Below are 63781 nucleotides of genomic sequence, written 5' to 3'. Positions count from 1 at the left end.
CAAAGAAACCGGCAATTACTCTCAGTCCAATCATAGTCCAGATCCAACCGTCCGAGGACGCTGAGGTGAATATGTCTATACCTCTTGAGTTTGAGCAGAGCCACCCGCAAAGACACCGGTACCAATTGAGGTTGAATTCGTGTCTCCGGCAAATGCACCCGCACCATTTGAGGTTGCAGTCCTGCCACCCAAGGCACATGTTCCATTCGAAGTAAGGATAGCTGCGCCGATCCCAGTGGCGATATCAACCACGCCACCCTTCTATACAAATACTGTACCTTGGGACTATAAAGCCGAGGCGAGAAGGAAGGGTAAGGTCAGGACTGAAGAAACTGTCGCAGCACAGGGTATGACAAGAACCGGTAGAGTCTATACCCCTGAACATCTAGCTGAATCAAGCAAGCAGGCCTCTAATCGGCCACCCCTCATTGAGACAGGTCCGGACGACCTTTGGAGGAAAGTACATGCCAAGGAGTATTCGATCATCGACCAGTTGAACAAGATGCCGACACAAATATCCATTCTCTCTTTGCTGCGAAATTCCGAGGCGCACAGGAATGCTCTGTTGAAGGTGCTGAATGAAGCGTACGTACTAAATAACATCACTAGCGGGGAAATAGCTAATATGGTAGGACAAGTGCTGGAAAGACATATGATCACCTTTCATGAGGACGAGCTGCCACCTGAAGGGCTGGGGCACAACAAAGCACTGCACATCACCGTGTAATGCGAAGATTATTTCATCACCAGAATCCTGATCGATGGAGGGTCTAGTCTTAACATTTGTCCACTGATAACGCTCAAGAAGTTGGGTAAAGGGCTGCATGAGATAAAGGATGGAGCAATCAATGTGAAAGCTTTTGATGGTTCTCAGAGGTCCACCATTGGTGAGATTAGTCTATGCCTGCAGATGGGACCAACCTGGTTCGAGGTCGATTTCCAGGTAATAGATGTACCAGCGTTTTACAACTTGCTGCTGGGACGGCCATGGATCCATGCTGCTGGGGCCGTAGCGTCAATGCTGCATCAGGCAGTAAAGTTCGAATGGAATCACCAGGAAGTGATCATTCACGGCGACGGTAGCAACCCTATATACAGTCGCCAGACTATTCCGGCAATCGAGGGAAGAAGGAAGCTGGGTGGAGAAGCTTACCACCACATTGAACGGGTCAATGCTATCGACAAAGACAAATGGTGGGATAGCAAAATCGAGAGTATACTGAGTTGGAGTGGGTACGAGCCTGGCAAAGGGCTCGGCAGGAACCTCCAAGGAATCTCTAAACCCATAAAACTCAAGAAACATGGCACTACCTTCGGTTTGGGATATGAATACACCTGGGAAGAATTCAATAGTTGGTCGCCACCATGGCGCGGTCCTTACTACCCACTAGAGCAGCCAATACCGCATTTGGAGCAGACCTTCCAACAGGCCGACATTATTTATGGGTCAGATGAAGAAGAAGCACTTGCAGCAGTGAAGAACTTATTTTTAGAGAACAGTGATATGGACTGTTGCGTTATTCCCGAGGAGGAGGGGGAGGAAGGCCCTTCCATACAGGCTGTGAGCAGAGGGGCGCATCTCAAGAATTGGACCATCAGGACAACCAAAGCCCGATGAGCCTCGGGGTAGCAAGGCTAAAACAAGCATTATTCACTGTTTTATTTACTAAATGATGTTCTTTTTGCATTTTTCAATTCCCGCAATAAGATCTTCGATGTTTAAAACAATTATTCAATTTATCAAAAGCATTTTTGATTTTTTTTCTTATGAATTAATATTTAGTGCTATCGTTTTCTCTCATTACTTTACCTATACATCATTACTATTACTTGTCTTGATGAACCAATGACTGTGACATGCAATGAGACAACGCAACAGACGGATATGGATTCAGAGGAAGATGACATACCTGACGAGATTGTCAAAGAAGTTGAGAATTTTGAGAACAGACTTAAGTCCAACCTGGACGAGACCGAAATTGTCAACCTGGGAGATTCAGAAAACGTCAAGGAAACGCGAATCAGCATTCACTTGTCACCATTAGAGAAGAAAGAATACACAGAATTTCTAAAGGAGTATGAGGACATATTCGCCTGGTCGTATGGCGACATGACTGGTCTGAGTACGTCTATCGTGGCTCACAAATTGCTAACCAATCCAATGTGTCCGCCGATAAAGCAAAAGCTCAGAAAGTTCAAGCCTGATATGAGCTTGAAAATCAAGGAAGAAGTCACCAAGCAGATCAACGCTAAGGTTCTCAGGGTAGTAGAATACCCGACGTGGTTAGCCAACATTGTGCCAGTGCCAAAGAAGGATGGGAAAGTCGGAGTCTGTGTCGACTACCGGGATCTCAACCGAGCCAGTCTGAAAGACAACTTCCCTTTGCCAAATATACACATCCTGATTGACAATTGCGCCAAGCATGAGCTACAGTCATTCGTAGATTGCTTCGCTGGTTATCATCAGATCTGGATGGATGAGGAAGATGCTGAGAAAACAGCTTTCATTACGCCATGGGGAGTGTACTGTTACAAGATGATGCCATTCGGCCTGAAGAATGCAGGGGCCACCTACATGAGGGCCACGACTACCATCTTCCATGATATGATACACAAGAAGATCGAGGTATATGTGGATGATGTTATTATCAAGTCCAAGAAGGCCACTGACCACATAGAAGATCTGAGGAAGTTCTTCAATAGACTGCGGAAATACAACCTGAAATTAAACCCTGTGAAGTGTGCATTTGCGGTCCTTGCTGGGAAATTGCTTGGGTTTATTGTGAGCCGCCAACAAGAATATCAAGAAGATATTGAGGAAAATGATAGAGAAGCATAGACAGTGGCACGAGAAGTTATCATTTGCTCTACTGGGGTATCGCACCACAGTCCGCACATCAATCGGGGCAACCCCCTATATGCCGGTTTACGGTACAGAGGATGTCATTCCCGCTGAGGTAGAAATTCCTTCCCTAAGGATCATACAAGAAGCTGAGCTCAGCGATGCAGAGTGGGTAAAAAGTCGTTATGAGCAACTAGCCCTTATAGACGGAAAGAGAATGAATGCATTCTGCCATGGTTAACTCTATCAGAACAGAATGTCCAGAGCCTTTAACAAAAGAGTCAAGCCAAGACAGTTCACAACGAGGCAGCTAGTGCTGAAGAAAATTTTTCCGCATCAAGACGAAGCCAAAGGGAAGTTCTCTCCCAACTGGAAGGGTCCATACATGGTCTACCGGGTTTTGACAGGAGGAGCCCTCATACTTGCAGAAATGGACGGAGAAGTCTGGCCAAAGCCGATCAATCCAGATGCAGTCAAGCGTTACTATGTGTAATCTTTATGCTTTCCTTATATGATGTAAATTGAACTACGCCTGACCTGATTCCCGTTTAAGAGGGGATACGTAGGCAGCCCTATGGGTTCAGTCACAATTCAATAAAAATTTCATTTCCCCCCGCAATTGGAAACTGGGGCAGAATTTTAAGGAGGATCCTCAAAATTCCGAAGTAATTTCAGCCGATCGCTGCACGAGCAACAGTCAGAAATGTCAACCCATCAAACTGGGGCAGAATTTTGAGGAGGACCCTCGAAATTTCGTAGTAGGAGAGGTTGCAATGTCCTGAACTACGTTACAGTCGTCGGTTCATCTAAAAGCTTTTTTTTAATTATACATTTATGTCATACTTTTACAAAATCATGAATGTTTAGTATTGAAATTACTTTGTTTAGCAACGCTACCCCAATGATACAGACGGTACCACCAGATCAAAGCCGAACGAGTCAAGCAAAGCTAGCGGGGATACGAACCAATCTCCCCCCCTTACAAAACTCACGATTTTTCTTTGGATGCAGGCACTAGGATTGCGAAATCCTTAAACATACTATACGCCCAGGGGACAAACATTGTTCTCAGAACCGTTGCACTTGCCAACATTTGCTATCAGCACACACCAATAATGCTCCGTAGTCACAATGCTCCCAGTAACCACAATGCCGCAATCTGCTATCAGCTAAGAAAACTCTACGGTCATTTGTTATTTTATTTTTTGCATAAGGCTACTATTCTGCCTTCCGAGACTAAACGTTGTCTCCCTCTGCATCTGCATTGCATAAGGCTACCATTCTGCCTTCCAATTTGCATAAGGCTACTATTCTGCCTTCCGAGACTAAACGCTGTCTCCCTCTGCATCTGCATTGCATAAGGCTACCATTCTGCCTTCCAATTTGCATAAGGCTACTATTCTGCCTTCCGAGACTAAACACTGTCTCCATCCGCATTTGCATTGTATAAGGCTACTATTCTGCCTTCCAACTTGCATAAGGCTACCATTCTGCGTTCCGAGGTTAAGCTCTACCTCCATCTGCATTCGCATCTTTGCATAAGGCTACTTTCCTGCCTTTCGAGGCTAAGCTCTGCCTCCAATTTTCTTCGAAACTAAGCGCTATCTCAAGCACTATTCATCTTGCTTTTCTTACAGGCTAAGCTCTGCCCTTCAATTCGCAAGAATGAGCTCTGTCTTATCCGCATCATACTACTGCATCCATATGGGCTGAAATATTGCCAACTCGTCCAAAGGAGTCATCGTTCGGAGGCACCATCTTCATGGCCCGAGAACACCATGTCATGGCCTGAGGATCTCTTTCAATCTTTTGCATATCATTATTCAAAGGCGTCATGGTTCGGAGGCACCATCCTCATAGCCCGAGAACATCATTTCATGGCCTGCGAATCCTGCACCAAACAACCCATGGCCCAGGACATCATGGTCTGAAGACTCCATTCCTAACTGTCCAAAGACAACATTCATGGTTCGACGGGAATTTGCATCATGTTTAAATTACGCAATATACGCTTGCATTTCTTCTATTTGCAGGTAACCCGGCGAGCAACGACTATCCTAGCAGGAGTGATCCCGCTCCAGTTTTCCCAGCCATATCAAACCTCACCATTCCCGTAAACCGTTCTCTCACCTGGCCCTAGATGTTGCGTCCGCTCTTGAGATGACTTCACCGGTATACTTCGCCGATGAATCCGGAACTACATATGGCCTGATTCCTCTAAAACTAGGGATATGTAGGCAACTCAGAAACCAGGGTGCGGCCTAAAACTCTTCAAACCGTTTCGCTCGGTCAAAATTGGCCATCATATCTTTACCCGACAACTCTTTCATCCTTCCCGGGTAAAGAGGGGCAGCTGTTGATACCCAATTTTCCCCAAAAAATATTTTTAAATTGCATATATACCTTCAAAATCATGCATCAATAGCAATTGATATTTTTCCATAATTTTCCTATATCTTATTAATTTACCCAGCATTTTTTTTCCAATAAATAAATACAGAATTGTATCACAAGCGATTTCAAAAGCATTTCTTGATTTAATTTATTATTTATGGTCCTATTTAAACCAAATTATTTCATAATCAGCCAAATTGGCATCGATTGGCTACAATTGCAATAACTTTGCAACTATAGCCCAAGCATATGATTTTATACTATTTTTTGACTAGAAATTAATCATTTGTATTTTAAAATATTAAATAATCATTTTTTAATTATTTTCTGTGCATGAAATTCATTTTATATAATTATTAGCTATTTTGTAAATTATTTTAATTAATTTGAATTGGGTATTTAACAAATAGCCTAATTTCATTTCAACTCTAGCCTAAAATAAACCAGACCCAAACCTGATTAAATCGGCCCAATACCCCTAAGGCCCAATCCAGTATCCTACCCGACCCAATCCCTGTTTAATCACCGTTGATCAATTTTGGTCAACGGACCAGATCCGTCCTTACCTTAATTGACCTAAGAGACTACCCCCCAAACCCTCATTCCCTCTCATTCTCTCCGCCGTTACATCTCTCATTCTCTCAAGCTCTCTCTCCTAAAACCTAAGCTTCTACTCGCCGGTCGTTGGCTCACCGGTATCAATGGTGGTTCCACCACCATCCCTTGCCTCCATGGCTCTCCCCCCATGCCGGATTATTGCTACACTAAGGCTCTCAAAGGACCAATGGTCGTTCGACTCACACCTAGGGTCTGTGCTCACCGTTCTCGGTCCACCGTTGGCCCGTCTAAGTAAGATTTTTCTATTTTCCGGCCAGATCCATGGCCTCTAAGCCGGAATCTCTCCATCTATGGGGTATCTCTCTCTGAAACCCTAACTCATCTCTTGACTTTTCATATCTGCCATAGATCTGAGTCTATTTTGAGTTATTTTCGTTGTTTTCTTAAGAATCTCTCTGATTTTTCAAAGGCGCCTTTTCATCTTCAAACTAGGGTTTCTTAACCCCTTTTCAAAATGACTTTTCCTTCTGATTTTCCGTATTATTCTATACTTCTTACTACATTTAAACGTTTATTCATGTTTTTCCCTCTTTTTATCTGATTATTATGTTAAAACCCTAAGTCTCTTGGTCCTAATCCTGGGTTCTGAGTCTGTCTCTGATGATTTAATGTGTGCTTGTTTCTCATGAGCGTTCTGAGTTTCTGTAAATTTACCCTATTATGTTCATTAGGTTTTTTTATTTTTGCTTCTTCCGCTTATATTATGATTATTCTGTCAATTCCTCTAGTTATTGCTATTTTTTTTCTAGTTGAAGCCCTGATTCTATGTGATTTGTACTACTGTGCTCATTAGGGTTCCTGATTTTTGCCTCTTCTTGCCTATTATGTGTTTATTCCGTGTATGCATAGAGACTTGTGGTAATCTCCCCATAATCAGTACTACCCCTGTTTGAATCCCCAATTTCCTGTAATTGGCACCTTTCACTGATTTCTTGTGATGATTTCCTTACTGATTTTCAGCCTCTAAGATATTTTCTTGCCTTATTTTTGGTCGACTATGCTGTCAATCGATTCTTAAGTACTTTCCTTAATTAGATTTTCTGAACCTAGCCTAATTACTTGTTCTATACTTACTATGCCCGAAAATATTTCCTTATGTGCTATGTTCCAGTCTTATGTGATCTCTTTCCTTATTTTATCACTGCTTGTTACCGTATGAATTTTAAACTCCTTAATTAAAGGAAGTACCTATACTGATTTGATACTAATTGATACCTAGTTATATAATTATTGCTGAACTTTGATTCTTGCCTTAGTTTCTACCTGTTTTCAAACTATATGTACCCTGCTTTTCATTAACACAACACACGAACACATTGGTTCAAAAACTCTCTCTCACACAAAAAACACTCTTTAGCTCTCTTTTCTCCGTTTACTTGCTATTTTTCTAAGTCAGCCGGCTGCAAGCCAAGGGTGATTACTCTACTCTCTTGCTCCTCATTTTGTGTTTACTATCTTCTTTACTGGTATGATCTGATTTCCATTCAAGTTTCAAAAACAATATGTTTCTTTTACTGCTTCAAGTTCATCCTGTTTCTAGTATGTTTTCACTTATGGTTTTGTTGTTCAACTTGCAACTAGTATGTTTACTTCATCACTTTATCAGCATGCTTCTGAATGTGTCCCTTAGACTTATCATGTTTATATGTTATCCCCCTCCTAGTATACGCCAATGTGGCCCTTCCTTGCTTATGCTTCTCTGATTTCTGGCATGAACCTCTCTGTGCAAAGTAGTTGGCTATCCTTAAGTTACATGATTCTGTGTTAATTCTAAAGTTCCCTAACCCCTTAGCATATTGCTGATTCTATACTTAAGTGCTCCTGCAACTATGTGTTTAGCTATGTGACCTATGTGTCCCCAAATCCCGCTACCCCTGTTTGTGGTTGTTGAACCTGCCTTAGCCCTATGTTTCTTGGTTATGTATGAATTTGTTTTGGGTGATGTGTTTGGACTGTTGCTTGTTACTCTACTCTCTTTTCAAAAAATGTCCTATTGAATAACTCCCCCTGTTGTTTTATAAAAACTGTTTCAAACAAGTCTCTTTTCAAACTGTTTTCCTGCTTAAATCTTTTCAAAACTATGTCGGGCACTCTCATTCTACTATTAGACCACTAAGTTCTGCCCCTTTTGTGTGAGCCTTGCCTTGGGACCCTTGAGCTCCCTCTGAACTTTGACACACAAAAGCTGGCCTTTCCACACTGCACTTACTTTGTCTTGGCTATAAAATCTGGGTGTGAGCACTGCCCGGGATCCCTTGAGGTCCTTAGGGAACTCTGACACACCCGGATATGAGAAGGGCTATGAAAACAATCTTGGCATTTGAGGTTCTGGAAATTTGGGGCCCGTTTTCAGGCTCTCTATAGTGTAACTTGTTATTTTCTTTTTCTACTTATGTAATTCATTTCAATATCGGTCTGTAATAATTTGTTGTAAACGAATATTGGGTTGGCTAGTGAAAAGGGGAGGGTAGTTATATATGTTATCAATATCAATGGGTAGAAACCATGCCTTAGGTTTACATTTCCTATATGCGCATTAGAATCCATGTCTAAGACCAACACATTCAAAGCATGTCATGCATTAGATATCATGTTCTTAGGTTTACTGTTTCAGCATCTCATTTGACATTACTTTATCACTTACAAATCCTGCTTTAGGCTAAATAACAGCATTAACATAAAATTGTTGCTCCTGCACAACCTGAAATCATGCTGTAACTTTCTGGGTATTTAGAAATCATGCTTTAGGAATTCTGCATATCCTGAAATCATTCTGCATTTTTATATGTGCATGCTAGATACCCTATTTTAGGATCTCGTTCACACTCGCTCGGTCATACCTAGTTAAATTACTGATGCATGAAAAGGACATAAAACAGTCTCACGTTTGATTATCCTGTTATAATCCCCGTATATCTTTGCAACATTTAGAACAACATGCTTTAGGTAAAAATAACTTCTAAACTATTTTAATAATTCTGGTAATTGTTGTGCGTTATCCTACGCTTAGGCAAGCTTTAGGTAATCAACCTCTATAAAACTGAAAACTATTCTTTATGTTTACTGCTTAATGGTTAACAAGCTTAAAATCAATAGGCAAGCCTGATTAGGACTTCCTCTCTGAGTTATGTAATAAATTTGACTCTGCTACCATGCTTAGGATCTGAATTTAGACCTTAATTGTGTATGAGTCATGCTGTTTGTGTGTACTATGTGTGGAGGTATATCTGAGCCTTTTATTTGTCTTCCATGGTCCCCTTTAATTGAAGTCCTATCTGATCATTATATGTCACCTTAGTATTTTACCTTTAAACTTGAGGGTCTGCCTAGAACCCCCCTTTTATAGGATAGGAGTCCTAAACTCCTCCGGGACTGATAGGAAGGGACGGGTAACATCATGCAATAGGGGTCGAGACCAACCCTCGCTTTAATTACCTTCATAGGGCAGGAAAGGGTAGATATGGATATGATGATCGGTGCGTTAATACCACGTGTAGCCCCTCTTTGAGGAGTGTCATACCGGGTATTGCGTTGATCCATATTATAAACAAACCTAGGATACCCCTTTACATTCACAAATATGCTTAGATTGTAATTCTTTTCAAAATCTAGCTTTTCATTAACTGTTTTTTTTTTCAAACATCCGTGTACTTAAACTTAAATCCCCTATTATTTGAGCCATACTTGTTTGTTTGCTAAATTGTACAAATCCACAAAAGTTGTTTAGCCGGGAACCACACTGGTCGATCCTGAGGGGTGCCTAACAACTTCCCCTTAGGATAATTTCAAGACCTTACCCTGTCTCTGGTTACCAAACGTAGTTATCAATGAACCCCCTAGGTGCCCTAACGCACCTTAAATCGTTAGGTGGCGACTCCTCAAAATGCAAACCCCTTTCCCAAAAGGAACGAGTTGTCTCAACCAAAATGTCATAAACCCGATTTCGCAAGAAAAAGGGGGCGCGACAGCATGTCGACTCTGCTGGGGATTTTTAGGCTTTTACCATTTCAGACCGTTTTTGTGAATTTGTACCCCCCCCCCCCTATGTGCAATTATTTGCTTAATTCCTTTAAGCGTTTAATTTCTTCTTCAAAAAAAAACTGACGTATCTTTCTTGTTTCCTTCCTCTATAACAGTTTTAAGTTATAAAACTACTGTATTTATCGCTTTCTTAACATGCAAATACATGACAACATGCTTTTAATTATTGCATAATCATTCTCAACATGATACTCCACTCGTGCCAAACAAAATACTATAGCAATACTTGATGAGTGGTTGCGCCCTTCCTATATTATTACCCCCTAAATTCGGAAAGGCTTATTTGCGGTAAAACTAGTCAATCAGCGGTGCTGTCGACAGTTCCGTGCCTTCCCCCTTGAGTTCTCCACTCATGGGTACCAGTCTAAAACCCCATAGAAACCTTACTCTGTTATTGTTGTTGCGTGCATCATGGTCAAACCTAGCCAAGCTAAAAGTGATGCCCGCACAATACTTTTTAAGATAGCCATGTCCAAAAGTCCATTGGGTTTCCCTAAACCCAAACGGAAATCATCACGTTCTGTGCATTTATTTGGAGAACTGAATGCTTCATGCTAATTGTTGATGTTAAATAGTCGAGTCTGGTGGGGGTAAAGGCCTAACCTTGTTTGCCTTGCAGAAACATGAGGCACAAAGTCCCCAGATTCGGCATGGTCACCAATATCCACCCAAGATTGCTGAGTTGGTGGGAAGATTTACATTTTACTCAAAAGGGTTGAAGACTGTCAAAAGGTTGAAGGGACCGAAGGTGGACATCTAGCCAGAGCATACCTATTGCTGGGACTTAGCGAATTGGGGAAGCTCTTCGAAGGAGCCAAAGATGTCGAGACTGGGGAAGGTCCTTCTGGGACCAAATAGATAGGAATTTACTTTTTCGCTTTATGAATGTAATAAGGCCAATGGCCATTAGTGATCTTTATTTCTTGCTTATTTAGTGTCGTTTTGGGATTCGCCTATTTTTATCAATAAAATGAGGCATTTAGCATTCTAAGTTCTCCAAATCAATTTGTCGCTAGGCCTACCTCGAGCACAAAGAGGTTCCCAAATTAGGACACGCTTTATATTCCCGCACTATGTGTTTAAATATTGGAATACTTTTTATGATCCTCACTGACTTGATTACCTTTTTCTTTATTTTGGTTTCTTTCTTTTTATTCCCCTCCCCAAAGGTTAGTTCGTGCACTCTGGCATCATCATCTTATTTCACAAGATCCAGGGACCCTCCACCCACTCCTCCTCCTAGTCCCTCTAAAGGCAAGAATAAAATGGAAGATTTAAACAACATCAGGAAGGAGAACACAGCTGAACGAGTAGAGGCCACTAATGGCCAGGGTATTCAGGTTCCTAATGAGAATGTGTCACAGCTTGAATAGAAACTGTTGAAATTCCAGGAAGAGCTCGATCAGGTTTGAAATCTGGCAAACCTGTCATTTTCCCTCAACGCCCCAGACATCAACTTCCCCAACGCTCAAAACCCTACACCTCCTCAAAATATCCCAAAACAGCAGAATCATACCGCACCTCACCATCACGCTGCTCCACCAAAGAACCAATGTAATACCTGCCATACCCCAAACAACACTCCACTACTCATCCCAGAACCTCAGAACTCCACAAACGACCATTTCCACACCCATACACCAGGCCACCATAACAATCCTATCTACGTGGAGTCCATGCCACACTCCACCTAACCTATCTCATACACACCTGAGTCTGATGAAAAGGATCTGCTTGTCAGGAACTTGGCCGAAGAACTTAAGAAACTGACAGTTGGATTCAGGGCGTCAAGGGAAGCAAAAGAATCGAGGGGCTGAACTATGAGGACCTTTGCATACAGCCTGATGTTGAACTGCCTGAAGGGTACAAACCTCGTAAGTGCAAAATGTTTGATGGTACGGGTGATCCAAGGGTCCATCTGAGGACCTATTGCGACAAGCTGGTTGGAGTAGGGAAGGATAAATGGATCCGCATGAATCTATTCATGAGGAGTTTGAAAGGAGATGCATTGTCTTGGTACATCAGCCAAGATCCCAAGAAATGGTCAAGCTGGGTGAGCATGGCATCTGACTTTATGGACAGATTCAGATTTAATACAGAGAACGCACCAGACGTGTTCTATATCCAGAATTTGAAGAAGAAGCCCATGGAGACATTTCACGAGTATGCTACTCGCTGGAGGTCCGAAGCTGCTAAGGTTAGACCCGCCTTAGAAGAGGAGCAAATGAACAAGTTCTTTGTCCGGGCTCAGGACCCGCAGTACTATGAACGGTTGATGATGATTGAGAACCACAAGTTCTCCGACATTATCAAATTAGGTGAAAGAATTGAAGAGGGTATTAAAAGTGGTATGGTCACAAATTTCGAAGCCTTGCAAGCTACGAATAAGGCTTTACAGTCCGGTGGTGTGTCCAAGAAAAGGGACGTGGGGGCCGTGATGGTTGCACAAAGGACCAAGTCTCCCCTCAGATACCAAACTTACCCAACACCTCCACTCACATACCAGCCAACCCCAAATTACCAAGCACCCTCACCCTCGTACCAAGCTCCGCCACCAACTTATCAATCATCTCCACCTCCTACATATCAACCTACTTCACTCAGATACTCCCAACCCGCTCATGTCTACCACACTTATAATTCTCAACTATCCCATTATCAATCACCCCCTGCACGCCAAAACTTCCCTAGACCTCGACCTAATTTTGATCGCAGACCTCAAAAATAATATACCGCCATCGCTAAACCCATCGACCAGCTGTATGAGAAGCTCAAAGTTGTTGGTTATGTCACCCCCATCCCTGCTGCAACCCTTGAGAATCCTTCTCAATGGGTTAACCCAAACAAGTCCTGTGCATACCACTCCTGCATGAAAGGGCACACCATCGATGAATGCCGCTCTCTGAAAGACAAGATACAGTCTCTGATTGATAACAAGATCATTGTGGCAAAGGAACCCGCTCCAAACGTCCGCAACAATCCTCTACCAGACCATAAGGGTGGAGGTATCCACATAATTGAAGTTGAAGATGACTGGGATCCCGAGGGATCAATCGGGTTGATCGCAGAAGGTGATGACCCAAAGAAACCGGCAATTACTCTTAATCCAATCATAGTCCAGATCCAACCGTCCGAGGACACTGAGGTGAATATGTCTATACCTCTTGAGTTTGAGCAGCGCCACCCGCAAAGACACCAGTACCAATTGAGGTTGAATTCGTGTCTCCGGCAAATGCACCCGCACCATTTGAGGTTGCAGTCCTGCCACCCAAGGCACATGTTCCATTCTAAGTAAGGATAGTCGCGCCGATCCCAGTGGCGATATCAACCACGCCACCCTTCTATACAAATACTGTACCCTGGGACTATACAGCCGAGGCGAGAAGGAAGGGCAAGGTCAGGACTGAAGAAACTGTCGCAGCACAGGGTATGACAAGAACTGGTGGAGTCTATACCCCTGAACATCTAGATGGATCAAGCAAGCAGGCCTCCAATCAGCCACCCCTCATTGAGACAGGTCCGGCTTCGAGCCCAGGACCCAACCGAGGGCAAAAATTATTGCTCAGTCCAAGTTCAAACTAGGGCATAACGTTACAACTGGTTTGATTATACACTATGTCTTTAACTCATTTATCTAACATTCTTGATTATTTGTGTTGAATCAACCCACATATCTTTAAAACCGCGTATTACAAATTCAATTGTTATTCATTTTAATGGTAAACAATTACTAATTTAGAACCCAATAATCTAAATCATGAACTAAAATTGCGATATAAATTTCAAAACGTAGCTCCGCCTCTGCTCAAAAATGTGCAATGTGTTTAATAGGTGATAGGTTATATGTATCCCTATTATGTTTTGATGATCTAACAAACTTAATGTTAAGAACCAGATAAGGAACCTGTTATACATCCTCAAGTACTTAAGATCAACAAGCCTCCAGTTGGGGACGTGGTTCAGCTCTTCAGAGTCAAAGGAACAGCAGAGGGAACAGATGGCCACAAGTTCCCTTGGTGATTGTACAAGTCAACTCCCCACAGCTGTAATGTTGCTGCCTGCACATGCAACAGTGCAGCAGTCAACTTTATGGGGAATGCCCTTTACCTAACTTGCTTGCATCATTCAAGTGATGTCACAAATGAATTATTAACATCAAGCAAGGTAAAACAAAATACTTGCACATTCAAAAATCTATCAAGCATTCTCTCAAGTCTGTGTCAATCTTGCAAGTGATTCTCAAGGGCATCAAGAACAAAGAACAACATAACGAAGGACCAGTTTCCTATTTTGAGTCATTACACGTCCTTAGTTGTGTTGCACCTTTGTTAAAGAACTTTACTTATAATTCCTGCTTAGCTTGCTTAGAAGCATTGTGTAGGAAACTCTTGTAAATCATAAACCTTTGTGTTTATGTCTTGGCTAGAGTTAGTCGAGTTGTAAAGCTTTGTAATAGGGTTATTACAAAGTGGCTTGTAATAGAGTTGTTACAAGTTAGTGAGGGATTAAGAGATAAATTCCTAGGTTACAATAGGTTGTAATCTGAAGTTTGCTCAATAGTGAAGTTGAATCCTACAAGGGTATGTCGTGGTTTTTAATCCCGTGAACTGGGAGTTTTTCACGTAAAACTCAATTGTGTCATTTACTTACTGCAGTGTGCGTGTGTTCTGTGGGAACTAATAGAGAACCTGGTTCTCTATATAGTTTGGTGGACCCTTAGTTTCTACCAATAGGGCCACAAATCAAAGTGAAGGCACATGTCTTCTTCATTGTCATGTTATAATCAGCGAATCATATCAAATTACACATCGGATGGTAATATCTTGAAAAGATATGTAGCTAGCTAAGCTAGTTGCTGGACGATAGGGTTTGAATGCATTATTAACAATCAATGTATATATATGGAAAGGTTTATTGCGGCTTTAGTAATCTATCAACTTAAGAAGATTAAAAATACCAATCTAATCTTATCTTACAAAGCAACTGCAAAAAAGTACGAGCAGAAAATCACATGGTGATGATGAGCGTTAAAGCTGTATCGTATCTTCTTAAGACACTAATGTCAAATTTTTAGATAAAAATATGCATTCTCAAAGAGCACCAATGATTTGATTTATAAATGGGATGATTTGGACAAGTAAATCTATGGAGATTTGAGATTGTCCCCAAACCAGACCAAACCATAACTTCTTCTATAATGAAGTTAGAAAATTATAAGTACCAGAAATATATTCTCCAGTTCAGTTGCTTAATAGTAGCTGTTGCTAATTAGATATTCAGACAAGGATCTTTAAGAAAATAAAAGAAAAAGGGAGTAAATTAAGAAACATGCCCGTTAGTGAGATAATAAAATAAAACTTGGCTGGCTGCATTTTTAATATTATTCTTATAGTCAAACCTACAAAACTTATTTTATTCTAGCAAAGGAAATGTGGACCCTAACATACAATCATTTAGCCGAACAACAGGGGTTCCCAAATCCCTTAGCCTTTGCCTTGTCCATATTATTAAGCTGCCTCCTCTTCTCATGCATTCTATCACTTACTTTCTTCGATCCATAATAAATAACTTTTTTACCTCTTTATGTTGATCCGAAATAAGTATTTTTTTACATTATCAAGAAGGCCTTAACTTTCTTTTTTGAAAATTTGCCCTGCATACTCCAAGGTGTTAAGTTTTTTGGTAACAAATGTGAATATTACCATTACAACCAGAAAATAATTTTTACAACCTATGAGCCTCTAGTGTCTGACAGATACAGACTCTAGATCTCCAAGTATACCAGTATATCTATTTAAATATTCTCTGAAATAACACTTTACATTTCCTATCTCTTCTTCCCCTATACACTATCTCCAATATGTCTACAATCTCTTTCCTAATTTGTTCATTTACAAAGTCTATGCTCACATTTACTTTCCTGAATATTTTCCAATTCCTTACTTGCCAGGTATAATACAGCATGGCACCCCATACAGCAACTACTATTTCCTTCTGAACTTGGCTCCATCTTCTTCTTTGGATCCATTTGATCACCTTACTTGCTTCATTATTATGAATTTTGATATCCATCCAGCTACTCAATTTTTCTCTGAGGGCTGCTATCCATTTGCATTGTCCAAAGAGGTGAGTCTGAGTCTCCACCTGAGTTTGGTCACATAAGCAACAGTTGTGATCTTCTATTTTAAACTGCATTCTCTGCATCCTCTCCTTGGTTAGCAATTTATTTTGACATGCCAGCCATACTATAAATCTCTGTTTAGGAAGCATTATTTTACTCCATATCAGCTTTACTTCCCTTGTCTTAGATAGAGGCCCCAACATATGCTGATAGCTCTTAGACATAGAATATTCTCCTGTTTTTGACAGCATGTAGTTATCTCCTTGATACCATCCTACCATTTGAAGCTTAAGAGAGTTCAATTTCTTCCAATACCAGCTACAATATGATGATGGTAGGTATTCCCATATACTTGCCTTATCCTTTATGTATATACTGTTAACCCATTTGACCCATAGTGTATCTTTTTTCCTAGCTAATTGCCATAGAAGTTTACCTACTGCAACAATGTCCCATTTGCAGCAGCTTTTGATGTTTAAACCTCCATACTGTTTAGGAATACAGACCCTTTCCCATGCTACTAGGTTAACCTTCCTTTTGTCTTCAGTGGCACCCCACAGGAAGTCTCTGCATTTCTTGTCAACAAGCTTTACAACACTTTGAGGCAGAATAAACACAACACTCCAGAAATTGTATATAGAGAATAGTAGTGCCATTATTATTTGCAATCTCCCAGCATATGACAGTTGCCTTGTATAAGCTGTGATTTTGCTTGTGATCTTATCAACTAATTGCTTGCAATCCATCTTATTCTACTCCCTTGATGTAAGAGGAAGGCCTAGGTACCTTATAGGAAAGGTCCCTAAAGTGAACCCAGTAATCTTCAGCATATTCTGCCTTGTCACCTCATCTACCCCTGCTACAAACATGCTAGATTTATCTATGTTTGCCTCCAAACCTATAACATCACTGAAATGCTGTAGTGCCTCCATCACTCTAGCTATGGATTTCAGATTTCCTTTACAGAAAATCATCAAGTCGTCTGCAAATACTAAGTGAGTTAGTTTTGTTTCCTTACACATAAGGTGATATCTGAAGTCAGGGAGATCACTCATCTTACTAAGAACCCTTGACAGATATTCCATTACTAGAACAAATAAGAGGGGTGAGATAGGATCCCCTTGCCTAAGCCCCCTCATGCCTTCAAAATAGCCATGGTTTTCTCCATTAATTCTAATAGAGTACCGGGTTGTAGTCACACAAGTCATCATCAGTTTAGTGAATGAATTTGAAATCCAAATCCTTTCAGAGCTTCCTCTATGAAATCCCAGTTGATCATATCATATGCCTTTCTCAAATCAATTTTCATAAGGCACCTAGGAGATCTTTTCCTATTATAGTGTCTTAGTAAGTCATGGCAGATAAGGACATTATGAATCAAAGATCTACCTTCAATAAAAGCTGCCTGGTTTTCAGCTACTAGTATTGATACAGCTTTCTTGAGCCTCTTGCACAGCATCTTCGAAATGCATTTGTATATGACATTGCAGCAAGAAATTGGTCTGAATTGACTTGCAAACTCTGGGACTGAAACTTTGGGGATAAAAGATATTACTGTTGAGTTGACTTGCCTTAACAATTTGCCATTCTCCATGAATTTCAATATAGCTGCTGTAACATCATTACCAATGATACTCCAAGCTTCCCTATAGAAACCACTACCATAACCATCTGGACCTGGACTTTTGTTCACATCTATACTGAACATAGCCTGTTTCACCTCCTTGACTGTGAATGGTTGTATGAGTTCCATTTGTTGTATAGCATTCAGTATAGTGCCATTCTTCAGAAAGCTATTAAATGCTTTTGCTCTTCTTCTTTCTTTCCTTCCTAGCATAGTTTCATAGTAATCTACCAGAACATTTGCTATGCTTACATTATCTGTTGCTAGTTCCCCATTTTGATCCTTGATCTATGTGATGGCTTGTTGCTGTATTTTGTGTCTGATTACTAAGTAGAAGTACCTAGTGTTATCATCTCCTAGCTTAATCCAGCTTGCTTTGCTCCTTTGTAATAGAAACATTTCAGCTAGATAAGAGGAATTCCTGAATTTCTGGTACATGGCTGTCTCCTGTTCTTGTAAAGATTTATTCGAGGGGTCATAATGCAATCTATTCTGGGCTTGGTTTAAAGCAGCCCTATCTTCCTCAGCCTCTGTTAAGATATTCCTGAAGTGCTGTTGATTGAGCTTCTTTAGTGCCTTCTTTAGTAGCTTCAGTTTCTTAACTACTTGGAACATACTGCACCCTGCTATTTGTCGCTGCCAACCCTGTGTTACAACCTCGTTAAATTGTGGGTGTACAGCCCACACATTGCAGAATTTGAAAGCTATAGCCTCTTCCCTCCTCCTGTATCTTTCTTTATTCTAAGTGGACAATGATCACTTATTCCCTCCACTAGATATACAGCTTGAACCACTGGCATATTATCCAGCCACTCTCCATTTACAAATGCCCAATCAATTTGTGAAAAAACTCTATTATCACCATGTTTGTCATCCCATGTGTATCTACAACCTCCACATGGTAACTTCATGAGTTCACAAGAATCAATACATTCTTGGAAGTCCACCACTTCACCCATAGTAACTGGAAGTCCTCCTATTCTATCATCTGCTTGCAGGACAGAGTTGAAATCCCCTGTTACCAACCATGGTTGCTTTATTCCTCCACTCATACTTTCTAAGTGTTGCCATAAACTTCTTCTTTCTTCCCTTGTATTAAAAGCGTACACATCTGTCATATAAAACTCCTTCTGCAGAACAATATCTGTAACTAGACATGTTATGCTTTGGGCAGTACCACTTATGTACCTGACTTGATAGTAATCAAGTCTCCATGCTACAACTACTCGACCATTATAATGGTACTCCAGATTTGTAATGTACTTCCATCCTCCAAACATATTGTTTATTATTTTCTCCATATTGCCAGTTTTCACCTTAGTCTCTAGTAAGTTTACTAAACCTATATTTTCATTAGTACAAAGGAGTTTTACCTCCTTTTTTTGTTAGGAGCATTTAAGCCCCTAACATTCTAGCTTAGCATGCTATCCATGACCTTTTGGAGATAGGATAGTGCCTCCCCTATTTGAGACTTGTCTGCTTTGTGATTGTCTGCTTGTACTGCTCTCACTTAGCACACTGAAAGTGTTGTGTCCTGCTGAAGAATATTGTATTTGTTCCTTAGGAGACTTCCTTGTGTTATGAGGTATCACCCATCCTTCTGCATTGATCTTTCCTCCTATAGTTTTTATTGACTCCTTCTCCCCTACTGGCTTTGTGATTTCAACTCTTGATGCTGCTACTGCTTGGTTATTCTCTCCCTGTTCTTTGTTTGTGTCTTTTACTTCTGTATCAACAGTCTTCTGCTTTGGAGGGCTTGTTTGCTTCTTCCTCTTACAATCTTCCTCTGAGTGCCAATACTTGTGACAATGTTTACATAGTACTGGCTTCCAGTCATATTGGATTCTTTGTTCAATCAATGTACCTTTTTTATTCCTGAATTGCACCTTGTCAGGCAGGGGAGAATCCACATCTACCTCTATAAGGAGTCTAGCAAAATTTAGACCTATCTTGTTCTCTGCATTCCTGTCCACCATAAGGGGCTTGCCTATCATGCTTCCTATCTTGCTGAGCCCTTTAGGACCCCAGTACTTGAAATCCAATCCAGGTAGTTTCACCCAAATTGGAACAGTATAGAGTTCCTCCCTGGTAAACTCCATATCCTTATGCCATTCCTTGACAATGAATGGCTTGTTGTCAAAATGATAAATCCCTCCCTGCAGCACCTTATTTTTCCCAATTACATTGTCAAACCTCACCAAAACTATCCCATTTTTCAGCATTGAGACCTTGTTAATGCCATGTTTACCCCACTGTCTTTGTATGTAACTGTTAAGCACATTGAAGGGAGGGTGTGCTCCCAGCACATAACAGACAATGGTATTTTTCCAGAAATCAATTTCAGATGTAATATCTTCCAGTTCAATCTCACAAATTGTTGTTTCTCCATGCTTACTTGGATTCACATATTCCAATTTGAAGCCAGCATTCGCAACTTTTGTGATGTCAAAGTTATCCCAAATAGATTTCTTAGACCTAGTTTTTGTTACTTCTTCAGCTTCATCTGCCCATAATTTCCTGCCAGTGTTGTTTCGCACTTGATTTCTCCCAGATTGTTATATCTGTATTCCTTCCTCCCATTCCTGCACAACCGTTTTCAATTTTTCCACTTTTGCCACAGCTTCATTTTTCTCGGCCATTACTGTTCCATTGGAGATTGCTTCAATTGCTGAATCAATCTCCAATTGTGATGGTAATTCAAATCTGCATGTCATTTCTTGTTGATTCTCTTCCTTCTCCTTGCCTCGAAATTGCTCAATTTCACCTTCCTTGGTCTCCATTTTTAGGTTTTGACTGTTACTGCAATTCTCCATTACTTCACGATTTACTTGATTTCCTCGCTTCTTAGCCAGATTTGTTGCTTGTTTACATGATTCTCTTGCTTCGATCATCTTCTGAGTAGGAATCCGAGTCCTCTTCCCCATGGATGCGCACGTTTAGTTAACATGCGCCGAGAGAGAAACAGACTTCGCCTAAAAAACCCTTCCTTCCCCAAGGTGTTAAGTTAATAATATGTAATAGTAGTTGTTGCTAATTAGATACTCCCTCCATTTCATATTAGATGAGGTACTTTCCTTTTTAGTCTGTTCCAAAACAAATGACACATTTCTAAATTTGGAAATAATTTAACTTTAAATTCCTCATTTTACCCATTTACCCTTAATGAGAAGCGTTTATAGCCACACAAATGTCATGTCCCCACAAACCTTTTACCCCTTAAGCTTTTAAGACCACAAGTTTCAAAAGTCTTCTTCTTTTTTCTTAAACTCCGTGCCGAGTCAAACTACCTTATCTAATATGAAACAGAGGGAGTAACTTTTTTGCCTCTTCACGTTGGTCCGAAATAAGTGTTCTTTTACATTATCAAGAAGGCCTTAACTTTCTTTTTTGAAAATTTGCCCTTATTTACATACTCCAAGGTGTTAAGTTAATAATATCCAAATTTTAATTAAGGATAATTTAGTCAAAATACCTATTTTTTCTCTAGAAATTAGTATTTTTATAAGGGATATGCCAAAGGCCAAAAAGTGAGATCGGAGGGAATATCTATTTAACTTCCGCACCAAAAAATGACATAACTTAAACAAACCAAAAATCATCCTTTGCATTTATTTCAATTTCCTATGCTTTTGCTGTAATATTTTATTCCACAGTCGACACCAAAGAATCAGTATCCCATGTTTATTGCTCTTTGTTTCATTACTCCAAACAAGTTGAATATTGAGAAATTCTTATTCCAAAGCAAATCCCCCTCTTTTCGAAACTGACCATGTTACTTAATTGTTTACCAGTTTACCACCCTCCCTCTTCATTTCATAAGATATCAATGATTCTCTTGGTATAAATATTTGATTTCTTTTCTCCCGTTTCCCCTCAGGGTCAGCTCGATCTGAAGTTGAATTTTTTTTCCTTTTATCTTTCATTCTTATTTCTACAGCACCAAAGTACAAAACTTGAGTATTATTTTAGCTAGGGAGTAATTAATATCGAGTACTTAATAAGAATCATGGCGGAACAGGTGATCAAGAAAACTTCAAACATTATGAGTATTACTGGATCATCAAAGAGGAGGAATAGTAACAATGGCATTTCAAGAAAGTGTGCTTCCTTTATTAAAGAACAACGAGCCAGGATTTACATTCTACGTCGATGTGCCACCATACTTCTCTGCTGGTATATTCAAGGGGATGATTAAACATGTTGTGAATTATTTTTCTTGAGCCGAGGATCTTTGAGAAACAGCCTCTCTACCTTTACAAGGTAGGGGTAGGGTCTGTTTATATTTTACTCTCCCCAAACCCCACAAATGGGTATATTATTTGTTGATTAAATTCAGCATTCATATCCCAAACTCACAAGTTCTTCAGTACAAATATATATAGCTAGCCTAGACTACTATATCTACTTTCTCCCAAGTATTACTCCCATATTGTTCCCTGGTTTCTTTTGCGGTCTCCCAGTTATTTTTCTCCCTTGTTGATCATGCGCCACTTCACTTTTTTTTTTTTCGTTTTCCTTTTTATCCAATGGATGTGAAACTTGAAATCCATTGGGTTTTTGGGGCACATGAAAATCAGGAGAGGTTTTTTGGACAAAAGGGAAGCTGACAAAGAGCGAACTTCCACGGAGATGTCCAAAAAGAGTTCAACAATTGTATTCTATTTACAGGGCTCTCTTTATGTTTATGTTATAAGTGTATGTAATGCCATCCTAGTGAACTCTCATATTATAATAGACATATCAAGACATAAATCAAATAAAGTAAGGTTTAACAAATGAATATAATAGCCATATCGTGGTGTATGGACTAATTTCTGATTGTGTGATCGTCTCGTCTAACTAATGTACGAAATACAGCTGGACTCCAGAGCATTACTTGTAAGTTTTCCTACGTGTGTGGTCCAATAGGTTTAAGGCCCATAATTAATATTTAATTAATGAGCAAATCTCATCCGTCCGATTGGTTACTTAATGGACGTACCAGATTATATCTAAATTTTTATAAATTGGTTCTCCCTCCACCCATTAGGGTTACCACTTTTCCTACATCTAATTCCATCATTGACGGTTGTGGTAACGTAAGGCTAGGGCTAGAAGATAGAAACCAATTTACCAATTAACGCTTCCGCTTCACGATAATGGCTTCCGCTTCAGGTATGTTTTCTTTAGCGATTATATCTAAGATTATCATGTTCAAGATCCTGGTATGAATTAAAGTTTATGTTTACATGAGGTATCATAAGTCTGGATTGTTTGAACGGTTAATCTTCATAAAGGAATTACATATATTTTAACTATATTTTATGTCACTGCCGCAAAAGTACGGTGCGGGTACCGGACACCGGGTGGGAAACCAAAAAAAAAAGTACGACTCTAACTCTAAAACCTTTAATTACTTTTAAAATCCTGGAACAATTAGATAGACAAATTAAATTGACAAAATTGAAAGATTTATGCTTACTGCTTTTGCACAATAAAACGAGTTGAATTTGTGCTTACCCTAGAGATGACTAGATCTAAATTGTATATGTGTTTTGGAACAAAGGAATTACAGAGGACTTAGAACTTTCACGGCATAATAACATGTTTGTTTTAATAGTAAGTTTTGGATTTGGTCAAAATCCTTTAAAGATGTTTTGGGTTAACTTTTCAGGCACTAAGCCAAAAACATTTATTAGCCTAGTTATGTAAAATTATGAATAATGTTTAACTCCGTATGGTGGTTGGTTCATCTTAAGTTCAGCCCTACGTTTTCAGTGAAGGTAACAAAGTAATTTATTTTGGGCTACTAAAATTGTTTCGACTATTAAGTCGATAGACCTATTTATTATTTATTTTATGTATGTGATTAATGTTTATATAGTTTAAAGTATTCACATGCATAAGATCTTCTAATAGTTATTTTATATGTGCATTATGTTCATATAGTTTGTTAGTCACCAAAGTGACCAAACTAGCATGTTTAAGAAATTACGCATGCATAAATTGTAGTTTATCCATAAACTAATGAAATGCCTATTATTGAAAATAAATGGATGAACTAACTTTCACTATACTAGAACTTAAGGATTTACCCAAAGGTGGATCAATTATTCTATAAATAATGAGTATGATGAGGTAAATTAATATTCTTTAGTTAAATATATATTGTCTGTCCAAAGATGTCATATATGTTTGGTTAAGAATATTTAATTACCTATTAAAGACTAAATGGCATTTAACTTATGATAGTGTATCATAGTATTTACCTAAAGGAGAATTGCGATATGCTTTAACTGTTTTGCTGAATCCATATTTATTTGTGAGCATGTATTATTTATTTTGCAGCTATTCCTCTTCATTCGCATGCTTCGTCTGTTACTGTGTTCAACGAATTGAACTTCTCTGAATGGCACGAACAAGTCCAGTTCCACTTAAGTGTGATGGATCTTGACTTGGCTCTGCTGAATGATAAGCCTAATTCCATTACTGAGTCGAGCAGTGCGGATGAGAAGTCTTACATAAAGCATGGGAACGCTCAACAGGCTGAGCCTTATGTTTATGTGAATGACTATTGCCAACAACATTAAGAGTACTACGCAGACAAAAAGTGCCAGGGAATACCTGAAGTTTGTGGAAGAACGTTTTCCTTCTGTAGATAAGTCTCTCGCTGGTACACTAATGGCTGAACTCACGACCATGAAGTTTGATAGGTCGCGTAGTATGCAAAATCATATCATCGAGATGACTAACATTGCAGTAAAACTTCAGACCTTGGGGATGAAAGTTGATGACTCCTTCTTGGTTCAGTTAATTCTGAACTCGTTGCCTCCTGAGTATGGACCTTTTCAAATTAACTATAACACTATTAAGGATAAGTGGAATGCTAGTGAATTGTCCAGTATGCTTACTCAAGAGGAGACAAGACTTAAGAAACAAGGGAGTCATTAAATTAACCTCATGGGTCAAGGAGCTGGTAAAGGACTTAAAGTGAAGGCCAACAAGTTCAAGAAGAAGAAAGCACCTGCTAAAGCTCCACATGATGCTAAGAAGGAACATAAGGTAGATACGTGTCGTTTCTGTAACAAGGTAGGACACTATCGGAAAGATTTCCTGAAACGTAAAGCTTGGTTCGAAAAGAAAGGTGCAACTAGTGCTTTTGTATGTTTCGAATCAAATTTAGTGGAAGTTCCTAATAATAGTTGGTGGCTTGATTCTGGTGCAACTGCTCGTGTATCTACTACGTTGCAGGGATTCCTTACGATCCAAACTACAAATCCAAATAAGGATTTCTTATTCATGGAAAATCGTATGAAGGCTCTAATTGAAGGCATAGGGACTTATCGTTTGATCATGGAGACTGGACGTTACCTTGATCTATTATAGACTCTTTATGTACCTTCAGTTTCTAGGAATTTGATTTCTCTTTCAAGACTTGATGTTTCTGGATTTGATTTAAAGTTGGAAATGGATGTTTCAATTTATATAAGAATGCTATTTTTTTATGGTTTTGGTGTTCTTAGTGATGGTTTATATAAATTGAAACTCGATGTTGGTTTTTCTGAATCCCTTCTTACTGTTCAACATAATATTGAAATTAAACGTAGTTCACTAAATGAAATTGTTGCTTACTTGTGGCATAGAAGTTTGGGTCATATATCCAAATAAAGGTTAGAAAGATTAGTAAAGAATGAGATTCTTCCGAATCTAAATTTTACTGATCTTAATATATGTTTGGATTGCATTAAGGGAAAGCAAACCAAGCATAGTAAGAGAGGTGCCACAAGAAGCACCCAGCTTCTTGAAATTATATATACCGATATTTGTGGACCCTTTGATGTTCCATCTTTTGGTGGAAAAAATATTTTATCACTTTTATCGATGACTTTCACGTTATGGATACATCTATTTGCTGAAAGAAAAATATCAAGCAACAGATGCTCTCAAGGTGTTTGTTAATGAGGTTGAAAGGCAATTAGAGAAAAAGGTAAAAATTATTAGGTCAGATAGAGGTGGTGAATATTATGGGAAATATAATGAATCAGGACAATGTCCAGGTCCATTTGCAAAGTTCCTGGAGGAATGCGGCATATGTGCACAGTATACTATGCCAGGAACACCTCAACAAAATGGTGTTGTTGAAAGGCGTAATCGAACACTTATGGATATGGTTAGGAGCATGATGAGTAATTCCTCATTACCCAAATCATTGTGGATGTATGCTATTAAAACCGCTGTATATTTATTAAACAGGGTTCCTAGTAAGGCAGTTCCAAAGACTCTTTTTGAACTGTGGACAGGAAGTGAACCTAGTTTAAGGCACCTGCATGTTTGGGGTTGCCCAGCGAAAGCTAGAGTTTATAATCCACAAGAAAAGAAATTAGATTCTCGAAAAGTAAGTGGTTACTTATTGGTTACCCAGAGAAATCTAAAGAGTATGTATTTTTATGTTCAAACCATAGTTCGAGAATTGTTGAAACCGGTAATGCAAGATTTATTGAGAAAGTTGAAGTTAGTAGGAGTGTTGGAAATAAAAAAGGTGAGAGTCAATGTTCCATTACCCACGAATGTGCCTACTTCCACACAAATACCAAATTTTATTCCAGTTGTTGAAGAACACTTTGACAACACCGAGCAACATTTGGATGAAACACTTCATGAAGAAACTAACTCACAAACATCTGACACAAATGAACCACAAGAAATACCATTAAGAAAATCCCAAAGAGTTAGAAAATCGACTATTTCGGATGATTACGTGGTTTATTTGCCAGAGTCAGATTTTAAGATTGGTCTTAATAAGGATCCGGTTTCATTTTCACAAGCCATAGAAAGTAATGAGTCTGACAAATGGATTGATGCCATGAAGGAAAAGTTAAAATCCATGGAATACAATAAAGTCTAGGATCTTGTTGAATTGCCAGAAAGTTCAAAAAGAATCGGGTGTAGATGGGTCTTTAAGACCAAACGTAATTCAAATGGTAATATTGAACAATATAAAGCTAGATTTGTTGACAAGGATTATACTCAGAAAGGAGCCATTGATTATAAAGAGACCGTTTCACCGGTCTCAAAGAAAGACTCGTTAAGAATTATTATGGCTTTGGCGGCTCATTATGATTTAGAGTTACACCAAATGGATGTGACAACTGCCTTTCTTAATGAAGACCTCGAGGAGGAAGTTTACATGGACCAACTAGAGGGTTTCGAAACTAAAGGAAAATGTCAAATTGTGTGTAAACTGAAGAAGTCAATATATGGACTTAAACAAGCCTCACGGCATTGGTATATAAATTTTAATGATACCATAACATCTTTTGGATTTATGGAAAATACCGTTGATCGGTGTATATACCAAAAGATCAGTGGGAGCAAGTTTATATTTTTAGTCCTATATGTGATGATATTCTACTTGTTGCTAATGATTTAGGCATACTGCGTGAGAGTAAAGATTTTCTATCTAAGAATTTTAAAATGAAAGATATGGGTGAGGCATCTTATGTAATAGGAATATAAATATTCTGTGAGAGATCACAAAGATTATTGGGATTGTCTCAGAAAGGCTATATCGAAAGAGTTCTAGATAGATTTAACATGAACAATTGTTCAGCAGGAATTGTTCCAATTAAAAAGGGGGACAAATTTAGTCTCATACAATGCCCTAAGAATGATGTACAACAAAATAAATGGAATCAATTCCTTACTCTTGTATTGTTGGTAATCTGATGTATGCTCAGACTTGCACAAGACCATATATTAGTTTTGCGGTCGGAATGCTGGGAAGATATCAGAGTAAACGCAGGAATTAATCACTGGAAAGCTGCAAAGAAAGTCTTGAGGTACCTGAAAGAAACGAAGGATTACATGCTCGTGTATAGGAGATCCAAGCATTTGGAAGTTGTTGGATACTCGGATTCAAATTTCGCTGGATGTATTAACACTAGAAAGTCCACGTTTGGTTATTCTTTCCAATTAACTAAAGGAGCAATATCGTGGAAGAGTGCCAAACAGTCTGTCATTGCTACATCCACGATGGAAGCTGAATTTGTGGCATGTTTTGAAGCCACAATTCATGCATGATGGCTGCAAAACTTTATTTCAGGACTTGGGGTTGTCGACACCATTACCAAGCCGCTGAAAATTAACTGTGATAATTCTGCAGCAGTATTCTTCTTCAAGAACGATAAGTACTCCAAAGGTGCCAAGAACATGGAATTAAAGTACTTTACCGTCAAGGAGGAAGTTCAGAAACAAAGAGTGTCTCTTGAGCATATTAGAACTGATCTCATGATTGCAGATCCGTTAACAAAAGGTTTACAGCCAAAGATATTTAAAGAACATGTACATAGAATGGGTCTTAGCTGTGTTTATGATTGATGTATTTATGATGTTTTGATACTCTGAGCTCATTTATGTGTTTCTGATATACATTAATGATTTCCTGTTTCTCATAATAGTGTGCACATTTTTGTTTTGAGATATTACATGATAAGTCTCAATAAGACATTATTGTGGATCATAATATTTTATAGCTTATGGACCTGATACGATGAGTTATTGATGTTGTAGTATATGGAAGGGAGTATGTAAATAAATAATATATGTAACCGCCATAACTCACATTTAGTAGTTTGTATTATGGTATTTATGATGGACATTATAGAAAAGATTTATTATGCGCAACTAATATTTATATTATTAAATATTAATAATATGTGATTATTGGGCCAAATGGGAGAACGTAAGTTTTCCTACGTGTGTGGCCCAATAGGTTGAAGGCCCATAATTAATACTCCCTCCTGTTACGAAATTATACATTTCGTAACTTTAATTGTTTCTTTTAGTCTTAACATTTTTAGTCCATAAGTTTGTCTATTTTCAATTAGTTGTTAAGTCCCCAAATTAGCTAGCTGACTCAAGGGACACGTGTTTTAGTTTAATTGCTTTGTCTAGATATTTCCAAAAGGGATGCAGCTGTCATATTCCACTATTTAGGGCAATGATTGTACAAGAATTGGGTACTGAAAATACATGACATATTTCCCCTTTTGTTAATTTTTTACTTTCTACTTAATTTCCTTGTCTTCAACGTAGCAATTGCTACATTTGGTATCAAGAGCCTACCTAGGCAACTATGGTGGATCCTCCGCGTGATACTGGGGGTAGTGAGAGCTCTACAGACCTTGAGCTTCAACTAAAATATATAATAGAAGTTTCAAACAAGCGCATGAGCCAGATCGAAAAAATGCAGAAACAAAATGTTGAGTCCAACCAAAGGATGGAGGACTGGGTAATGGACATGCATCGCAAGGAGGAGTCACGCTTGGCTCTAGCTTTGGGGAGTACATATTCAGAAATGGGCTGGCCGGAGTTTTTCGGCCGGCGTCAACTCCTAACACCCCAATCTACTCCTCGTCGGCTCCGGCGACACCAAGGGTTTCTAATGTAAGTAGAGATTTCCCTACAAACCCACTCCCAATGATCTCTCGTGTAAGTTCTGGTCCAACCTTGACTGAAGCCCTAGCCTTGCCGACCTTGAACCCTTATTTCCATCCTCACTCTCTTACATCTACTGTGAACTCCACCATACCTGTCTCTCTCAGCTCCGCTAGACCTTTTACCACACTTTCAGCCACTAGCCGGCCTTTTACGCCGTCACAGGCCTCATCTTTTACTGGACCATTGACTTTTGGTACATATGTGCCCATATCGGTAACAAAGTCCCATACGCCAAGCCAAGCCCAAATGCCCATTAACCAAATTCCCACTTATCCACCCCAAAACCAAATTCCCACATATCCAACCCAAAACCATCCTCCATCGACCCAACAACCCATTTACACTTCTCAAACACCAATACCCACAACCCACTTACCCCCATACAGTGAGAGGACCTTGCCTACTCTGTTCTCACACATGGATAACTCTCCTCACAGCCTGCGTCACTTGAAAGCAAAATTGGCTTTTCCGAATTTGATGAAAATAACGTACGAGGATGGATACGTAGATGTGAATACTATTTCAATTATTATCGTGTGGTAGAGGAAGAAAAAATGATTTATGTGGCTATCAAAGTAAAGCCTTGGATTGTTGGTTTGATTCCTATGTCATTGACCATGGGGGCATAATTAATTGGAGACAATTTTGTTTTGACCTTTGCAAGAGGTATGATGGCACCAGACCTCTAGATGTGGTGAATGTATTCAATAGATTACAACAATGGGACGACGTGCTCAGTTATCAAAAGAGGTTCGAAGAATTGCATTGTAGAGTGCAGGTGGTGAGACCACACCTCGATGAGCTTTACTTTGTGACATGTTTTGTGGGAGGACTGAAAACGGAGATTGGACCAATGGTGAAGGTCTCTAATCCACAAACACCGGTAGCAGCTTATAATATGGCTAAACTTTATGAGATGGCCACAAAAGCTTCAATAGAACACCAAGCACCCAAGACATACAAATTTGGTTCTTATACTTACCAAAACACCAAAAACCAAACACCTTTTCAAAATTCCAGTCCCTACTCTTACCAAAACACCAAACCCCAAACGCCCTTCCAGTTCCAAAAGCCCAAGCCCCAATTAAAGCACCACTAACTAGAAACATCACTAAAGAAATTCCCAGAGATAGGAGCCTTTGCTTTAGTTGCCATGAGAAGTGGTCTCCCGGACATCAATGCAAATATAGAACATTGAATGCATTGGAGGGAGAAGAAACATTTGTATAAGCCTCTGATGCTGAATTAGCAAATGAGTCTGGGGAGGAAATGGAAGAAGAGCAAGGAGAGGTGTCGTTAAATGTCCTTATGGGCCTCGAACAATCTCCCAAAACCATTAGAACTGAAGGTTGGGCTAGAAAGAACTCAATGGTAGTATTGATTGACAGTGGGTCTAGCCACAGTTTTGTGGACCCACAAGTCATTAAGCAACTGAATCTAAGAATCGATCCCAACAAAAGGCCCATGCGGGTGAGAGTAGCCTACGGACAGAAGATGCTATGCACTCATAAATGTTCCAATTTTAAATGGACCATGAACGGTGAGTTGTTCGAGTTTGATTTGAGAGTGCTGAAGGCAGGGGGAGTGAAATTATTTTGGGAATGGACTAGGTCAATACAATAGCTCCAGTAGTGTTACACACTCATCCTCACAGTATTTCATTCCTTAAGGAAGGGAAATTCATTACACTTTTGGGTAAGGAGGAGGAGGGCCCGTTGGAACTGAAGGATGCTAAGGCCATTAAAAAACTATTGAGTTTGGGTCAGTGCATCTTCACAGCCCAATTGGTGGCAGAAACGACCCCACAAGAGCGCACGATTCCTAGGCCAATTCAATTGTTGATACAAAAATATTCAGAGGTGTTTCAAGAGCCTAAGGGGTTACCACCGACAAGGAAGAGTGATCATTCCATTGAACTATTGCCAGGGTCAAATCCAGTCAATCAAAGACCTTATAGGTACTCATACGAACAGAAATATATTACCGAGAAGATGGTGAGAAATGTTGGCAGCCCAAGTGATTTCTCATAGTTCTTCTCCATTTGCTTCTCCACTGATCTTAGTTAAGAAGAAAGATTCATCGTGGCGATATTGTGTTGACTATCGCAAACTCAATGAGATCACTGTGAAGAATAAATATCCCATTCCAGTGGTGGAAGATCTGTTAGATGAGTTACATGGGGCGAAATTTTTCTCAAAATCGGACTTGAGGTCCGGCTATCACCAAGTTCGTATGAGGAAAGGTGATGAGTATAAAACGGCATTTAGAACACATCATGGCTTATAGGAATTTCGTGTCATGCCCTTTGGACTGACAAATGCACCCGCTACCTTCCAAGCTTTAATGCATGAAATCTTTAGGCCAATTTTAAGGAAGTTTGTTCTAGTCTTTTTTGATGACATATTAGTGTATAGTACCAAGCTGGAAGAACACTTACAACTCCTAGAGTTGGTGTTTGAGTTGCTAAAGAAGAACCAGTTGGTTGCCAAATACTCTAAATGCAGCTTCGCCCAAAGGTAGGTTGAATACCTTGGTCACATTATTTCAGGTGAAGGAGTTAGCACATATGTGACTAAAATTGAAGCCATGGTGACTTGGCCTAGGCCCAACAATTTGAAGAGTCTAAGACGGTTCCTAGGATTAACGGGTTACTATAGGTGCTTTATCAAGAACTATGGTGTGATAAGCAAACCCCTCACAGAATTGCTCAAGAAAGGAGCTTTCCAATGGAATGACCTAGCCACCAAGGCGTTCGAGGAACTGAAGAAGACAATGGCAAGGGCTCCTGTACTTGGCTTGCCCAATTTCTCCCAACCTTTTGTCATTGAAGTTTATGCCAGTTGGGCAGGGATAGGAGCAGTGCTTATGCAGAGCAAGAAACCTCTTGCGTACCTCAGCCAAACTCTCAGCCCCAAGCATTTAGGCATGTCCACCTATAAAAAGGAGCTGGTTGCGCTTTTGATGGCAGTGGAAAAATGGAGACACTATCTACAGTCGAATAAATTCATCATCCTCACTGACCATTTCAGCCTGAAATACCTTCGTGACCAGAAGATAACAACAGCCTTACGACACAAAGGTATCACAAAATTGATGGGTCTTGATTATGAAGTCCACTATAGGAAAGGTACAGATAATGCAGTGGCAGATGCCTTGTCCCGCAAACATGAAAATTTAGGAGAATGCCATGGACTCTCTGTAACACAACTTAAATGGGTTGAAGAAATTGTGGGGAGTTACAACAATGACCCAGTGGTCTAACAGCTCATTGAACAACTGAGCTTAGATGTAGCCACAGTACCAGAAACCACTTATCAACAGGGAATTCTTCGAAAAATGGACAAGTATGGGTTGGAAGTAATGGGCATCTCAGGGAGAGACTTATTGAAGAAATGCATGCCAATCCTTGGGGGGACATTCTGGTATTCTTTCCACTCAACTGAGACTAAGATCAATTTTTTACTGGCCTTCATTATTGAAGGATGTCAAGGAAAAGGTGAAGGCTTGCGCGATTTGCCAAAGGGACAAAGGGGAAAATGTTTCTTACCCCGGACTATTACAACCACTCCCCATTACCTCCAAAGCATGGGAGCATTTGACAATGGATTTCATCGAAGGCCTTCCAAAGTCACATGGGAAAGACACCATTCTGGTAGTCATCGATAAATTCACCAAATATGCACATTTCTTAGCATTATCTCACCCTTTCAATGCAGCTCAAGTAGCTCAATTATTCTTGGATAATGTTTTTAAATTGCACGACACTCCTTGCTCAGTGATATCTGATAGAGACCCACTTTTTGTCAGTAATTTCTGGAAATAATTGCTCAAAGGATTACAAATCCAGCAGAAACTCAGCACAGCATACCATCCACAATCGGATGGCCAATCAGAGAGGTTATATAGATGTTTGGAGACATATTTACGCTATATGACTGGGCACAAACCCAAGGATTGGAGCAGATGGATTCCATTAGCGGAATTTTGGTATAACACTAGCCACCATTTAGCAATTGGCATGTCACCATTCAACCTTTGAGCTAGTGTCACAGACAAAATTAGAGACTATGGATCAGTTGCTAAAAGAAAGACAACTCATGAGCAAGGTACTGCGTGATAACCTCCAGAAGGCACAAAATAGGATGAAGCAATTTGCCGATAAGAAAAGAAGTGATCGGAAATTTGAAATTGGAGATATGGTGTTCCTCAAGCTTCAACCTTACCTCCAAACGTCTGTGGCCATTTGCAAAAATCTGAAATTGGCGGCTAAGTATTTTGGACCCTACAGAGTCATTAGAAAAGTTGGACCGGTGGCCTATGAACTCGAACTTCGGGCAAAATCAAAAATACATCATGTCCTCCATGTGTCGCAATTGAAGAAACAAGTTGGTTCAAATATGTTGCCCTCAGTTGATCCTCCCTGTTGCAGCAATAAAGGTCAAGTCTCGATAGAACCGGTGGCAATCGTAGAACGACGCATGGTCAAAAAAGGGAATAAAGCAGTCGTTCAAGTTTTAGTACAATGGGCTAATTTGCCTAAAGAAGGGGCCACCTGGGAAGACTACTCCTTTCTGCGCTCCCTATTTCCTAAGTTTGATCGACAACCCACCGGCAACGAGTAATGTTCCGAAGGGGAATGGAATGTTACGAAATTATACATTTCGCAACTTTAATTATTTCTTTTAGTCTTTACATTTTTAGTCCAGAAGTTTGTCTATTTTCAATTAGTTGTCTAAGTCCCCAAATTAGCTAGCTGACTCAAGGGACACGTGTTTTAGTCTAATTGCTTTGTCTAGATATTTCCAAAAGGGATGCAGCTGTCATATTCCACTATTTAGGGCAATAATTGTACAAGAATTGGGTACTGAAAATACATGACATATTTCCCCTTTTGTTAATTTTTTACTTTCTCCTTAATTTCCTTGTCTTCAACGTAGCAATTGCTACACCTCCGCTCCAGTTTATGTGAACCTATTTTCTTTTTGGTCTGTTCCAAAAAGAATGACTTCTTTCTAAATTTGAAAACAATTTAGCTTAAACTTCCAATTACCCTTAATGAGAAGTTTTTATAACCACACACCCCTTTTTGACTTGTTTAGGACCACAAATTCAAAAGGTCTTCATTTTTTCTTAAACTCCGTGCCCAGTCAAACATATTCACATAAATTGGAAAGGAAGGAGTATTTAATTAATGATCAATCTCGTCCATCTGATTGGTTACTTGATGGACGTACCAGATTATATCTAAATCTCTATAAATTGGTCCTCCCTCCACCAATTAGGGTTACCACCTTTCCTATATACAATTCCATCACTGATGGTTGTGGTAACGTAAGGTTACGGCTAAGAGGTAGAAACCAATTTACCAATTAACGCTTCCGCTTCATGATAATGACTTCCGCTTCAGGTATGTTTTCTTTCACAATTATATATAAGATTATCATGTTCAAGATACTGGTATGAATTAAAGCTTATGTTTACATTACTACCACAGTTACTATTAACCCCAGCCCAAAGAAGGAAATTAAAGAACCGAGGAGTTTATTAATCATATATAATTACACCAGGATTAAGAGTGAACGGAACTGTCCCTACTAAAAACTGCCCACAGCTAACTATTTTATCTTAAGAACGTGCAACTAAATCTACTCAAACTCTTCTCTTCATTAATCACAAGGTTAGAGAAACTTTATTACACATGCAATTAATCCTTTTACAATCATCGCCAGCAAAGCCATTACCAAAAATAAAACAAATCCAAGAGACGACGCCCACTACTAAAAATCACCTGTTTACCGATCGCCATCCTTTGGAAAAAATTAACCAAGTGCTACGAATGTCATCAACGTATAAGTTGGCTAGGGTAATCCATAGTTTCCACTTTCAGTTCATACTGAGTTATAAAAGAATGGCGCAACAGCTGCTCCACCGTCCACCTTCTAGAAGGATCCCTTTGCAAACAGGAAGCTATGAAGTCCCGGAACTCCGGAGAAGCAGTAGACGGCGCCTCTGGCGGCTGCGACATACAAATGGCCGTCATAACACTCCACCAATTCCTACCAGAAAATGGAAACTTTCCCAAGTAAAGTTCCAGGATGCTTAATCCCAAACCCCATATATCCTCTGCATATCGATATATATATATATTCTGCTGGCCTGTATTTAGGTCCGTGTTGATTCTCTCGGGACTCATGTAACTGATACTTCCCACTGACAAATCCATGGTTTGCTCCAAAAATCCCGAAATTCCAAAGTCTGCAATCTTCACCTCGTGCATAGAGTTTATTAAAATGTTGGAGGGTTTGATATCTCTGTGCACAATGTTGCGGCTGTGGAGGTAGAAGAGTCCGGAAAGAACCTGGCGGGTTAAATCAGAAAGGACGGGCTCGTAAGGGATGTGAATCCCTTCTAGAGAGCCGTTATCCATGTACTCGAGGAGGATTTGGATTTCCCCGTTGTGATCAAGCACGTCATGGCATTTCACGACGTTAGGGTTATTTACATCCAGGAGAATTTCGATCTCCCGGAACATCTGGACGCGGATGGAGTTCTCGTGGATACAGGAGATCTCCTTGAGCGCGTAAAGTTCACTGGTGGGCCTGTGTTGGACCTTGTACACCGAACTCCCGAAGCCGCTGCCAATGCGATTGACGCGCATGAGCTCGGAGGAGGAGGGTGGTGCCGCCATGGATGAGGAAGAGGCGGCGGCTGATGGAGGTCGCATGATGGATAAGTAGTGATATGGAAAAAACTCAGGTATGTGTTTTTTTCTCCTCTGTTTTTTCTTAGAATTAGGGATGGAAAATTTCTCAGAATTAGGGATGGAAAAAGGTAGCAATTACAGAGAGCTAAAGATAAAAAGGGCAAAACAGAGAGGGATTTCCTTCAACTCTTGTTTGTGGGGAAAATAGCAATCAATATACACTGATAGACGCCATTCAAAGAGAGGGTCATAGACCAAAGACGGTGCTCTTTTATTTTTCCTTTTGCGTTTCTTTGGCTCCAAATACTGGACTAACAAATACGGCAGAGGAGATTCAGAGAAGAACAATAGTATTCTAATATCAGCTCTTGAATTTGGTGGTTTGTTAAATCTGGCTTGCAATCGGGAAACAGAAGACATTGACTGTTGAATTGACAGAAGTAGAGGAATTGAAAATTTGACCCACAAGCTCGAAAGTTGAATAGTCAAGAATTACACGTACCTCCTCTAAAATTAAGAAATTGTAACACATATATAAGCAGTAATACGTTCACTTCAACATCATAGGAAACTTCCCAATCAATTACAGTTAGCCAATGACTTTGAACTCTACATAATCATCTCCAAAACCCAATGGACACTTCTGACATCTAACTGCATCATCATTCCATTCCATGCATGACGTTATGTATTTGGTTGTTTTGTGCGCAAGCAAGTTACTATTGACCAAGTCTAAACTGAAACCGCATAGAATATTTAAGAGACAAAGGTGTGGTACGAAGGAAAATGTTTGCCACGGAAAAAAGTTTCTAGAAAATATTTTCATACAAAAATAAGTATTTCTTACTTATTTTCTGGTGTTTGATTAGTTAGCAATTTTTTTCTTTTTAAGGAAAATATATCATCTCGGCAACACTATAGGAAACGAAATAGTGAGGGAGTGGGGATAGGGGTGGGCAGGGGAAGGGGCCGAGAGAGGAGTGGGTGGTGCGTCAAGGGGGGTTGGTTGGGGAAAGGGAGGTTTGCCAGGGAGGGGGGTTGGATGGTGAGCCGGGGTGTGTGGTCAGGGGTTAGGGGGGCGGAGTGACGAGGGTGTGAATTGGGGTGGGGGTGGAGAAGGCTGAAAGAAGAGAGTTTTGGAAAATATTTTTGTTCATTTTTGTATGAAAGTCATTTTCCTCCAATTGGAGTAAAATAAGTTCATAAGGAAAATATTTTCCAAACATATTGTGCAAAAATGTTTTCCTTCATGCGAAACACATCCTAAATATAGGTATAGCAGTCGCCTTAGAAGATTACAAATGAGACACACTGATTTCTTCTATGGGGTAATTCGTCGAATTTGCAACTGAGCTAGCTCGACACAATGCCCTCCGTCTTTTGCAATATCCTCTAGATAGTTGGCATCAGATGAATACAAAAGAAATTGGGATTGGGGAATAAGCACCACACAAAGTTCAACCAAACCAATTTTGTCAGTGTGTTTATTTAGTCAGTTTTTTATTTGGTCAAATTGAGGAGGAAGCACACTTGCTTGTGGTGTAGAATGTTGAAAAGTCCTCACTCAATTCTTCATTGAAAACATTGATTTACCTTTGACTTTTCTTTCTACGTTTATGGGATTTGGTGTTATTAGATGAACTTGCCTGATTCTGAAGCCATATTCAGAGCAACCCATTTTGAGAGAGCTTTAGACACATCTTTGAAAAGTGGTTGCTTGCATAAGCACAACTGTTTTCCAAACTCTGGGACTTACAACAACAACCCAGTATAATCCCACTTAGTGGGGTTTGGGGAGGGTAGTGTGTACGCAGACCTTACCCCTACCCTGGGATAGAGAGGCTGTTTCCAAATAGACCCCCAGCATCCTTCCTCCAAGAACTTCCCACCTTGCTCTTGGGGAGACTCGAACTCACAACCTCTCAGTTGGAAGTGGAGGTTGCTTACCATCAGAGCAACCCCTCTTGTCTAACTCTGGGACTTACAGATTTTTCGAAATGCAAAATCCAAGATGCCACTTCCTAATTCTTTTGATTCAACTTGTCTCCATCATTAGCTTTTTCCAATACATAATGCCTATAAGTGGTGAAGATGGAACTAATGCTGTAAAGCAGGTGGATGTAGGCATAATTCTTGATATGGAAACAACTGTAGCAAAAGTAATGCACACATGTATCTTGCTAGCTCTTGAAGATTACCATGCCGCTAATCGCAGTGCCATTAGGATAGTCCCTTACTTCAGGGATTCCAAGAAAGATGATGTTGAAGCAGCATCAGCTGGTAAATCTAGCTCCACGATATATTCTGTTAAACTAAGAATTTCTTACTCTATTTGATATATTCATGCCATATTTGCACAAAATATTCTCCTTTGTCGAAAATTTTCTAATTTCCCTTTGGTTTTCCTATTTTGAAAGGGATGTTCAGACAAATTCTTATAGTCTGATTGTGTATATGCAGCCATATACTTGCTAAAGGATATCCAAGTACATGCTATCTTTGGGCCACAAATGTCTACACAAACTGATTTTGTGATTGACCTAGGGAACAGAGTAAAGGTTCCTATTATTTCTCCAGCAACAAGTCCTTCACTTTCAGTCAAGGAAAATCCCTACTTCATCAGAGCAGCACTTCCTTCTTCCAGCCAGACTAAAGCCATAGCAGCAATTGTTAAAAACTATGATTGGAGGGAGATTGTAATCATCTATGAGGATAGCCCCTATGGAACCGGGATAGTTCCATATTTGACTGATGCCTTACTGGAAACCAGCACTTTAGTCTCCTATAGAAGTGTTATTTCTCCTTCAGCCAATGATGATCAAATCCTCAGGGAGCTACACAAAATGAATACAATGCAGACCAGGGTCTTCGTCGTGCACTTGTTACCATCCCTTGCCTCACGCCTTTTCCTCAAGGCCAAAGAAGCCGGGATGATGAGGAAGGGATATGCGTGGATCATCACAGATGTGCTAACAAGTGTTCTGGACTCGGTAGATCCTTCAGTGATTGAGTCATCAATGCAAGGTGTTCTTGGTGTAAAGCCTTACTTTCCAAGATCACATGAGCTTAACAATTTCACCAAGAGATGGAGAGAGAGATTTCGTCAAGAGTATCCAAACATGGACCAAGTTGAACTCAATGTTTACGGGCTATGGGCATATGATAGCATTACCGTCTTAGCAAAAGCAGTACAAAATGTGGGCGCAACTGCCATCCCAGAAGTCAAGAAACCAGACGCTAAAGAGAACTTATCGGACTTAGATGCACTTGGTACCTCAGAATTGGGATCTTTGCTCATTGACACTCTGCAAAACACATCCCTAAAAAGAGGACTAAGTGGTGATTTCCGTATCATTGATGGAGAATTGCAGCCATCCCCATATCAGATTGTGAACATAATTGGGAAAGGAGAGAGAAGCATTGGATTCTGGACAGAGAGTGATGGAATTTCATATAAACTGACTATGAATGGGAAAACAGCTAAGAGTAATAATAAGCAACTAGGTACCATCATTTGGCCGGGTGAATCGACTATTGTTCCGAGAGGCTGGGAGATGCCCACAAGTGGGAAGAAGTTAAGGGTTGGAGTTCCTGTCAAAGGAGGCTTGGAGCAATTCATCAAAGTGGAAATAGATTCAAAAACACAAGCAGTAACTGCAACTGGTTTCTGTGCAGATGTCTTCAAAGAAGTCATCCAATCTTTGCCATTTGCTGTCCCTTACGAACTTATTCCATTTCGAATACCAGATACCCTAACTCTTCCAGACTATGATGATCTTATTTACAAGATCTCTTCCAAGGTAATATATAATCCTTGTTTGAATTAACGTCTTTGGTTGAATACCTTACTCACATGCTCTCTCTGGGACTTTCTTATCTACTTTCAGATTTTTGACCCACCATAATTAATGCAATAAACATTGTTTGCTTGAACCAGGAATATGATGCAGTTATAGGTGATGTCACCATTTTAGCGAACCGATCCAAGTATGTGGATTTCACATTACCTTTCACGGAGTCGGGTATTTCTGCAGTAGTGCCAGTAAGGGATGATGAGAGGAAGAATGCTTGGATTTTCTTGAAACCTCTAAAGACCGAACTTTGGATAACAACTGGAGCATTCTTCGTCTTCATTGGTTTTGTGATTTGGGTACTCGAGCATCGTGTAAACAAAGAGTTTCGAGGACCCAAACACAAACAAGTTGGGATGATATTCTGGTTTTCCTTCTCAACTCTTGTTTTTGCACACAGTAAGTCTCTTACTTAAAGCACGGTACATATGAAACCTTTACATTCTCCTTGTTTCTCAACAAATGATATGGATGGTTGCTGCAGGAGAGAGGGTAACAAGCAACTTAACAAGATTCGTGATTATTGTGTGGGTTTTTGTGGTGCTGGTGCTGACATCAAGTTATACAGCCAACTTAACATCTATGTTAACAGTGCAACAGCTCCAACCTACTATAACAAACCTTAATGATCTCATAACAAATGGAGAATATGTTGGGTACCAAGAAGGTTCCTTTGTCAAAGATGTCTTGAAGCGCATGAATTTTGATAGCTCCAAGTTTAAGAGTTATAGTACTTTGGAAGAGTACAATGATGCCCTCTCAAGAGGAAGTAAAAATGGAGGAGTTGGTGCAATTGTTGATGAACTACCTTATCTGAGACTTTTCCTCAACAAGTACTGCAGGAAGTACATTATGGTCGGTCCAACTTACAAGGCTGCCGGCTTTGGATTCGTAAGATTCTCGCACTCCAGTGGTGTTTTGGAATGCTTTTACATTTTTAGACAGGATTGTAGTTTCAAAGATCTAATCCATTTTTTTTCTCCATAACTTCTTGCAGGCATTTCCAAAAGGATCTCCATTGGTACCTGACGTCTCGAGAGGAGTCCTAAAGGTGATGGAGGGAGAGTTTATGAATAACATAATACAGAAATGGTTTGGGAATGAAACAGATTGCCCAGAGAAAGATGGAATGGCTATAACATCGGACAGCCTCACGCTAGATAGTTTTAAGGGCCTTTTCCTCATAGCTGGTGTATCAGCTGGTTCCGCTCTTCTCATATTCTTCCTCATCTTCCTTTATCAGAATAAAGAAATCTTAGACACTGATGATTCAATATGGCAAAAGCTTTCTACAATAGCTAAAGTCTTTGATGAAGAGAAAGATAACTCTAATTCTAAGTCAGAAACGCCAGAAGGCAATGAGAGCCAAACGGCTACACCTTTTGCAGCAAGTGCAGCTTCCCCTGATATATTGCTCCATCTTGGTTCGCAAAGCCCAGAAATCAGAATTTCCGACAGCCTAGGAGCATCCCATGCAGAAGAAGGGTTTTCTACACCAGAACCTGGAACTCCAGTTCATGAAACCCTTACAGGGACAAATGAAGAGAGATGATACATATAGCTGCTACTACAATAATGAACACAACTGAATAGGGCCCTACAAGAGATTGTACAGAGATGACCTAGCTTTAGGGTAGTTAAACCATATTACATTATAACCTTTTCCCTCTTGGCCATAATATTTGTATCAAGAGGCAGCTCCAGAATTTAGATATGATAGGTTCATCATTTAAGTTCTTACTATTGAATTCATTGCACTTTTGTAATAATAGATTCCTAATTAAATATTTGTTGTAATTATAATACTTTTCCACTTATATTTATGTTCTGTGTCGAAATTACTGGGTTCAGAAGTTGAACCCAATAAATAAGGAAGCATCTGCCTCTGTTTTCATCAAGGTTTTCGGGTGGGCAAACGAAAGATTTCAGAGAAATAGGATCAGAACATCACTTATCAGTACTTACGGACCACTTTCAGACGCCATAAGCGTAACTAAAACAATCCAACAAAATTACGAATTTGCCAACTGAGAAACAAATGGAACTTTTAGGGTAAAATCCGCAGAGAAAAAGATGCCAACTTTAGCTCAAAAGTTGTTTGCAACTCAAAAACATATTAAACTACAAATGATACAGAATCTGAGGCAGAAGAAAAAGACAGAAAACCCTAAATTGACCTGGATCATGAACTACTTTTAATCAATGACGTAAAAAGGGTCAGATTATGTTATTTTAGAATTTTGGAAGAGAAAATTGGACCTGAAATATTTGAGAAGGGAACCATTATATCTCCTCTGCATTCCCATCAGTTGTTAGATGTGTAGATATCCCCTTCCATGGCGGCAGATTCAGTCAAGTAGGAAGCGGAACTGACGGCATAGTGATGAAGGCATAGTAGGACATTTCCCCCGCTGTTAGTTGACGGTAACGGAGAGAGAGTAAACTTGGTGCGAGTTATGAGCAATCTGTTCTATAATATTTTAGAGTAACTCATTTGTTCATTAAAAATATTTCACTATTTCAACTTCAACTTTAAATACATTTTTAACAACTTCAATTAAATATTGTCCAAATGCCTACAAAGTTATATGTTAAATTTGGTATTTTTTTATTTATTCTAGGCGTTGATAACTATAACAAAAATACTTTAATCTCTATCTATCTTCTAACGCTTAACTAGAGGATTCGAGTTCAAACTCTAGGGAAGAAAAAATCCCTTAATAAAGAATATTTTCATTAATCGACTCTACATGGTAGGTGTGAGTTTGAAATAGTCGTATCAATATATATCAAATTTGGATGATTATAGAAAAAAGACTGATTTTACGTACTACAAATGTTTTTTACGAACTTTTTATATCGGCTAAACCTAAAAGCAAAATGTTATTTCGTTTTGAATCAAATGAAGGTAAATTCTAGATTTGATCTTTTCTTCTTTTTCAAATAAAAAAAATGCAATTTTTTGAATGTTGTGATATAATTGTTTAATATTATATTAGTAACATATGGACGAGCATATTACTTTTCGACTTCTAAGTGGAATAAGAAAATAAGAAGCTATGATAAAAAATAAATTAATAGTAAACATTTGCATATTGGGTTAAATTATAGCTAACCTTTAGTTTAGGAAGATTTCACAAAACATTCTCAAATTGAAAAAAGATATGTTAATATGTCTACTTGTCTCAAATTGCATTATACAATCCCTCGCTTTTTTATGAAAACTATATTAAAAAGTAGTAATGTGAATCAAAAAATTTTAATACTCGAGAATATTTGTAACTAAACATTTCGAAACATTGCTTTTCATCTACGTAAGAAATTACAGAGAGCTTGTTGGGGATAATAGCAATCAAATATACTGTCTAAAGCGGTTAAAACTTATTGATGTTTACGGCAGAGGCGGACCCAGGTTGAGGATGCATTTTGCTTTCAGCCAAATCTACTTTGTATATATATGTATTCAGGAAAATTTTGTTGAATTTTCCGGGAGCCGGTGACCCCCTTAGTTGATAACATAGGTCCACCTATGTGTTTACGTTAATCCAATTGATACATGACACATGTCTTCCTATGCACTTTTATCACCAAAACATAGTTAATTATTAATACACTTTATCATCTTAATTATTACTTAATCATGAAAAATTAGTATAAGTATAGTGTAACCATAAAATGCGAGTTTGAAGCAGTCCAAGATAGGAATAGACCAAGACTCTTCTCTTTTCTTCTTTTTTTCCCCTTTCTTTGGCTTCAATTATTGGACTCATATAGAGGTCAGAGGAGGTTCAGAGAAGAACCAATTTAGTAGCAATATTACTATCCCAGCTTGACTTAATAGTTTATTAATATGGGCTGGATTCTTGCTCTCGAACAACAGATGACTGTTGAATTGACGAAATGAATGGGAAGAAGACTAGAATATTTGGCCCACAAGTTCAAAAAGTTGAATAGTCAGTAACACAGAGAGCAGACAACCACTATAGTTATGGATCATAATTAAACAACTAAAGGTTTTAGGACCACAACTGGATGGAAGGAGAGCAGTAATATGTCCGGCCGGTGCATAAAGCATTCCGTATTCGCGCAGGGTTAGGGGAAAGGCTGCACCCCTAGAGGTATGATAGTAGGCAGTCTACTCTAATGCAAGCATTAGTAGCTACTTTCACGGCAGCCTGATGCACAAGGCATCCCGCGTTCATGTAGGGTCCGGAAAAGGGTCTCACTCCAACGGGTGTGATCTAGAAATGCAAGATTAGTGGTAACTTCCACGGCTTGAACCTGTAACTTATAGGTACAATTTTACCGTTGCTCCAAGACTCCCTTCAGAGCAGTAATATGTCCATTTCAACATAATAGGCAAATTCCCAAGCAGCTTCCTCTTACATTAACAACTAGTAGTCGTACCAGCGCGATGCACGGTCAATATTAAAAAAATATTTGTCACTTTGTTAATTTTTCGATGTTACATTTGAAATTATCACAATTATTTGATTATCATATTCTATATAAATAGAATAGATATTGTCTAAATTTTAATAAATAAAATCTCCATTAAATTAAAGGGACTTATATAGTCATCAAATAATTTTTTCGTTATGTATTTATATTTATTATATTATTCAATATTTAGTATAATTATATTTTTAATAGAAATTATGACGCTTGTCATTATAACATTTCTTTGCCTCTCCTATTATATGTATATATATATATATATATATATATATATATATATATATAAATACATTTCTTTGACTCTCCTATTATATATATTATATATTATATATTATACATATATTATATTATGTTATATTATATATATAAATAGATTTTTCGTTTTTTATTTCAAAATAATTTTAAAACTCCAATTTGAATTGGTAATTCATTATTTTTTTTAATTTCGTTTTTTATTTTAAAACTCCAACTTGAAACTACTTCCCAATTTGAATGGGTAGTTTTTCTTCTCTTTTTTCGTTTTTTTATAGGTAACTTTTTTTTTTTTGCTTTATTTAAAAACTCAAACTTGAAACAACTCCCACGAAATTTAAATGGGTAGTTATTTTTTATATATTTCTTTTTCGTTCTTTTAATTATATTTAATTATAAGATATCTATATTTATTAATCCAAATAACGTAACCAACTTTTATATATATATATATATATATATATATATTAATATATATGGTAATTTTTTATTGTATTTTATTATTTTCGTTTTTTATATGTATTTAAATTCAAAAATAAGTAACCAATAACTAATTATAAACTAAATAACTAATTAGTAACCTATTATGCCATGTGGCATTTTTTTAGGCTGCCACTTGGCTTAAGGAGAGGGCTTTTTCCTTTCCTTTTAATAATATATAGAAGATATAGATGTTTAATACTAATTTCGACTACTAACTGCATTATCATTCCATGCATAACTAGAAGACGGGGCAGTGGCTGTGTTTTGCTGTTTGATGTGCAAGCAAGACAAAAGACTCTAAACTGAAAACGTGTAAAATAAGACAGGATCATATATAGCAGTAGTAGCTCCAATGGGGTAATTCGTAGGATTTGTAACTGAGCTAGTCCAGAACTAAAGTTCAACCAAAATCAATTGATTTGGTCAAATAACTGAGGAGGAAGCTTACAAGCTTGCAGTGTAGAATGTGTGGAAACTCTCTCTCTCTCTCTCTCTCTCTCTCTCTCTCTCTTCAACTATTGTCTTCTTTGAAAACTTTATTTTGACTTTTCTTTCTACATTTATGGGGTTTGGCCTTATTATAGGTACTAAGGTGTTTACAGGTATAAGTGTATGTGAAGTTCCCTGATTCTGAAGCCTTATATCCACAGCCACCCATTTGAGAGACCTGTACAGACATCCTTGAAAGGTGTGGTTAGTTGCATAGGCACAAACTGCTTGTCCAACTTACAAGAGTTCTCCAAATGCCAAATCCAAGATGCCATTTCCTGATTCTTTTGATGAAATTTGTCTCCATTATTTGCTTTTGCCACTATATAGTGCCAACAAGAGGTGAAGATGAAACTAAACCTGTAAAGGTGGATGTGGGCATAATTCTTGATTTTGAAACAGTTTTGGCAAAAGTAATGCACACATGCATCTTACTAGCACTTGCAGATTACCATGCCGCGAGTCGCAGTGCCATTAGGATAGTCCCTCACTTCAGGGACTCCAAGAAAGATGATGTCGAAGCAGCATCTGCTGGTACATTCAGCTGCATATATATAGCTCCTTGATTTACTTCTCTTAAACTAGCATATCTTATTCTTTTTTCTTCACGCGTCAGACATACTCTGGTATATATATATATATATATATATTTTAGAAGGTAAGGTATTTTATAAAAGGTGTTGTCAAGATCTATACTGAGCAGCAGAGTAACTTGGCAAATTTCTAACCCTTATAGACTTGTACTGATTCTATCACATCTAGAATCTATGTTGCTCGGACTCTCTCATGAAAATATCATCGGGTGCGTGTCAGATCCTCCAAAAGTAGTGTATTTTTGAAGGATCCGACACAGTGCGACAGCATTTTGGAGAGTCCGCGCAATATAGTCTAGAAGATCTTCATCTATTAGTTCTTTTTTAAACGTAGTGTCCTGACTAGCTTGCATGTACCTCACTAATCTCACGAGATACCTGGTACCTCGTATTAGCACAACTATCAAGCAACTCTGTCTATCAAAGTTTGGACAGATAAGAAGAAATCATATAGTGTTTTTGTCTACGTTGGTATTTGAACCTGAGACATCATGGTTCTCAACCCACTTCATTTATAACTAGGCCATACCCCTGGGTGCTTCATCTAGTAGTTACTCGTGCCCTATTTGCACGAGATACTCTTTTTGTAAAATTTTCTTTCCCTTCGACTTTCCTATTTCGGAAGGCATGTTTTAAACAATTTGTTATAGTCTGATATGTATGTGCAGCTATATCCTTGCTAAAGGATGTCAAAGTGCAAGCTATCTTTGGGCCACAAATGTCTACACAAACTGATTTTGTGATTGAAATAGCGAAAAGAGCAGAAGTCCCAATCATTTCTCCAGCAACAAGTCCTTTACTTACAGTCGAGGAACACCCCTACTTCATCAGAGCAGCACTTCCTTCTTCCAGCCAGACCAAGGCCATTGCAGCAATTGTTAGTAGATTTGATTGGAGAGAGGTTGTAGTCATATACGAGGATAGCCCCTATGGAACTGGAATAGTTCCACATTTGACTGATGCCTTACTAGAAAGCAGCACTTTAGTCTCATATAGAAGTGTTATTTCACCTTCAGCCAATGATGATATAATCCTCAGAGAGCTATACAAGTTGAATACAATGCAGACTAGGATTTTCGTCGTGCACTTGCAACCATCACTTGCCTCACGCCTTTTCCTCAAGGCAGAAGAAGCCGGAATGATGAGCGATGGATATGCATGGATCATCACAGATGTTCTAACGAGTCTTTTGGATTCGGTAAATCGTTCAGTGATTGAGTCATCAATGCAAGGTGTTCTTGGTATAAAGCCTTATGTTCCAAGATCAAATGAGCTTACCAATTTCAACAAGAGATGGAGAAGGAGATTTCGCCAAGAGTATCCAGACATGGACACAGTAGAACTCAATGTTTACGGGCTATGGGCGTATGATGGCGTCACAGCATTAGCAAAAGCAGTAGAGAAAGTGGCTGGCACTGCTACCCCAAAATCCAAAAAAGTAGACACTAGAGACAACTCAACGGACTTAGATGCACTTGGAACCTCAGAGTTGGGATCTTTGCTCATTGACTCTATGCAAAACATAACGCTAAAAACTGGACTAAGTGGTGATTTCCGTATCATTAATGGAGAATTGCAGCCATCCCCATATCAGATTGTGAATATAATTGGGAAAGGAGAGAGAAGTATTGGATTCTGGACAGAGACGGATGGAATTTCCTATAAACTGAAGATGAATGGGAAAACAGCTAAGAGTAATAATAAGAAACTAGGGACCATCTTTTGGCCCGGTGAATCTAATATTGTTCCGAGAGGCTGGGAAATACCCACAACCGGGAAGAAGTTAAGGATTGGCGTTCCTGTCAAAGAAGGGCTGGAGCAATTCATTAAAGTGGAAACAGATCCAAAAACAAAAGCAGTAACTGCAACTGGTTTCTGTGCAGATGTCTTCATAGAAGTCATCCAATCTTTGCCATATGCTGTCCCTTATGAATTTATTCCATTTCGAATACCAGATAGTCACACTAATCCAGACTATGATCATCTTGTTTACAAGATCTCTTCTAAGGTAATACCTAGTCCTTGTATAAATTAACCTCTTTGGCTGAATACCTTACATGCTCGTTTCGGGGGTTTTCTTATCGACTTTCTACTTTTGCTTTGGCTGAGAAAGATCAACCATAATAATCATCGTCTTCTTGAACCAGGAATATGATGCAGTTGTAGGTGATGTGACCATTTCAGAGAACCGATCCAAGTATGTGGATTTCACACTACCTTTTACAGAGTCGGGCATTTCTGCAGTTGTGCCAGTAAAGGATGATGAGAGAAAGAATGCTTGGATTTTCTTGAAACCTCTACAGAGAGAACTTTGGATCACAACTGGAGCATTCTTCGTCTTCATTGGTTTTGTGGTTTGGGTACTCGAACACCGTGTAAACGAAGAATTTCGAGGACCCAAACGCAAGCAAGTTGGGATGGTATTCTGGTTTTCCTTCTCGACTCTCGTTTTTGCCCACAGTAAGTCTCTAACTCAAACCGAAGTATATATGAAAGCTTTACATTAATTCTCCTTGTTTCTCAACAAATCATATATATGGCTGGTTGCAGAAGAGAGGGTAACAAGCAACTTAACAAGATTTGTGGTGATTGTGTGGGTTTTCGTGGTTCTTGTGCTGACATCAAGTTATACCGCCAGTTTAACATCTATGTTAACGGTGCAACAGCTCCAACCTACTATAACAGACCTCAATGATCTCATCAAGAATGGAGAATATGTTGGGTACCAAGAAGGTTCCTTTGTCAAAGACATCTTGAAGCGCATCAGATTTGACAGCACCAAGCTTAGAAGTTATAGCACATTGGAAGAGTATAATGCTGCCCTATCGAGAGGAAGTAAAAATGGAGGTGTTGGTGCAATTGTTGATGAACTACCTTATCTCAGACTCTTCCTCAACAAGTACTGCGGGAAGTATATTATGATCGGCCCAACATACAAGACAGCCGGCTTTGGATTCGTAAGATTCTTGTGTTCCAGTGATGTTTTGGAACGTGTTTAGAATGGTTTGTAGTTTACTCAATCTAATCCATATTATTTTCTCCATAACTTCTTGCAGGCATTTCCAAAAGGATCTCCATTGGTACCTGACGTCTCGAGAGGAGTCCTAAAGGTGATGGAGGGAGAGTTTATGAATAACATAATACAGAAATGGTTCGGGAATGAAACAGATTGTCCTGAGAAAGATGGAATGGTTATAACATCTGATAGACTCAAGCTAGATAGTTTTAAGGGCCTTTTCCTCATAGCTGGTGTATCAGCAGGCTCCGCTCTTCTCACATTCTTACTCATCTTTCTTTATCAGAACAGGGAAATCTTAGCCACTGATGATTCTATATGGCAAAAGCTTTCTGCTATAGCAAAAGCCTTTGATGATGAGAAAGAGAAACCTAATTCTAAGTCAGAAAAGCCGGGCGAAGGCAATGAAAGCCAAACGACTACACCGTTCGCAGCAAGTGCAGCTTCCCCTGAAATATCTCCCAACCTTCCGTCACAAAGCCCAGAAACCAGAACTGCGTCGCCTCCAGATGAAGGCTTCTCCACAACAGAACCTGGAACTCCACTTGAAGAAACCATTACAGAGGCAAAGGAAGAGAGATAATACATATAAATGCTACTAGAATTATGTAACAGCCTAAGAGAGATCATATAGTGATGAACTAGCTTGAGAAAAACTCAACCAAATTACACTATCATTTTGGCACTCTTGGCTATAATATTTGTATCGAGATTTTAGATGGATAAGCAAGAATTAAGAAGATATTTTCGCGCTCTTGGCAAGATTTTACGTGGATAAAAGCAAGAATTAGAGGAAGAGTATAATTCAACTCCAAGTGGTTCATGAAAAGATAATAATATATAGGTTTGCTAGCCCAGCACACTTAGCCAGCCTAGAATAGCTGGTTCGACGTTATAAGCAACCTATTATGGTCGTGCATTAACATAATCTATCAAGCCTCGAACTTATTTCCAAAGTGTTGCACCGGAGTAATGAAGAAAGAAAAGAGTTCAAGCTTCCAACCACGAATTTTATGGTGGTGTTAGCATTTAAAATTAGAAGATTTATTTTTGAAAAATATTTTATAATGTAAGTTGTATTGGTATTATTTCATTAGTTTTACATATTTAGTCCAGGCTCATAGGAAATAAAGCGTACAACAATTCTGCTCTACCCTCCTCTTCCTTCTCACCACTTTTGAAAACAGAAGACCGCTGCTTCGTTGACCATGGCGGTTACTTTATGTTATGTTCCAAGACATCTTCAAAGGCTCAATGATTTAAATTACACAGGTGAACGTTGGGCTTGATGCATTATGACAGCCCCAGCCCCCATGGCCATTGGACAAGTTTCGTTAGAAAAAAGGAAATAAGTCTCTTGACAACAGAAGCAGGTTCTAGAAATAAACATTATCACAATTCCATCCAACAGGTATAAGTCAAGGTCTATCGGCTATATTATTAGCATATAAATGTTTTTATGCAAGCCCCAGCACACGAGCACCGTATGTAATGCCAGGAAAGTACAAAATTCATTTGAGAGAAGAAATAAAGCCTGATATCCAACCTTGTTCAGTTGGTCTCATTCTTCAGGAGAATCTGAGCGGATGGCTGTTTAAAAACCAGCAGAAATGTTTATCAGTAAGCAGAAAGCACAGCTTGCAATGGCATTAAGACAATAGAGCAAATAACATATATACAGGCCATATAACCCATCCTCCATGCCCCATCCCCTCATCTAAAACATAAAAAAGAAACGTATGTAGAAATATGGAATTAAAATTTTCAGAAGTGCATACAACACATGACAATGCAGACATGACCCTTAAAGACACAAAAAGATAAATTCCTATTTACCATAATTCATTTGTTCTATAAATTTTAACATGTGAGAGAACCTATTTTGTCACTCACATTAAAGAGCATGTATAAACACAAATAGAAGCATCTACACATCAACCATATACATTAATAACAATCAGCAGTCGCCAGTCGCACGTGGTGTCATCATAATGATCCTCTGCTTCTTTTTCTTTCTCTTAATGAGTCCAACTTCCATAATTCAGTTAGACCTTGTACTATGAAAAAGGAAGAGAAGAAACACTTTCTGGAAAAGGGGAGAAAAGATGAAATAAATTGCGTAATTTAAGCATTTCATCTTGACATGTTGAGAATACAAATGTATAGGTATATGATGAAATGGGTGAAACGATATCCCAATGCTCACTCTACAGCAGCGATTAGAAGTGAGAAAAGAATATCTTTTAGGAAGAGGAGGGGAATAAACAAGAAAGAGCAGAGAATTAGTAGGCAACCAGATGGACAGTATTAAGCAAATGATCGACACTAGACAACCACAATTTGGGGAATATTTGAACGAAGTAGATGAGTTGAAAGATTTCAGACTAAGCTTTTTAGAGGGGCAAACAGCACCATCTGAATATTCAAATAAGTATGAGTCTCAGCATCGCAAAGTCTGCGGCAGCGGATCCAAAATTTGAACTTTATGGGTTCAGAGTTTGAAATTCCACCAAAGGCCATTTGATTTACTAGGTTCAAAATCTATTATTTGTATTAATTTAGTAAATTTTCTAACACTATACAAGATCTAAGCTAAAGTTATTGGGTTCAGACGAACACGTATTGATTACCCTACATCCACCCCTGAGTCTGCCAAGTTAATTATCAACCGTTCGAGGTTTACAGCTTGTTTGGATGGTTGCTGTCCATTGTATCGTATTGTATTGTTATCCCAGAACAATGTTTGTTTTGATTGTTTAGTTAAAATTGGTTGTATTGTATTGTTAAATCCATTGTTCCAGGACAATGAAAAGTCTCATTTTTCGAAACAATTGATTTGGTGTGGTGGGATTGTTTCCTATTTTTCTTTCTATGAGAATGCTCGGAAAAAAAATCTATTTTTTAACAATGATACAGTGAGCCTTATATATAATACATATTCTACTCCTATTATATATGGGACTATGACATATTCTACTCCTACTATATATGGGACTAGGACTATTTACACATAACTACCTAACATTTCCCCTCAAGCCGGTGCATACAAATCATATGTACCGAGCTTGTTACATATGTAACTAATACGAGGATCAGTGAGGGACTTGGTGAAAATATCTGCAAGCTGATCATTCGACATACAAGGCCACTAGACTCCCCCTGAGCAACAAAATCAGGTCGTTGCTGATAAACAGAAGTTGGCCGAAAGGTCGCGGAAAAATTTGAAAATAGTGAGACTAAGCCGAATTCCACACTACAAAATAGGTTCTAAAACACCACCAGAAACACAGAAACTTTTCTGGAAATTACTATTCACGCAGGAACCACTGTTCACGCCATAAAAGGGCACTGTTCACGCCAGAAAAAATAAAAGTTGTCAGATTTTGATGTAATTTATATGGGTAGGCTCGGAATCACTTGACGAGTAAGTTGCTCTGAAAAAGTTTTGTCAAAAAGTGGCCGGAATGGCTCACACGCCGGAAAAGTTATAGTAGCTTGCCGGAACCCTAGTTTTGGCGACGCGTGGAGGCGCGTGAGGGACTTTCTGCCGGAGCGATTGACTGTTTTCGAACAAGATGGTAGTGTTGGTTTTCGCACAACACTTACTGATGAGGAGATAACGCAAATCAATCTTGAGTCGTCAACCGGAAAGATGCACGGTGACTGACTTTCTGTTCTGATAGGACTGGAATTTCTGGGGTTTAGTCGTACAAGGGTTTCGGATCCAATGGTGGTACTGGTATATTTACAGTACCACTGTAGCAGTGATTAACCCTTGGAATAAGACGAAGTTGTCGGAAAATTGCACGGCGACGAGATCTTTCTTCCCGGATGTCGTTGGAATGACGCACAACGATAATTTTCTCATTGAAGCTCTGATACCATATGAGAATGTATGGGAGAAAAAATCTATTTTTTAACAATGATACAATGAGCCCTATATATAATACATATTATACTCCTACTATATATGGGACTATGACATATTCTACTCCTACAACATATGAGACTAGGACTATTTACACATAACTATCTAACACTTTCCAATTATGTCCTAACTTATTACTTTATAATTCTATTTTACCCTTTACTTTTTTTTTTTATTTCAATCCAAATCTCCTAACCTATAGCCTACGTCTTCATTCCTTTTTTCCTTCTGCCATTCCAACTCCAACGTCATGTATAGGTTTTGCCTTCTTTTTGTTTTATTCTTTCTTCTACTTTGATTTTTAACTCCAATTCTAATTACTTTATCTCCAATTAGCTATATAATATTGATGTTAAATTCCAATTCTAATTACTTTATCTCCAATTAGCTGTATAATATTGATGTTAAATTCCAATTCTAATTACTTTATGTGTAATTCTTGATAATATTTAAAATAATTAAGGGTATTTTAGTAAACTTATCAGTTACAGTACAGTACGATACAATCAAATCAAACAGCAAAATGTTATTTGACAACAACAAATAATACAATCTATCCAAACGTTGTATTCATAAAATGATACAATACAATAACATACAATACAATACGATACATTATAAAACGATGGGTAACAATGATCCAAATAGAGTGTTAAGTGGATATGATATCCACATGCAAGTCAGAAGAGCAAAGATTTCACAGTCCACCAAATAATGAAACTGGAGTGGATAAACTACTAAACTCATTTTAGTTTCAACTGGTTGGTTATCTCTCTAGTCAAGCCAGAGCGTTTAATAAGAACATTTCATGTCTAGGATCTGAAAAACGATGGACATTTTCTAACTAGGAATTCTCCTTTTATAATTAATAGAACAGTTAAGAGAACAACTCCTACAGAAATCAAACAGAATTAATAATATTAACAATAATTCATTGCATTCTGCAATATGAACAGAAAACCCTAGATTAAGAAATGCCACCTACTAATCACATACAAAAACCCTAAGATAACCAATTTTCGAATTTTAATCCATTTACAAATCCTACCACGAGATGCGCATTGATAAAAAAGAGGAATTACTGAAACACTAACATGAATTAACACACAAATAATGAAATAGGAAACAAAAGATCTGAACTTTAAATTTTCCTTCTCGAAAGGGGAAAAATAAAAAAAAGAAAAAACAGAGATTTCTCACTGGGTTTCTGAGGCTTGCCATCGACCCATTTGGAGACGGAGTAGTGGACCTTCTCACGGGTCAGGGCTTCGGACTTGTAAGGCTCCTTAAGGCAGTTCCTAACCAGGTTCGCACATAGGTTTGAGTATGTTATGTACGTCATCCCCGCCGACCTCCAAAACGGCGCCGCTGCGTTTGAAGCCATTTTCTGCTGCTCTCACTCTCTTTCTGGATCGCACTCTCTTTCTCTCGCTGCTTTTGTAGTCACAGATGAAATGAGTACTCCGCTAAATAGACCAATTCAATATATAACCAACTAATGTGATATTTATTTATCCTCGTCCTTAATTTTTGTTACCCTAACGAAGCTAAGGGTACACGACATGCAAATTTACGTGAGGTAATTTGAATTGACACAAAATTTAAAGGTAATTTGAATTGACACAAATTTAAGAATTTATTTTTAAATTTACTTTAAGCTAGCGTTTGTATATAGATTTGGTTGAAACTTAAAAAATTAATTTTTTAAAAAAATGCTATAAAAAATAGTTTTGAAAGTTGAAATTATTTGGACATGCATTTTGTCCGAAAAAAATACTTTAGAGCTATTTTTGGGATTTGAAAATTTTATTTTCAAAATCTGTCAAAAAATAATTAAAATCTATAAACAAACAAATATTTGAAAATAGAATTTGAAAAAAAGCTCCCAAATTTTATGACCAAATTGGAGCTAATTATCTTCTAAAATGTAGTTAAGATTCAACCCTAGAGTAAAAAATCCAAGTTAAAAATGTAATTTAATTTTCTTGATATACTAAAAATAATTACTCAAGTTTTCTTCAACTCTAAAAATTACTCCAATGCAATGGTTTTCACTCCCACGTCTTCACTCGGCTACACTTGTGCCTTCACAATGCAGTATTCTCAGGCAGCAGCTGCCCCCGAGAGGTCGTGCGCCGCCCATAACCTCGTGGCCCGGCCATCAATCTGCTTCTCCCCCAAAATAATTATTTCCCAAAATCGACAGCCGGCCATCAATTTCAATTCCAAAAAGTTCAGCTCAGCACTTCCGTCCAGCGGTTTGAGGTCTCTGTCAATATCGCGTCCGGCAAACCACAGCGCTACACGAGCAAGTTCGACATCTTCGTCTTCGTCGTCTTCATTCTCCAGCTCATCCTCACCGTGGGATGAAAAACCCTACCAAGTTTTATCGAATGGCAAAATAGTCTACTTGGACGAACAGGATGTTGTCACCTTCCTTGACCCTCCAAAAGAGCTTATTCCTTTAGACCCTTCTTCTTATAATCCCGCTTCTTATCTTTGGTAAGTTCTATTACTGAATTTATTTAATTACGATCAGTGAGGTTCATTTTAGTTGCGACAATTATTTGCTCTCATCATTTCTCATTAACTTTGTTATTTGTTGTTGCGGTTAGGAAGAAAATTGAGGATATTCCAGAGGAAAGGCGGCACAGGCTATTGTCATTGCTTAACCCAAGGTTTGTCTGTTACTTGGTCTCCTTTCTTCTCTTGCTATTATGAGTTGTGCCTGATGAAGCAGAGAATACTCAACTATATGACCCTTTATGATGTGTTTGAGTAAGGATGGAGTTTAATAGGATAATTTGACTTATATACTAGTACTATATTGGTGAGAGCAGATGATAATGTTAAATTCATAGGTGAGAAACCAGTGTCGTAAGGAAAATTACATTTTATTTAAATTTGAATTAACTAAAATGAATTTGAATTGTTCGACAAAAGAAACTTTATTCTTTGAACACTTGAGTATAGGAAGTAAATGTTAACTGTAGAAATTGGAAGAAGTACTTGGCTTTTTCTGGGATGCATTCGTGGTTCTTAGACATCTTAGGATACTTTTCCCCCTAATCATCAGCGATCTAAAACCCTCAGGCCGTCCTTTTGCTTTGTTATCTGTGAAGCATGAGCTATAATAAATTTGTGACAAAACTTGCTTGTATAAAGTTTATTAGCTTGCATCTCAGAGTAAAATTGCTTAAAGTGAGGGGAGGATCTATGGCTATAAGACAAAGCATGATTATCTCCGCCTCTCCCACCAAGAAAGCTTGCTATGTTCGTCACGTATCATTACTTCTCAAACTTCAAGCGATTTGTGCCTCTTTTATTAAAAAAAAAAGGAACCATTCTATGTGCAGTCAGCTTTTGCAACATAACATATCACACAATTGATAGTGTTACAATTTCTCATATTCTTAGTTGAACTTCAAGCAGGTTGATATCACAAGCTTGGGAGATTGCTGGGACACGGTATTATAATTCAAAGCTGGTACAGAAAAGTGCATCTAGCTTGCTAGCAATCGGAAATACTGAAACAGTTGCTGAATTTTGGAAGTGCCGGACGAGTGGAGGTTACTCATCTTGATTTTTGTCATTTCATGTTCCAAATTGTTCTATTTTCTGATTTATGCTTCTCATAATACTGGACTATGATAAAATTTGTCCAAGTTTAGCCAACATTGGTGGTCTGATCTTTATTCTGTTTTGCCCTTAGCATCTGAAGTTTCAAGCAAATTAGACAAGAAATTTAGATGATACCAGATTTTAAAGTCACCTGTACTCAGGAGGAGTTTGATGTTAATTCATATCCATCTGTACGCATGTTTGATTGTGGGTGAGGTAGGGTAGTCATGGAGGGAGAGTTTGATGGTTGTGCCATATGATCTTTAGGTCCTTAGTGCAGCCTGTCCTGCTTTTCTTACGTGACATGTATTCTACCAGCTGTTAGTAACATGCCAGTGTTTCTGTTGTTTTCAATTCAATATTCAGATAATGATTTAAGATACTTCAAATATGAACAGGGCCACTGCAGATTGCCTGGTTAAACTTCTTCAAAAAGGTTATACCACTTAATTGGTGTCTTTTTGACCGATTTTCAGAGGCATTCAGCTCTGGTAATTTGGTGCTTATACGAGAGTTCTTTAACTAATTTTTATGCCAGGTTGTATTTCGCACTGGTGATGGGAGGGCATACGGGCGACTCATTAGTAAGTTCATTAAGAGCTATCTTCAGCTATATGCCAACACATTATGTCAACCCATTTTTTTAAAAAAAAAAAGTTTCTCTAAAGAAAATAGTTGTTTGTTTCAATCCTGTTGCAGTTTGTACTTGTCCATTTATAAATGAGTATTATGCTAGCTTGGAGATGTTGCTTTATTATTATTACAAAGACAGCAATCTCAGATATATGATATATGTCTGATAATGGTCAGGAACAATATATAAGAATCAGGCAACATATGTTAAGCAGCTATATGGGTTCCACACTTAGCACTGATTAACTTATGATATGCTTACTGCTCAATCGATTGCTTGTCTACGTTTTCCTAACCAACCATCCACATTATGCAGGCGAATCAGTTTTCTCTGGGCTCTCAAATTCATTTTATCCTCTGTACTTTACGGTTAGTGAACTCAAAGAAGTGATGTCAACAGAACAGCCTTGTGATTTAGCATATGAATTCAAAGATGGAATCTTGGATCTCCCTGATTTTCCTCGTGGTTTCCCTAAGCCAGGTGAGAGTTATTGCATCAGACATCTTGTTAAACAGAGATAGAGAGCTTCTTGTGCAAATCTTGTATTGCCCATATGCAGTTTGTTCTTTGTAGTTATTTTCTTACACTTTAGTGACCTATCTACCCTAACCACTCTTGAACAATTGTTTCTGTACTGCTTTACATGTCTTGGAATACCAGTTTTGATAGTGAGTCTTATAGTTGTTTGGATTTCCATTTTCCTTTCTATTGCCTAGTTGACTAGCTCAAAACCTTCCCTAGCCGTTTCCTGTCGGGGAAAATTTTATGGACCCTATGAGAGCCCACTATTCTGTATGGCACGAATTTTACAAATAAAAATGTTATGCATGAAGTTTCTGTTTAGGTCAACCTTTAGACACCTTTAAATGCTCCTCTTGCTTTCGAAGTCATATCTGACTCTCAGCTGCCAAATTTACTAGTTCTTCTGCTCCTCTTCCAATTTCCATAGAAGATAAAAGGTTCGGTTTTGGGTTTTTTTTTTTTTTTTAGGGGGGAGGGGGGGGGTGGGGATGGGGGGGTGACTGGGGCAATGCTGGTTGATTCCTCGATTAGGTTGATATTATAAACATTGCTGGTAAAGAAATACCACGTCATGGATCCTATTCCTTGGCAATGATATAGTGTAGGCGAGTTCTCTTTGTTGTTTCTTTTAGTGCAGTTGAACTACTTGCCTAATTCAGGTGTTTTAACATCTCAGCTGAGCATCCATGGCCCTTTAACGATGAGATTGTCATATATGTACGCCATGTGGGACCAGGAGTGATGGTAGGGCAAGCCTGGCAAGAAGGAAAAGCATTGCAACAAGTGCCTAAGAAGCTGTGCGGTGAAATCTTGATGGTGAAAGAGTATTTATCTTCTCAGCCACAATAAAGCTAGTTATGTACTGTTTTCTTTTGTGTCAACTCTTTTATTGTCTGTTGTTTCTATGACCAGAAGCGGATGCAGCTTTGTACAATAGGTTCAACTGAAGTCGATAGTTCACACACCTAACATAAAATTCTAAAAGTCGAACTCAAAAAATTTAATTTCTAGATCTGCCTATCTCTGACCAACTTTCGGGCTGTAATTTTCAAGTGTACATGTCGTTCCCTCTAAGCTCTCTTTTTCTTGTTGTTCCAACTTCCAAGGACACTTGTGCTTTATTCAAGTTTTTTATGAAATTGTATCTATTCTTTCTAAAAATATCATGCTCTTAGAATTAACAGTCCCAGTTAGGACTATGCATAATATGGTAAATACCAAATTATCGTATCAAAATCGAAAATTTTTGTATTTAGTATTCGATATTTGGGTATTTAGTATGGTATTCGGTTTAAGTTTTTAAATAATTTGGCATGTAAATTTTTTTTTACCGAAATATCGATACTGTACCGAAATTTATACTAAGTTATACATTACATATATTATTGATTATTTATACTAAGTTATACATCACATATATTATTGATTATAACATATTATATAAGTTATACAATACTTTTCTTTGGCATTCATGTTGAGGGCGGCTACAAAATGTTTCTACGATTTTAGAGTGTTTCTCACTTTGTTAGTCGTGTATTGCCATCGCATCTGTTGCACTAATCCTTATTGTATTCTCTAAGTTTAGCAATGAAATCTAAGCAAGTAACAAGATATTTCCAAGGATCAAATTCATTCCTTTATGCAACTTTTTCTCCTAGTTGACAGAGGCGGATCCAGAATTTAGATTATATCGGTTTAACTTTTAATTTTTTAGCATTAAACCCATTGTATTTTTAAAGTTATGGGTTAAGACCTATCATTTGTTATAATTTTAATGAATTTTTACACATAAATTTATGCTACGCATCGGAAGTACTGGGTTCAGATGAACCGGCGACCAAACTCTACATCCGCCCCTGCCAGTTGATACTTGATGATTTTGGATAAAGATTTTGTCAACAGTTAGGTGAGTCTAGAACATTTTCATAATTGTAAATACTTTAATTAAGAATACAACAGTTAATATTCAAGCTGAACAAACCGAAATTACCAGACTTAATTAACCGAAATCGAAAGGAAAAATATTAACGCATACCGGATCTAATTGGGTATGGTATTGGTATATTATTTTAAGAAATCGAATACTGAAAATATCGAATCGAAATATTTAAATACCATACCTTATCAATCGATGAATAGGTAATTTTAATATAGGAAATACAACGAGGAAACTCGCTTTTACGTTTTAAACACAAGAAAAAGAAAGAAGGGAGGATACCTAAAAGTGGAGTAGAATAAAAGGAGTATATAACAAGAATTACAGTTGGATATACTAGTATTGGAAATATATCATTCTCATAATTTGAGGTGGATTTTATTGATTTTGGAAAAATAATCGAACGGGTAAGGTTAAGGAAAGGAAAAGACTTCAAGTAACCTTTTTAAGAAAGATTTTTCACCATAATTGGAAGAACAAATATCATATAAGTATGTGCTATAACTAGAAGATTGTTTTTCCAAACATAGATAGACTAATAGCCCGTTTGGCAAGCTGCAAAAATCAGCTTATTTTGAGAAGTGTTTTTTTTCAAAAGTGCTTTTCTCAAAAGTACTTTTGGTGAGAAGCAGTTTGTGTTTGGCTAATTAGTTTGAAAAGCACTTCTGAGCAGCAATTAGTGTTTGGCCAAGCTTTAAAAAACTGCTTCTATGTGTATTTTTCTCAAAAGTGCTTCTCAAAAAAGTGCTTTTGGAGAGAAGCTACTTTTTTCTGCTTCTGCTTCTCCTCAAAAGCATTTTTTTTCCTTCCAAAAGCTTGGCCAAACACCTCAATTTTTTGCCTTTGGCCAAAAAAAAACACTTTTGGCCAAAAAGAAGCTTGGCCAAAACAGGCTATAAAATGAAGGGGGTAAAAGAGCGAGTAGAAGAAATTGGTGTAATTAATCAATCAAAAAGCAATAATTGTTGGTGCACACACCATACCGAAAGAGGAAGAGAGTCATATCCCAAAAGGGCCGAAAGGCAACGGCAGGCAAGGCCAAAATGTCATACGCATTTACATTTGGATTAGTTACCTCCTATAGCAAAGGTTGATACCTTATTTATTTTAAATAAATACCCTTTTAAAAAATTATATTCCATAGCTACCTTTTGATTTTTTATAGCCAAATACCTATTTATGGTCACATCCTACCTTTAAGCCATAAAATAAGCTTTGTATTATTTTTCTCTCTCCACTCAAATTTCTCCTATTCCATCAAATTTCTTGTTTCTATGCTCCCTCTCTCTCTCATCTTCCACCTTCATCTTACTACCAGAACTCTCCGGCATGGAGGTGAATCAATATTACCGTCCGTCTGCACTTGAATATGTCCTTCCTCACATATTTTCTTCACCGAATGAAATGGTCTACGTAATGACCTGTTTTGTGTATTTGGATTTTGGGCCCAATTCCGTTTCCAGAAGAAAATGACTTCATTACGCCTTCGTCAACATCCCCGATGCTACCATCCTTTTCTGTCCTTTCCCGTATGGCATTCTCCCTTCCTCCTTATTTGACCATTCTACCCCTTTTTTTATACCAAGTACTATTCAGTACTTAGATCTTGATAAGATTTTTACTCCTTTAGAGAAAATGGCTTTGACGTTGTTTTTTTGCCATTGAAGGCACTATCGTCGGACCAAGGTGGCGCGTTTTCACTACCGGCTTCCGGTGAACGGCGGAGTCGTCGGAATTAGGGTTTGTTCTTGAACAAAGACGACGGAGTTTGGGGCTGAGCAACTTGATTTTCTGTTAATATATTTCAATGTATTTTCATGTATTTCATTGTATTCATTGTCTTTTTTTCAATTGTAATTCAATGTATTTCGTTGTATTCCATGTATTTCATTGTATTCACTGTCTTTTTTTTCATTGTATTTCAATGTATCCCGTTGTATTCTATGCATTTCATTGCATTCACTGTCTCGCTATATGCCATGAATGTATTCATATGTTTTTTTTAATTAATATAATTTATGCATTCAAATGTATTATATAATTTTTCTGAAGATTGCTATGTTTTTGGTGTATTTTTTGGTTGAGAATCTTTTTTATAACTGAAAATACAAAATTTGTGTGTTATAATTGAGTTTGTTGAGTTATATTAGGAGTCTATTATGTTAATAGATTTACTTTCCGTTTTAAAAACAGTGTAATCCCTTATTTCACGCCGTGAATACAGTCGAATACAATCGAATACAATAATCTGTCCAGCTGTAATCCCACGTTTTACTCCATGAATACAATCGAATACACTCGAATACAACAACTGATTAGCTGGACTTCCCTGATTCAAGCCTATTTTTGCTACTGTATTCATGAATACAATAGTTTAAATACATCAAATACATCTTATAACCACAAAAAAAGTATCTATAATCCGTAATATAGCAAATGGTATCTATAGATGGCTAATTACTACTAAAAGATAGTGCTTTATGAAAATTTCTCTTTACATTTCAAGTCTTAGATTTGTTAGGAATATGAATTTTTTAAGGGAAACTTACACAAATGTCCCAAATAAGTCTCAACTTACTAACCTCTAGCCATTAGTTACAGACTTACCAAAACTAGCCAAATACATATAAAAATTGAAAAACCAAATAAATAAGGTTCTTTCTCTCAAAGAATCACATGCAAAAATTTCCTTCCATATTTTTAAGCGTGATTAGCAACATTAGATGCAAGACGGAAAGGAAATTTCATGGATGAGGTAGCAAATAAGGTGATGAAATACAAAAAAAAATATACAATATTTCAAAAATCTAAGGAAAAAAGGAACTTTTCAATGGTTAGTTGAAATTCATTGAAAACATATAGATAAGTCAATATACAAAAATTGAGGAAGATTGGAGGTGATTTGGACTGGTTTTGTATCAAAATTCGTAATTAAATCGAGTTCAAAAAATTCTTCTGTGACACATGTATCAAACATGTATCACGCATGTATCTCACACACAGGGATACATGAATATACATGTGATACGCAAGTGATACGCAATTGATACATATGTGATACACAAATAATACACCTTAATTTTTTTTTTCATGTTCATTTTTTACTTTGAATTTTCAATTCAAACCACCTCAAAACTTCACCAAATTATCCCAAAACTGAGATTCAAGCTCCTTAAGATGTACCCAATCTATTCTACTAACACCCACTCAAAAGAAAGCAAAAAATTTGACCTTTCTTTGCTACAAATAGCTAAGTGGCTAATATTAATAATATTTTATGAATTGGCCAATTTTTGTAATGAGTTACTTATAAATGGACATAGTTGGTAGTTTTCCTTTTTTTTTTAACGTGAATTCGAGTTTAATTGAGATCCACGAATATCTAATATAAATACAATCAAATCTTTTTTTTGGTCGAAATTAGAGCTTTTATTCCAACCTTTTTAGCAAAGTTACACCATCTGCTCTCTATGGACTTTGGAGCAGATCTCAAAATAAAAAAATAAATTATAAACGAACCTATACAACTCTTCTGTTGCTATTCTATAACAAACATATAACTATCATATATACAACTAGGATAGTTGTTTAACCTTTCCAGTAGTGGCTTCCATTTTAGTTCCTTTTGTCCTGTAACATGAATTTGGACAGCAATATCTTTTGCTCTGTCTTGTACTGTCTTCTTGCATTGTTGAAATCTTCTATTGTTTCTTTCCATCCCTATGTTGTACATCACAGCAGCAAACACAACTCCTAGTATAGCTCTCTTTGGGTTTCTGTTATTCACATTCTTGATTAGCCAGTTTACTTCTTCTTCCCAGTCTTGAGTTCTTCTGTGATACCCCAACCATGTTAACATACTTTCCCATAATTTATTTGAGTATGAACACTCAAAGAATAAGTGTTCATGAGTCTCAGTCAAATCTCTTTCACACAGAACACCTCCTTGTTCAACCTGAATTCCCCATTTCATCAATCTATCCACTGTTGCCAGTCTTCTATGCATTGCCATCCACACTATGAACTGTTGCTTTGGCAGACTACCATTGATCATTGTTACAGATTTCCATCTCACTTTAGGCCATTCTGGAGAGCTTTTTATATATGTTGTTTTGATGCTGAATTTCCCATTCCTCACACAGGTCCTGTCATTTTTTTGCATATCATTTTTCCCACC

The 63781-nt window shown here is 38.2% G+C and overlaps 7 protein-coding genes across 7 annotated transcripts; 4 read left to right on the top strand and 3 right to left on the bottom strand.

Annotated features, from left to right (window-relative positions):
- Positions 1-21722: 21722 nt before the first annotated feature.
- Positions 21723-24570, top strand: LOC109211085. Its single transcript, XM_019374586.1, has 3 exons — positions 21723-21813; positions 23968-24176; positions 24223-24570. Exons 1-3 carry the CDS (start codon positions 21723-21725, stop codon positions 24568-24570), a joined length of 648 nt encoding a protein of 215 aa, XP_019230131.1.
- A 10072-nt stretch (positions 24571-34642) lies between these two features.
- Positions 34643-36997, bottom strand: LOC109211090 (mitogen-activated protein kinase kinase 5-like). Its single transcript, XM_019374591.1, has one exon. The coding sequence runs from the start codon at positions 35840-35842 to the stop codon at positions 34961-34963; it is 882 nt and encodes a 293-aa protein (XP_019230136.1). The 5' UTR covers positions 35843-36997; the 3' UTR covers positions 34643-34960.
- Positions 36998-37652: 655 nt separating this feature from the next.
- On the top strand, positions 37653-41510 carry LOC109211089 (glutamate receptor 2.8-like). The gene is made up of 5 exons (XM_019374589.1): positions 37653-38101; positions 38282-39621; positions 39759-40071; positions 40157-40563; positions 40670-41510. The coding sequence occupies exons 1-5, from the start codon at positions 37819-37821 to the stop codon at positions 41222-41224; spliced, it is 2898 nt and encodes a 965-aa protein (XP_019230134.1). The 5' UTR covers positions 37653-37818; the 3' UTR covers positions 41225-41510.
- Positions 41511-45466: 3956 nt separating this feature from the next.
- Positions 45467-49721, top strand: LOC109211087 (glutamate receptor 2.8-like). The gene is made up of 5 exons (XM_019374587.1): positions 45467-45888; positions 46616-47955; positions 48095-48407; positions 48498-48904; positions 49004-49721. Exons 1-5 carry the CDS (start codon positions 45609-45611, stop codon positions 49544-49546), a joined length of 2883 nt encoding a protein of 960 aa, XP_019230132.1. The 5' UTR covers positions 45467-45608; the 3' UTR covers positions 49547-49721.
- A 576-nt stretch (positions 49722-50297) lies between these two features.
- Positions 50298-54368, bottom strand: LOC109211088 (ATP synthase subunit epsilon, mitochondrial-like). Its single transcript, XM_019374588.1, has 2 exons — positions 54092-54368; positions 50298-50553 (listed from the first exon to the last, which is right to left on the bottom strand). The coding sequence occupies exons 1-2, from the start codon at positions 54273-54275 to the stop codon at positions 50525-50527; spliced, it is 213 nt and encodes a 70-aa protein (XP_019230133.1). The 5' UTR covers positions 54276-54368; the 3' UTR covers positions 50298-50524.
- Positions 54369-54913: 545 nt separating this feature from the next.
- Positions 54914-58812, top strand: LOC109211094. The gene is made up of 7 exons (XM_019374595.1): positions 54914-55393; positions 55507-55569; positions 56324-56460; positions 56911-56948; positions 57051-57096; positions 57462-57626; positions 58345-58812. The coding sequence occupies exons 1-7, from the start codon at positions 54936-54938 to the stop codon at positions 58515-58517; spliced, it is 1080 nt and encodes a 359-aa protein (XP_019230140.1). The 5' UTR covers positions 54914-54935; the 3' UTR covers positions 58518-58812.
- A 4330-nt stretch (positions 58813-63142) lies between these two features.
- Positions 63143-63658, bottom strand: LOC109211084. Its single transcript, XM_019374585.1, has one exon. The coding sequence runs from the start codon at positions 63656-63658 to the stop codon at positions 63143-63145; it is 516 nt and encodes a 171-aa protein (XP_019230130.1).
- Between the last annotated feature and the right edge of the window lie 123 nt (positions 63659-63781).

Source organism: Nicotiana attenuata, unplaced genomic scaffold (genome assembly GCF_001879085.1).
Source record: "Nicotiana attenuata strain UT unplaced genomic scaffold, NIATTr2, whole genome shotgun sequence".
NCBI lineage: Eukaryota > Viridiplantae > Streptophyta > Magnoliopsida > Solanales > Solanaceae > Nicotiana > Nicotiana attenuata.
This window is presented reverse-complemented; position numbering and strand designations above follow the sequence as displayed.

Coding starts and splice junctions, on each gene's coding strand:
- LOC109211085 (XM_019374586.1), top strand. CDS start 21,723: ATGGCATTTCAAGAAAGTGTGCTTCCTTTATTAAAGAACAACGAGCCA. Junction 21,814..23,967: donor GCCACCATACTTCTCTGCTG/GTATATTCAAGG, acceptor TTTATTTTGCAG/CTATTCCTCTTCATTCGCAT. Junction 24,177..24,222: donor CTCAACAGGCTGAGCCTTAT/GTTTATGTGAAT, acceptor AGTACTACGCAG/ACAAAAAGTGCCAGGGAATA.
- LOC109211088 (XM_019374588.1), bottom strand. CDS start 54,275: ATGGCTTCAAACGCAGCGGCGCCGTTTTGGAGGTCGGCGGGGATGACG. Junction 50,554..54,091: donor TGGCAAGCCTCAGAAACCCA/GTGAGAAATCTC, acceptor GTTTTTAAACAG/CCATCCGCTCAGATTCTCCT.
- LOC109211094 (XM_019374595.1), top strand. CDS start 54,936: ATGGTTTTCACTCCCACGTCTTCACTCGGCTACACTTGTGCCTTCACA. Junction 57,097..57,461: donor GGCATACGGGCGACTCATTA/GTAAGTTCATTA, acceptor CACATTATGCAG/GCGAATCAGTTTTCTCTGGG. Junction 57,627..58,344: donor TCGTGGTTTCCCTAAGCCAG/GTGAGAGTTATT, acceptor TTAACATCTCAG/CTGAGCATCCATGGCCCTTT.
- LOC109211087 (XM_019374587.1), top strand. CDS start 45,609: ATGCCAAATCCAAGATGCCATTTCCTGATTCTTTTGATGAAATTTGTC. Junction 48,408..48,497: donor GACTCTCGTTTTTGCCCACA/GTAAGTCTCTAA, acceptor GGCTGGTTGCAG/AAGAGAGGGTAACAAGCAAC. Junction 48,905..49,003: donor AGACAGCCGGCTTTGGATTC/GTAAGATTCTTG, acceptor AACTTCTTGCAG/GCATTTCCAAAAGGATCTCC.
- LOC109211084 (XM_019374585.1), bottom strand. CDS start 63,658: ATGATCAATGGTAGTCTGCCAAAGCAACAGTTCATAGTGTGGATGGCA.
- LOC109211090 (XM_019374591.1), bottom strand. CDS start 35,842: ATGCGACCTCCATCAGCCGCCGCCTCTTCCTCATCCATGGCGGCACCA.
- LOC109211089 (XM_019374589.1), top strand. CDS start 37,819: ATGCAAAATCCAAGATGCCACTTCCTAATTCTTTTGATTCAACTTGTC. Junction 39,622..39,758: donor TTTACAAGATCTCTTCCAAG/GTAATATATAAT, acceptor TGCTTGAACCAG/GAATATGATGCAGTTATAGG. Junction 40,564..40,669: donor AGGCTGCCGGCTTTGGATTC/GTAAGATTCTCG, acceptor AACTTCTTGCAG/GCATTTCCAAAAGGATCTCC.